The sequence below is a fragment of the Diadema setosum genome, chromosome 21 (genome assembly GCF_964275005.1).
Source record: "Diadema setosum chromosome 21, eeDiaSeto1, whole genome shotgun sequence".
NCBI classification, from domain to species: domain Eukaryota; kingdom Metazoa; phylum Echinodermata; class Echinoidea; order Diadematoida; family Diadematidae; genus Diadema; species Diadema setosum.
In genome coordinates this window covers 11,077,948-11,150,036 of record NC_092705.1, presented here as the reverse complement: position 1 = coordinate 11,150,036, position 72,089 = coordinate 11,077,948, and the positions used below count along the sequence as shown (strand labels likewise).

At 37.9% G+C, this 72,089-nt stretch overlaps 3 protein-coding genes across 3 annotated transcripts in view; all 3 read left to right on the top strand.

Annotated features, from left to right (window-relative positions):
* The window catches only part of LOC140244778 (elongation factor G, mitochondrial-like), a 20,460-nt gene extending 10,065 nt beyond the window's left edge, over positions 1–10,395 (top strand). Inside the window, exons 10-21 of the mRNA XM_072324396.1 lie at positions 186–253; positions 1,154–1,229; positions 1,814–1,951; positions 2,503–2,604; positions 3,200–3,256; positions 3,844–3,933; positions 4,629–4,759; positions 5,320–5,389; positions 6,007–6,099; positions 7,504–7,648; positions 8,402–8,562; positions 9,918–10,395. Coding sequence (XP_072180497.1) covers positions 186–253; positions 1,154–1,229; positions 1,814–1,951; positions 2,503–2,604; positions 3,200–3,256; positions 3,844–3,933; positions 4,629–4,759; positions 5,320–5,389; positions 6,007–6,099; positions 7,504–7,648; positions 8,402–8,562; positions 9,918–10,097 — 1,311 coding nt within the window. The 3' untranslated portion in view covers positions 10,098–10,395. The remainder of the gene's footprint in view (positions 1–185; positions 254–1,153; positions 1,230–1,813; positions 1,952–2,502; positions 2,605–3,199; positions 3,257–3,843; positions 3,934–4,628; positions 4,760–5,319; positions 5,390–6,006; positions 6,100–7,503; positions 7,649–8,401; positions 8,563–9,917) is intronic.
* Positions 10,396–24,650: 14,255 nt separating this feature from the next.
* LOC140244243 (thialysine N-epsilon-acetyltransferase-like) lies at positions 24,651–36,059 on the top strand. Its single transcript, XM_072323878.1, has 4 exons — positions 24,651–24,768; positions 26,359–26,526; positions 29,213–29,253; positions 35,847–36,059. Exons 1-4 carry the CDS (start codon positions 24,651–24,653, stop codon positions 36,057–36,059), a joined length of 540 nt encoding a protein of 179 aa, XP_072179979.1.
* Positions 36,060–39,396: 3,337 nt separating this feature from the next.
* Positions 39,397–44,288, top strand: LOC140244145 (thialysine N-epsilon-acetyltransferase-like). Its single transcript, XM_072323774.1, has 5 exons — positions 39,397–39,406; positions 40,884–41,086; positions 41,821–41,988; positions 43,104–43,144; positions 43,989–44,288. The coding sequence occupies exons 2-5, from the start codon at positions 40,969–40,971 to the stop codon at positions 44,199–44,201; spliced, it is 540 nt and encodes a 179-aa protein (XP_072179875.1). The 5' UTR covers positions 39,397–39,406; positions 40,884–40,968; the 3' UTR covers positions 44,202–44,288.
* The last annotated feature ends 27,801 nt before the right edge of the window (positions 44,289–72,089 follow it).

Here is a 72,089-nt window from a genome sequence, read left to right as displayed (position 1 = left end):
GAACATAGGAACTTTACCTTTTCTTTCAAGAATGGTTGTGTATGCACACCTGGGAGCTTTCATATGCATCCTTTCTTCTCACAAGCCTGTGTAGTAGAGCACACTGTAATTGAATCTTTCCCACAGGTTAGTGTAGTTTGGTTGGTTGTAGTAATTGGTTTGAAATGTTTCACATTTATCTCTAGCCCCTGCTGGATGCTGTCATTGACTACCTGCCAAATCCATCAGAAGTCGACAACTTTGCGTTCAATGAGTAAGTGAGAAAAATAAGTGTCTCTAATATGGTGATTTTTTCAATCTCTCTTATGAAATTATGATGCAGATCCTTATAAAATGAGTGATTGAGAGTGTACACATGACCAGGCATTTATTTTGCCTCAAACATAATTTTCCTCATGACCAGTCATTAGCATTTTAAATTGTGATGGTCACCAGGCAAGATTTCATTGTCTTATTTACTCCTGAAAATGGCTGCCACAGAATTTAAATGCCTACATTTGAAATTCCTCTGACTGAAGGTGTTTGCTTCATCAGATTATAAAACAAAGAATTTACATGATTTTTTTTCCAGGCATTAGTATATCCCACACTCTGGTCTGTTGAAACCGTCGTTAACACCCTTGGCTATTTCCTCAGACGTGTTTGACTATTCCAGAGGTACCTCATGTGGGTAATTTGTAGTAATGCCCTCATAGCTGTGTACTACTTGTATAATAGTTTACTCACTTTCACTTCTGTAATGACACAAACAAATCTTATTGTAGAGAAATCAGTAACAGTCTTATTATAATTAACACTTTAAAAAAAAAAAAAAAGATACAACACTCTATGTGCTCTGTGTGATATTTCATTGGCACTTAGTATGAAATCAAAGAACACTCACCATCATATTACTTGTTTGGGTACCAGGATGCTTCGATCACTGTTATATCATACCAGCTCTAGTTATTTATCTGAATATAATTTCTTAATTTAAAAAAAAAAAATCATAACCATGCCTTATGTCAACAAATATTCGTTGCATGATTTGCTGAGACACTTCCACATCAACATGAAATTGATGAAAATATAAAGGGGCTGCATAGAAGCCCGTTGCCTCTTATGTGTCTCTGAGTACGCCCTTATTGCGTCAGAATTTTATTTGATGTTTCAGAGAGGATGAAAGAGTCAAGATGAGTCCAGTGAGGGATGATGCCGAAAAATTTGTCTCCTTGGCTTTCAAACTTGAGGTAAGAATATTCATGGAATAATTGGGGAATTGCTATCCTGAGCAGAAAATATCAGCAGGTCAAGTGTTGTTGCTTGAATTTTTCTTTTTTATATTTGTCCTTCAAACACATTGTTCTTATTCAGAGCTATCGTAGAGCTCATCTAGCAATATTCCATACATGTTGTGAATTTGTTATAAGGCTGTTATGTATCCATGCACAATCGCTACAAAAAAAAGAAAGGCTGAGGTTAAATGAGTATTATTAGTTCTTGCTGATGTAAGGGAAAAATGTTATCATTATTATAAAAGAGGACAAGAATGACTGAGTAGGCATTCCATGGTAAGAATTCCAAAAAATTCCAAATCAATACTTGGTCTACCGCCTATCCAGCCAGTATCCTTTGTAATTTCTCCATATGTACTTATAGTTCATACTTATAATTTGTACTTCCATCGTAGAGTGTGCCTTGAGCATTTCTTGAATGGATTTGGTGCAAAACATATTACAACTTTTATTAATAACAAATGTTGTATTATTATTATTATCATCATCATCATCATCATCATCATCATTAGTAGTATTATTATTTTGTGTCTCTATAGGCAGGTAGGTTTGGCCAGCTGACCTACATGAGAGTGTATCAAGGGTGCCTCCAGAAAGGGCAGTACATCTACAACGCCAGGACACGGAAGAGGGTCAAGGTCTCGCGCCTCGTCCGCATGCACTCTGACAAGATGGAGGTACGTGCAACTCTTTCACGTCCCCTGTTCAGCATATATCCATTGATTAACTCTTATCTCTAGGTAAATCTCACTGTTACTTCTCAATCAAATACTGAGAATCAAATTTTGCAAGGAGGGACTTTCGTTTAAAATATTTACTTTCTTTCATATACTCTCTTTTTTCCCTTGTCATTCTATCCCTTCCCATTTTGCTCATACATCATAGTCTGCATTCATAAATTGTGCTGGATGCCAGCCTGAAATGTGATTCAAGAATCATATAGTTTATGAAGCTCTCAGGTCAAGTGCTGGGTTTGTGAAACTGAGTAAACTGGAAACAAATTCCCATTAGAAGTCACATAACCAATGCAACAATCATCAGGTTTTCAGGGCATGTCATATGAAACCATTTACTGACATTTAAGTATATGTTTTATTCAACACATACCAGGTATTTTTGACAGATTTTTCTGCCTCTGTCAAGATACATGTGGTGAAGAAACAAATTGCACGTTTGCATTTATTCTGGATTGACTTTGAGCATCTGACATTTTCTCATATGTCTCCAGGATGTGGCTGAAGTGTATGCGGGAGACATCTGTGCCCTGTTTGGCATCGACTGTGCCAGTGGAGACACCTTCACCAATGACGCAAAGCTACAGATATCTATGGTGAGACAAAACAAAAACAAAAACAAGAAAATATCAGGAGTGAGAGTGGGTAAAGTTGTTTATCTTTTTTTCTTCTTCTTAATATGTTCATATGTTTGTAACCTCGCACCACAAAAGAAGCCAAAAGTAATGGTATAAGTTACTCTATTTTCATAAGTGCAAAAAAAAAAAAAAAATGGGCAAACTAAGGCAAGGTCCCCCCCCCCCAAAAAAAAAAAAAAAAAAAAAAAAAATGTAAAGAGAATAAATTCCATGCAGTTTGAGGATTCCCAGCTTCATATTGTATAGCTAGAAAAGTGACTCTTCCAGATTTTTTTTTCTCTCTCTCTTTTTTTTTTTTTTTGAATACCCAAAGCATATTTCATGCTTGTTATGTGACTTTGAAGGTATTGTAATGCATTATTTGCAAATTCCCATGTGGTTTTTGTTGGCTGTTCAAAACTGAAGCAACAGGGAATATTTGTGCTACTATCCTTGTGCATACTAATCAGCTTAAACTTCCAGAACTTGGGCAGAACTTACAGATTTTATTAGGTTTGCTAATACTGCCGGAGAATGTGTCCTATTTTACATGTTACTTTTTTTTTTCTTTCAGGAACCAATGCACGTGCCAGATCCTGTCATTTCTCTTGCCATTAAACCTGAAAAAAAGGTAAAGATACGTCTCGAGGTTGTGTTTTGAAGTTGCTTCACGTTAATGAATGCTTTTCATCTTATTGTAGTTCAAATTCATTTTTATGAAAGATAGCAAAATACGAATTTAGAGACAAAAGCTGGTTAGTGAACAGTGTTCACATGGAGATTACATTATAGGCCTACTTGTATTGCAATAATGCAACCCACATAATTATGCTTACAAAATATAGATATGAATTGATATACTTATTAAGAACTTCTGAAAAAATGCACTTGTGTATGAACAATTTTCTGTTTAAGAATAATGACAATTTTGTAAATTTATTGTTCCTTTTTTGTTTTTATTTTTATCTGACTCCCATTAGTATTGAAAGGTGACTCTCAAAAGATAATTGGTGAATCTGTTCTGTTCACACTGCTAGTTCAAGGGGATGTCATTCAGGATTAAAAACAAAATGTCCAAAACTTGATACCATGAGCTTGCTTGTATATCCCTATCCCAATGTTTTCTAATGCTGAGATTTTGAGAGAATGTGTAGATGTACACTCATGTTAATAGAGGGAGTAAACGATAACTACTGAAATACTCTCTTGACTTTCCAGACGGATCTCGACAACTTCTCCAAGGCCATTAACCGATTTACAAGAGAGGACCCAACCTTCACCGTCTACTTTGATGATGAAAGCAAAGAGGTAAAATTTCTCCTCTCAAGAGTTGTTTACCTAAATCTGAAAACAAGAATATAATACAACTTTGCTCAGTGTTTACCCAAAGAAGATGTTTTGTTATGTCACAACACTCTACCATTTCATTATTAAGAATTTCTAACTTTGTAGTATATGATGATGTAACAACTGGAATGATAAAGGAGATAAAGAAATAGATATAGGTGCATATATACTTTACAGGGATTATATAATATAAACAGAATGAGGGAGATAGATTAGGTAAATACATGCACTCGGGGGTTAAGCATTCATACTTCAATTCTTTAATCAAAATGAGTGGTGTGACATAGTTGTGTAACATATCAAGATGTAGTAATTAGTTACCATTATAATTACAGTCATTAAAGTTACAGTCATATCCATGATATATTTACTATCATGATGATATCACAGCGGGTCTAGGGCAATTACTCCCTGGGCAATTGCCCCGACCCTTCCCCTGACCCTAACCCATATCCTAAATCCTGAACCTAAACCTAACCCTAACCCAAACTCTAACCCTACACCTAACCCTAACCTCAATCTTTACTCTAACCTTTGTATAACTAACCAGTATTTAGCCAAGGGGTAATTGCCCCGACACGACCACAGCAAGTGCTGGTTACTACCAGAAACTTTGTTCCTAACAGGAAGATTTCTCATCCTTGATTCCTTCCCAGACCATAGTTTCAGGGATGGGTGAGCTCCACCTGGAGATTTACGCCCAGAGGATGAAGAATGAGTATAACTGTCCAGTCATCACCGGCAAGCCCAAAGTCGCCTTCCGGGAAACCATCTTGGGGGAGGTTGAGTAAGTATTCCCATCGCCACCGTTAATGCAGGGTTCCCATTCTTGTGCTCTCAACTACATACGCCATGATTGACCATTAGTAGCTGATCATGAAATTTTTATTTATGTCTCTCACAATTTGTGCCATGATTGCTATCGTGGTCGTAATCGTGGGGTAGTTGTGAGATCTTCTCAGATCTTGAGGTCAGACATGGCAGTCACATTGATTGTAGACAAGTCTTTCACAGTTAAAAAATTGTCTACGATCAATTTGATTGCCAGGACTGTTTTGATCCAATGCATGTATACACCATTTATCTCCTATTCCTGTCTTACTGCACTTACTTTCACTGTTATGTGTATTTGTCTTTTTTTTTCCTATTCTGCCTTCACAGCTTTGAGTATCAAGACAAGTTTTTCATGGCTCAAAAACTGTCTGCGATCAATGCGATTGCCACGACTGTTTTGATGCAATGCATATAAATGTATACACCATTTATCTCCTATTCCTGTAGTACTGGACTTACTTTCACTGTTACATATATTTGTTGTTGTTTTTCCCCCCAATTCTACCTTCACAGCTTTGAGTATCTTCACAAGAAGCAATCTGGAGGGGCTGGTCAGTTTGGAAAGGTCATTGGGACCATAGAGGTCAGTTGGTTGGAACAGATTGCACACTGCTAATTACAGTCAAACCCGTCTTAGAGACCACCTGTCTATAGCAGCCACCTGCCGTAATCAACCACTAAAAACATTCGCTCCAAAAGAAAGAGCATGTTAAAGAACCTGTCCATAGCGGCCACCAGTCTATAACAGCCACTTTTGTCATCTCCCTTTGGTGGCTGCTATAGGCAGGTTTGACTGTACCTTCAATTTATTTCACCCTCATGATCAATATCATGGGATATGTTTAGTCACTCATTCAGATAGTGGATCCCTTTCCCTTGAAATGTATACTTCAACGACCAAGCTTTATTGGACCTTAATGGGTTACTTAGGTTACACACTCTAATGGTTAAGAATGTAATGATAGATATCAGATTTGATGATTGTTAACATATGAGGATGAACGGAATACATTAATGCTTCCTCAAGGGATATTATTGTTAATTTGATGGTTGCACTTTCTTTTGGCGTTACAGTGTAGTTTTTTAATCAGAGTTCTTGTGTAAAGTGTGATCGTTTTTTTTTTTTTTAAGCGACCAATGTAAAATTAGTGAGTAAAGATGCTATTATCCATTTCATTATATCTTTACTGAATGTTGCAGCCTCTTTCACCGGAGAGTTACACCAAGTTTGAGTTCTCTGATGAGACCGTTGGGACCAACATCCCCAAACAGTTTGTTCCTGCAATAGAAAAGGTGAGATCCATCAAAACAAACAGTGTATTGTGTTTGTCAGTCACTATTGTTGTGATTGTTTTGAGGTGTAACCATTGAAAAGATACTGCATCATTGTATTAGTTAAAATTTGAAATATATCATGGGTCTTTTGATCTACTAGTACCGTGAATGTGATTGTTCTCCCTAAACATCAGGCAGGCATGTTGATATCTAGACATATATACCAGGTTGTTGTTGTTGGTTTTTTTTAATAACATATGTGACCCGCTACAACAAAATGATCCTAAAGTCGGGTGAGGTCGATTATTTGAAAATTGCATGACAAAATTCCCTAATCTTTCTGCTTTAAATTGATATATAACAATAATTATAAAAATAATCGGCTGCGGAGATATCGATGTTTAAAAGAGAGCATGTCGAGACGTATGGGAAATCACTGTTTCGAGAAAAGCGCCCTAAAAGTTTTCCTTGCGACGCAATCGCGATCAAGGGACACGCTAGTCAATTTTCACCTCCGGAAATAGAAGGTAAACCCTAGCAACCCCCGAAATGCTCATTCAAGCACAGCGTCGGCGGTCTCCTCACCGACCAATCAGTGACCAGGATGCCAGGAGAAGCGGTTGGGCATAGCGCACCCCGCCCGCAGGCACCAGTCGACTTGGCAGTGTGCGAGCTTCACGCTTCGGTTAGCGGCAAGCAGCAAACTGACCAATGAGATCACTCCGGTCGTTGTTATGGGCGGAGCCTATCTGTGGCGCTCAATCCAAATTTTCGAACCGGTTTCTGCTTCGTTGAAACGCCAAAAACATGGCCCAGAAAAATGCTATTTTTTGTACTTTCCTTTCATCATTTTGCTTCAAAATTTCGACAGATGATAGAAGACATGTCAGACTCCAATAATATGTCAAAATCAGAAAATCGTAAGTTTTGACAAATTATGATGCTCTGACTTCAAACTCGATTTTCACGGCTTCGACCGAGCACGACTTTAGGACCTTTTTGTTGTAGCGGGTCACATATAGTCTGAAGAAAGATTAAGTATAAGGTCCATTCTTCTTCCAGAAACTGCACTTGGTAAGCCTGAAAAAGTGATTGAGATTTTGTGATTTCTTTTTTTTTTTTTTAAATTGGAAATGCTAATGTTATTTCCCTTTGTAATGCCTACCTTGGGATGTGAATGTTCATAAATTTATGTTCTACAAAACAAACGATTGCACACTGCTGGTAACTGAATAAATCCCAACTACTTGGAGTTTCTAAGTACTGTATATGCAGGTATTTAATTTAAAAGTAATAAACAATTCATTGTACTGGAAGTTGAGCAAAGAATGCCAAGTTCTGCATGCCTTTATAGGTCAGATGTATTGAGATTGGGGCTGGTATTTTCTAAACTTATATTATTTCTGTTGGCTATTAATGTAGGGTTTCATCGAGGCTTGCGAGAAGGGCACCCTCATGGGCCAGAAGATTACAGGATTGCGGGTGAGACTGATTGACGGCCAACACCATATGGTAGATTCCAGCGAACTGGCTTTCCGACTGGCAGCCATTGGTGCACTGAAGCAAGGTACAGTAATTATTGGCATCAGTGCCCCTTCCCTTCCCCACCATGTTATGAGTGCTTCCCTCCCCCACCTTTTGAGAGGCATACAGGAGCTGTAAGAATTTTGTGTCCCATTGCATGTCTTGAAGGTCATATATCCCTTTTTGAAACATTGCAAAATTTTGCATGTTTAAAGAATAATGTCTCCCATCATCATGTTAGAAAATCTTATGGTAATACACCTTCAATAGAGAAAGACATGAAAAACTAACCCCCGTGTTACTCGAAATTATGCTCCCCTTTTGTACAGAGAATATCGGCTGGATATTTTTCAAGATTCAAATAAATTACTGGAAATCTATAGTATTGTTTCACCCATCATCATGAAGAAGTTACCAGTTTTATTATTTTGATTGAAATGACTGATACTAACAACCACTCATCTGCACTCAGCTTCATTGCCTGTGTATTATGAATGCACTGGAATTGTTTTTGGGTGTGTTTCAGTTAGCTTGGAGCTGTTGCTACCCTAGGAATCTTGTGAAAATGGTGCTACAAAATGTAAATCATGCCACTATTTTATAAAACAAATAATGCACACTAATTGGTTGAATGTAACTGAGAATTATCCACCCTATGGTAATATTTGGAACAATCTGAAACACTAAAGCTAAGGGTGTTTCAGACTGTCCAAAATTCATAGCGAGCATTATTTGTATGAAGTTGTAATGTGCATTATTTGTTTAATCTCCTCCTTCCACCCCCCCCCCTCCCCAGCCATGGCCAAAGCACAAGGCATCATCTTAGAGCCCATAATGGACGTGGAGGTCAATGCCCCCAATGAATTCCAGGGAGCGGTCATTGCTGGGATCAACAAGAGGAACGGAGTCATCCTGGGCAGTGATGGAGGCGAGGGATACTTCACCCTCTACTGCGAGGTAAGAGAGTCAGCAAGGCTCCTCAACTCAACATTACATGTGGAATTGCAACCAGGACTACGTTGTACGTTGTACTGTGCCCACCTAAAAATGTATGGGGATAGAGCCTTCACGTTTGTGGGAATCTCTACCAGTCTCACTTCGGAATTGTAACAACCTCTATACCTTCAAATCTGAACTGAAGACTTACATTGTATCTTTCCCAGCAACTTTGTGAATAATATACAAATAATGACTGCTTATGAGGGCACAGTTAAAATTATGGGCCCAAGGTGATGTGAAAACCGTAACTATGCCCGAAGCGAAGCTGAGGGCATGGTTAAGGTTTTCACATCACCGAGGGCCCATAATTTTAACTGTGACCCGAATGTCAAGCAGTTATTATTTGTTTTATATACCGAAAATATAGATTCCGAAATATAGATACCGAAAATATAGATTCTAGTCTCTTTTACAGCACTCGTAATCAATGCTGATCGAGAGCGCGGTGGTCGTATCACTGGTGCGTACAGTGATGTGTACAGTGTACGTTGTTACGTGTACTACGGGGTTGCGATTGTCTCCAAACCAGTCCGCTAGTCTCTTTTACAGCACGCTGATTGAATGCGCGGCGGTCGTATCATTGGTGCGTACATATGAGCGATCTACGTGTACGGGGTCGCGACTGTCTCTAAAACCTATTTACTAACTGTGCCCGGGCCCCGGTCACAGTAACTCAAAAATAGGGCACAGTTATTTTCATGACTCCCCTTTTAACCAATCAGATGAGAGGATTCTAGAAATGAGGTATATAATATGTGACATATTGTGGGAGTCGGTCACCTTTGAATGTTTCTACAGATAAATGGCACTATATAAATGCTGTTTCATCATCATCATCATCATCATCATCATCATCAAATTGACACCAGAGACTAAGAGGAGATGAACACTCCCTTCAATAGAGGATGACATGTAACTTTTTGATACATAGATAGATAATGGCATTGTGAATGCCAACATCTAATTCACAAGGCAGCATAGTTAGGTGTAGCAGTGGCCAAATCATTTGTGAGATGTTAGAGATAGAAAGGTCAATGGTCAGTGCAAGACACACACACACACAGAAACACACACACAGACACACACGCACACACGCACAATGAAAACATTTGATTTTGATGTCAATATGTCATGTTAATTCTTTACAGATTGCGGGGTCTGAATTGTACCAACACACTGTATACACCGTATACTGTATGTACGCGAGTATGATATTTTGCGATTGGGACTTGTAAAACCATTTCATGAGTGGTTGAATGGATGATCTAAATCCACATTGTACAATGTCTCCTTTCCGTTTCATCACCGCACAGGTACCGCTGAACGACATGTTCGGCTATGCGACCGAACTCCGCTCCAACACGCAGGGCAAGGGGGAATACTCCATGGACTACAGCCGATACCAGCCAACTCGCTCGGCCGTCCAAGAATCCTTGATACAAACTTACCAGGCGGAGAACGGTCTACTGAAGTCTGCCAAGAGGTCAAGATGATAATGTTGCCACAGATCTCATAAAGGCTGCACTAGATAATTATGTCATGCAGTCAAACTCTATGAACTTTGCAGCCAGAGGGCAGTGTGCGGAAGAAATACAAAAGAAAGTTGATAAGCTGGACTGTTTCGAGGTCTGCCTGCCAAGAGATTCTGGGGAGATGTGTTCAGAGAAGACATAGTTGCCCTGGAAGTAAAAGAACTGAATGACGTCCATATTTTTAGCCAGGTCTAGTGCAATGCAGTCTACAGTGCTCTTTACAAGAAGGATGTTCTCGTTTCTTACGGTAAAGCTATACTGTACGAGCTGAAATTTTTGTGGTGGTTTTATTTTCGCGAATTTCGCGAATCGCCTTTGAACCGCGAAAATAACAACACGCGAAAATAACAACGTGCGAATAGATAAGTACAGTTAGACCTCGCAACCGCGAAATTAACAACATGTGAAAATGTTCTCCTAGTAGCAATTCACGAAAATATCTGTACGCGAAAATTTCAGCTCGTACAGTAATTTGAACTTAGATCTCATCTTATCAGATTTATAGGTACAGTCTTTGCTGTGCCTACACAGATTTGTAGTAGAACAGAATTTTATATTTCCTTCCACCATGGTGCAAACAAGCACTAACGAATGAAGTAATATTCCATGCCAATATCATCTGACACTAAGGAATTGTCAAAAAGTGGGTTAAAAAAAAGCATTAAGAGCAAAACAATCAAATAGTGGTCTCCTTTAGTAGTATAATTGAGATTTTCTCATCATGGAAAACTGAAGCAATATGATGACTAACATTCATAAGATGCTGTTTCTTCCCACTGTTTCTAGTGAATGAGTGGCAGAATGGTGCATCAATACATTGCCTGTGGAAATAAAGCTCATGAGCCGTCCACACTAAAGTCTAATGGAATGCGAGAATCTTGTTAAGAAGATTACCTTAGTATCATGGATCCATACCATTGCTGAATTAGAAGTTCTGTCTGTGTAATTTTCACCAAGTTCTTGAATAGCACAGCCCATCTCATGTCAGTGAGTTTAGTAGATGCTTTTGAAGGATGAGTGTTGTTTGTTTGTCTTGTTTTTATTTTTGCTCTTAAAATGTGAATCGAAGAATACTCAGGTATCTAGATGCTGGTAACTTTAAAGTATAAACAGCTTCTTGAAATTGTACAGGCCATGACTCCATAGGTTCAGAAGTATAGTGTGGTACTTCCAAAATATTGTTTTTGATGGGTAATCTATCGATCTATCTAACGATCTATCTATCTATCTGTCTGTCTGTCTGTCTGTCTAGATATGCATTATGCTTAAAGAACGGACTCTGCTTTGGATAACGCCATAATGCTTATTGTGGATGGCCAGACTCTCTCTATATATGGTGCATACGGCACTGCATGGGTCTAGAGTACCTACATAAAGACGTAACCCGTTAAAGACTAATCCTGAGTATACTCGGGCAGGTGTCTATGGGAAATGCGTGTTGTAGCAAATTTAGCTTGCCCTCAACGGGTTAGAGGTACTCTATGTGGGTCCATGCAACAGCGCCCTCTTGAATCCGGGGTCAGTGCGCTGTGTTGGTTCCATATAATGTCTATGAGGATTTCAGAATCTTGCAAAGAATGAGTTAAACCGTTATGACGGCATGCACTTAGATGGTATATATTATCCTTGACAAAAAAAGGTAATGCTCACATGGGCTGCATCTTACTGGAATGCTGGAAATAAAACGAAAAAATGAGATGAAACTTGGAAGTAGCACCAAAAATATCGTTTGTGCCCCCCCCCCCCCCCTTTGACGGAATTCCTGGATCTGCCCCTGAAATGTGTCTGTGATTGACTGCTTTTATCAGAGACGAGATTCGTCATCGTATTAACTGTGCATGTTCATAATTGACCTGTGTCCAGCAGTTTCCTCCGACCCCCCTATACTAGTGTAGTATTTAAAAGTTATGAAATAAAGCACTATGATTCATATATTATGCCTTTGCCATCATGAGTAGTGTTTTTTTTTTATGCCTCCGCCACGAAGTGGTGCCGGAGGCATTATGCTTTCGGGTTTATCCGTCCTGCCGTCCGTCCTTCCGTCCGTCCGTAATGAATTTTTACTGGACAGCGTAACTAAAAAACCTTTTGAGGTATCCTAATGAAACTTGGCATGTATGTGTATTAGGGGGTGAAGTTGTGCCTATCAACTTTTGGGTGCACATGCGTAAGGTCAAAGGTCAAAAGGTCAAGATCAAATACGTAAAATTTCACTATTTCTATTGAAACTTAGTGTATGCATGTATTACCCAATTAAGATTCACTGGTGAAAGTTTGGGGTCATGAGGTCAAAGGTCAAAAGGTCAAGTAAAAATATTAAAACTTCACGTTTTACTCCGTAACTTGGAAATTGTTACAAGGTATCTTCATGGAACATAGTATATATACAGTACATGTACTGACTGGCAGTGATTATCTAGAGAATTTAGGGTTCATGGGGTCAAAGGTCAGGGGTCAACGGTCAAGGGCAACACTTCAAAATTTTACTATTTCCCTCATTTATGCAATGCCAGCAGGATTATTATTTTATTTTTTTTTTACACTTGGTGTATGCATGTATAACCTAATAGAGATTCTCTGGAAACTTTCATTTTTTCTTCTTTTTTTTTTTTTTTTGCCTCAATGGTCAAAAGGTCAAAGATCAAGAGAAAGTGCTGAACTAACTTTTTCCTCCATATCTCGGAAGTGGCTCAAGTTATCTTGAAACTTTCTACATACTTATGCATGTTCTGCCTGACAGTGATTATCATATGAATTTTAGGGTCAAAGGCCAAATGAAAATGGTAACAATGTACTTTTCAATACAGAAATTGCACTTTTTCTCCATACCTTGAAAATTACTCAATGCATAAACTTATGAATGGGTCAAAGTCAAGGTAAAGTCCTTATATCCCCAAATACATGCTCTCCTATTCATCCAGTTAAACCTAGGTCAAGGAAGGTGAACATTCAACGCATTTGTGACAAACTTGTCATTTTAATATTTTGCCAATTTTGTGAAAATGTAATCACACATTTTCCACATGTACAATAGACCTATTAGGAGAATTATGCATTATGGCGGAGGCATACCAGTCGCCTTAACAACATTTCTAGTTTTTTGTGAAGTGCTTGTTTTGACATTTTCTTTGAGAGAATATTCCTTTGAAATAAGCAAGTGTGTGTGTGTGTGTGTGTGTGTGTGCTTACCCATGGTGGAAAACGAGGACATACACATGAACTTTACATTTAAACTGAGGACACCCAGCGAACCAAAGACGTCCTTGGTTTGCAGACTATTCCAGACGGTCTGCTTTTGCATTTAGTGGTACATGTTTGTAGGTCCTCAATTAATTAACATTACTGTAGTAAGTCCTCGGTTGTATGGTAATATACACTGTACGAAAGAGTCCTCGGTTGACCAGATTCCTACTTACACACTGGTCCTTGCTTATGTGGTAAAATTCTTGTGGGTAAAACATGTCCTCGATTTCCACCATAGACACGTGTGTGTGTGTATGTGTGCGTGTGTGTGTGTGGGCGTGTGTGTGTGTGTGTGTGCATGTGTGTGCGTGTTAAAATGATTTTTAGATGAGCTTCGACCTATGATGAATATACTGGATGTGAATTTGTGGCATATTATCATCTTGTATTATCGTATCTGGTTTCACGCCATGCCAGCATTCGAATATCCAAGAAATGAAATCCTTGTTATGCCTCCGCCACGAAGTGGTGCCGGAGGCATTATGTTTTCGGGTTGTCCGTCCGTCCGTACGTCCATACGTCCGTACGTCTGTACGTCCGTACGTCCGTACGTACGTCCGTCCGCTTTCGTTTACGCGATAACTTGAGTAATATTTACTGGAATTTTACCAAACTTGGTCCAAGTATGAAGTATGATGGGGCAATTATTTGATTAGATTTTGGGTGAAATCGGCTGAAGGTCAAAGGTCAAAGGTCAAGGTCAAATCATGAAATTGTATCCGTTTACGCGATAACTCAAGACTGGATGGAGCAAATTTCACCAAACTTTGTTGGAGGATGATGTATGATGGGACAATTACTTAATTACTTTTTCAGTGAAATCGGACAGAGGTCAAAGGTCAACGATCAAGGTCAAATCCTAAAATTGATCTGTTTACGTGATAACTCAAAACTGGATGAAGCAGCTTTCACCAAACTTGGTCCAAGGATGATGTATGATGGGACAATTAGTTGAGTAGATTTTAGTGACATTGGCAAGAGGTCAAAGGTCAAAAGGTCAAGGTCAAATGCTACAAATGTTGCAATTTCCCCCATATCTATGCAATGCCCGAAGGTATTTTCTTGAAACTTGGTGTGGACATGTACTACTGCGTAAAGATTCTCCAGAGAGAGTTTCATGTCATAAGGTCAATGGTCAAAAGGTCAAAGGTTAGGTGAAAATGTTGCAATATTACTTTTCTCTCAAATGCTTCAATGTATCTTCGTGGAACTTGGTACATATGCATGTACTGTCTGGCAGGGATTATCTAGGGAATTTAGGGGTCAGGGGTCAAAGGTCAAGGTCAACTCCTCAAAATTTTACTATTTCCCTCATATACTAGTATATGCAATGCTTGCATTATTAGTTTCAAAACTTAATACATGCATTACCTAATGGGAGATTCTCCAGGAAATTTCCAGCCAGAAGGTCAAAGGTTAAGGGTCAAAGGCCAGGTTTCAATTCCCCCCCCCCCAAAAAAAAAAAAAAAATCTATTTTGTACCGTCATCACACTCTTTCTTCGTACCTTGGAAATTACTCATTGCATAAACTTTCCCAAAATTCCCCAAATATGTGTACCTGCACTCTTAGAAAATTATAGCAAACCCAGTTCAAGACATTTCTGACAAACCTGTCATTTCAATATTTTGCCAGTTATGTGAAACTGTCATGGATCACACATTGTGAAGACATTGTACTATACGCCTATTGGGAGAATCATGCATTATGGCGGAGGCATCAGTCGCCATAGCGACATTTCTAGTTCTTTGTTTGAGTTAAGGTGAAAAAAAAGAAGAAGAAGAAGAAGAAAAAGAGCTGAATGCAAGATTACGTTTTAAGCAGGAGTTGAGAGAAAGAAAGGAAGAAGAAAAAGGGGCATTTTCTGCAAATCAAGAGGACAGGGACTATGAAGATAAGTGAATGTGCAGGACATGATGTAGGGCCCTACGAGATACTACAATATATAGATGATGACTGGCTGGGAAGGGAGCATACCGAATGTTCCACCCGACGGGTTTGAAATGCTATTGAGGGAGGTTATAAGTCCCGAGACGAAGTCGAGGGACTTATAGTCTCCTGAAATAGCATTTCAAACCCTGAGGGTGGAACGTTTGGTACATGTTCCCCGACAACAAAAGTCATCAGCTGTTACATTATATGGGTTAGTCAAATACGATCTGTTATGGGCTATCCTATTTATTACGTGAAAAATATGACCGTTCAATCGTTTGGTATCGTTTGTCATTTGTTACATGAAAATGTTTTCCCATGGGAGAACATTACAAAAATGTTCTGCCCATTGACGAACATAACCAATGTGCCTCCATCACATGACTGTGTTTAGCCAATCACTAACCGGTATTTGACTAACCCATTTGATATTGTAAATTATTGCAAACACAAAATATTTCTGAAATAAAAGTTGAACCAAACCAGCAGGTCTGCAAAAACTGCAGGGAAATGTAAGAAAATAAATTCTTTAAATAAAATGATTCTTCAATAAGATAGTAACTTCATGGCTTAACAGCATGTCCGCAAATCACCTGTTATAGTGTAAAAAAAAAGATCCAAAAATGAAATGACCCCCCCCCCCCCCCGGCAAAAGACTAAACTGAAAGACTTTAGTATATCTGAACACAAGATCAAAGGGCAAGATTAAAAAGAATACATATCTCTCAGTATAGGCCTCATACCTGAACACATTGAGTGATGATTTAACGTTATGTTCCGTATGGAGCAAAAGAATGGGCAAATTTTAATAGTTACAAAGCATACCAAAAGCGGTCTGGGAATTCCGCAATAGCACTTCCGATTCCTGCATGATTCCACCATTCCTATTTGGAAATACAGCTTACTGCATCCAATTTTCCTGTTTCCCATCTACTTTGACTTTAGAGATACACTTACATCTGGCTCGGTTTTCTTTTCTTTTTTTCTTTCTTTCTTTTTTTCTTTTCATGCCATTGTCATACATGAATGCACTTAGCAGCAAACCCTGATGCATGCCCTGGCGATTGTGTATCAGTGTACAATAAACCGTAAAAGAGGAATAGACAAATACGATAGTCTCTTGTACCAAATCATTAATTTTAGTCATTAAAGTGCTAAAATTAGCGTCCTGCCAATCAAAGACGTGGGAAATAAGAAAACAGTTTAATCCAACAACAACAACAACAAAAAATTACATCCAACCATTATCAACTTCCAAGCTTTATTCAATCCCAATATACTGCAAGAGATTGACAGCTAATGACAGGGTAATTTTTAGCATTCCCCAGATTTCGCACAGCATGAAACTGAGTTGTGTGTATTGATACCGGAAAATGGGGAAAAAATCAAGGTATAGGCCTACGTACTTGTTTATGTATTTTACATGGAATCAGTTCCCGTTTCTTGTCTTGGCAGAAATGCATCAATCTTGCTGTGTTATAGTTTTCCTATTTTTCCCTCTCCATCACGAGTAAATAATAATGGAATGTGTGACCAAAGTTGGTGTGACGTCTGAAAATATGTGGCTGTACTGCAGGTGACTTTCAATTTGTTTTTGTTTTTTGTTTTGTTTTGTTTTTACATCAGATTGAAATAATTAACAGCCTGTAACTCACCAAGATGCCCGCTTGAATTGTTTTTAAGAGCTTCTGCTTGATTTCAAACAAGCGGAGGATTCAGCTGTTTTTCTGCTATCATCTAGTGTGAAACAAAGGAATGACAAACAAAAAACTAGGTTGTTGTTCTACATTACATTTCAAGTCACCTCCTCGAGCGTTGATGACATCCGTTGGGGTATAAAGCCGAATCTTTCCTGCTCATTGTCACCCTTACTATCTCGCAATGAAGCGAGACTTTTATTACCTTTTCTTTTCTATTCCCCACTAACAAATAAGTTTAGCAGGAAACATTAAAAGCATTCGCTTATAAAGGTACTGTTTACATTTCTCATCACCATGCTTTTGAGTTGAGTACACCTTCTGCCTGCGAATAGCTTATCAACAACTTTTCCATTCAAAGTCATTCCTTTTAAATCAATTTTCTCTTGTTATATACATACAGAGCTCAAATAATTAAAGTAATGATAATAAATCAGGTCCCATGGAGACATGTATTGTGCCTATACTCAGGAAATGAAATTTAATTATAATGCAGTGAGTTAAAGGCCGTGTCACACCTTTCCGAGCAAACTTTACGTGCGACTTGCAAAGAACAATTTTTACTACCCGGAGGTCCCCGTAGATGACCCGCACATGACATTACCTAGCACGTATCTCACCCGTAGTCGCCCGGAGGTTCGCACGGAAATATTTTTACCCGCAACCATGTCTAGGCCCTGTCACACCTTTCCGGGCAAGCTACGCGGGAATGTTGCGTGTAGGGATTTTCCAGCATACCGGACAAATTCTGAGATCGAGCGGACAAGCATTTGGGCGAGTCAGTGCATGTGTCTTACTTGCTGCGCATGGAAGCGTTCTACTTAAATTCTATTTGCGGGTATACTGTGTGACCTGTGTGCATGGGCGTAAATCCCGGGGGGGGGGGGATGGGGGGGATATATCCCCCCCCCCCTGAAATGGAGGAGGGGGGGATGGCCTGTACAATCATCCCCCCCTGAATTTTGAAGAAAAAAAAAATGGAGGAAGCAGAAATGTGATTGTATCAATTTTGGCATATTGCATGACGTTTGTACGCCGGCCTTCAGACAAGTAACAGAGCTGAACAGTATTCTATCTTGTAGGAAATCGAATGCATAATTTTCTCAAGCGCTCGCTCGCTTCGCTCGCTCGCGGACATGGACATACACTGTAAGGTATGGCTCAGACGTTGACAACGTCAAATAGTGTAGGCCTACATGTAAACATGCTAAGACGAGAGTAACTTGGGACCATCTGCAAAATATGTACGAAAACAAACAAACAAACAATAACAAAACTATATTGCCATAATTGAACCCCCTCCATTTCCTGAATCATTCATGAGGAACGACAGTGACTGATAATGCAGTCAAGATACATCTATGGGTATACCCAGGGAAGATCAGGGGCGTCGAAAATATCTCGGGGGGGGGGGGGGGGGCAAAGGGCATTTGCCCCGCCCCTACGAAAGTGTTTAGGCAGGCAAATCATTTATCTCCCAAGCAATTTCCGAGATGAGGACAAATTTCGAACTTTCTTAATGGAATTATTGTCCAAATACCGCCAGAACTATGCACCAAATCGTTGAATTGCAATCATAAACATACAAAAGCTCTGCTATATACTGGATCCCTTTCGATAAGTTAGTACACTGTTGAGATTGACGTATATTTCCCTAATTTGTCAAAGAGTGTGCAGCATATCTTTCACTTAACAAAAGCTCCCTCATATGCAGAGGCGTCGATGGGGGGGGGGGGATGGTTCCCCCATAAAAGTGGGACAAACCAAATCGCAAAAATATAGCTAAAAACGGCAGTTTTTGGGGTGTAAATGTTTAATGTCAAAATTTTAAAGCTCGCTCGCTCCGCTCGCCCGCATTTAAGCGCTAACCCATTCCCCTGATGTTGCTACCAGTGATTGACAGCAGTTGCGCCCGGTGCGCCCCCCCCCCCCCCTAATCTCCAAAGCAAAAAATATAGCTACAAATGGCAGTTTGGGGGACTGTAAGATGTCAAAATTTTTCAAGCTCGCTCGCTTCGCACACTCGCATTTAATCATTATGCCATTCTCATGATGTTGCTGCCATAAATTGCCAGCAGTTTTCGCCCGGTGCTCCCCCTTAGTTATTTCCAAAGCTACAAATAAAGCTACAAACGGCAGTTTTGGGACTGTAATAAGTCGAAATTTTGAAGCTCGCTCGCTCCGCTCGCTCGGATTTAATCATTATGCCATTCTCCTGATGTTGCTGCCAGTAATTGCCAGCAGTTTTCGCCCGGTGTGGCTCCCCTTAATTTCCAAAGCGAAAAAATACAGCTACAAACGACATTTTCTGGGATTACAAAATGTCAAAATTTTAAGGCTCGCTTGCTCCGCTCGCTCGCATTTAATCGCTATGGCATTCTCCTGATGTTGCTGCCAGTGATTGACAGCAGTTGATTGACAGCCCGGTGCGTCCCCTTTAATTTCCAAAGCGAAAAATATAGCTACAAATGGCAGTTTTGGGGACGGTAAGATGTCAAAATTTTCAAGCTCGCTCGCTTCGCACACTCGCATTTAATCATTATGCCATTCTCATGATGTTGCTGCCAGTAATTGCCAGCAGTTTTCGCCCGGTGCTCCCCCCTTAATCTCCACAGCGAAAAACATAGCTACAAACGGCAGTTTTGGGACTGTAGTGTGATGTCAAAATTTTGAAGCTCGCTTCACTCACTCGCATTTAATCATTATGCCATTCTCCTGATGTTGCTGCCAGTTATTGCCAGCAGTTTTCGCCCGGTGCTCCCCCCCCCTCTTAATTTCCAAAGCGAAAAATATAGCTACAAACGGCAGTTTTGGGACTGTAATAAGTCAAAATTTTGAAGCTCGCTCGCTTCGCTCGCTCGCATTTAATCATTATGCCATTCTCCTGATGTTGCTGCCAGTAATTGCCAGCAGTTTTCGCCCGGTGCTCCCCCTTAATTTCCAAAGCGAAAAAATACAGCCACAAACTACAGTAAGCTCACTCGCTTCGCTCGCTCGCATTTAATCGTTATGCCATTCTCCTGATGTTGCTGCCAGTACGAACTGCCAGCAGTTGCGCCCTGTGCGCCCCCTTAATTTCCAAAGCGAAAAAATACAGCCCAAAACGGCAGTTTTTTTGCTGTAAAATGCCAAAATTTTCAAGCTCGCTCGCTTCGCTCGCTCGCATTTTATTGTTATGCCATTCTCTTGATGTTGCTGTCAGTAATTGCCAGCAGTTTCACCCGGTGCTCCCCCTTAATTTCCAAAGCTAAAAATAAAGCTACAAACGGCAGTTTTGGGACTGTCATAAGTCAAAATTTTGAAGCTCGCTCGCTCCGCTCACTCGCTCAATCATTATGCCATTCTCCTGATGTTGCTGCCAGTAATTGCCAGCAGTTTTCGCCCGGTGTGCCTCCCCTTAATTTCCAAAGCGAAAAAATGCAGCTACAAACGACATTTTCTGGGATTGCAAAATGTCAAAATTTTAAGGCTCGCTTGCTCCGCTCGCTCGCATTTAATCGCTATGGCATTCTCCTGATGTTGCTGCCAGTGATTGACAGCAGTTGTGCCCGGTGCGTCCCCTTTAATTTCCAAAGCTAAAAATAAAGCTACAAATGGCAGTTTTGGGGACTGTAAGATGTCAAAATTTTCAAGCTCGCTCGCTTCGCACACTCGCATTTAATCATTATGCCATTCTCATGATGTTGCTGCCAGTAATTGCCACCAGTTTTCGCCCGGTGCTCCCCCTTAATTTCCAAAGCTAAAAATAAAGCTACAAACGGCAGTTTTGGGACGGTAAAATGTCAAAATTTTCAAGCTCACTCGCTTCGCTCGCTCGCATTTAATCGTTATGCCATTCTCCTGATGTTGCTGCCAGTACGAACTGCCAGCAGTTGCGCCCTGTGCGCCCCCCTTAATTTCCAAAGCGAAAAAATACAGCCCAAAACGGCAGTTTTTTTTTACTGTAAAATGTCAAAATTTTGAAGCTCGCTCGCTTCGCTCGCTCGCATTTAATTGTTATGCCATTCTCTTGATGTTGCTGTCAGTAATTGCCGGCAGTTTCACCCGGTGCCCCCCCCCCACCTTAATTTCCAAAGCGGACAAAATACAGTCACAAACTGCAGTTTTGGGACTGTAAATGTCAAAATTTTCAAGCTCGCTTGTAACAGTTTGTCAGAAATATATCAGTCTCCTCCCACTTTATATTTCATGCAAAAGAGTGAGACATCCGATCCCTGTAAAGTGTGTGTGTGTGTGTGTGTTTGGGGGTGGGGGGTTACCAAGCTTCTCTCACCCCCCGTCCCCCTCAAGGCTGCGCCGGTTTGGTTATGGGCTTGTAATCGTGGTGATGGTGACTATCGCCGATCATCCCCCCCACTCCTCAGTATGGATTTACGCCGTTGCCTGTGTGCCAGTCGCGTGGGGGCTGACAACAGTTACTCAGCGAAGGAATTCATCTGAAGGAATGGCGTAAGTCCCACGGAATGTCATTATCTTGGCTGCATACGGGGACTGCGAAGTACCTGCGTGGAAGTTGCCTGCGAAGTGCTGCCGCTAAGGGCCTCCTACTGGTGTTCTGCGTGTACCTCTGCGGGTGTCTCCGCGACTCACCCGGAAAAAAAATTTGGTCATGCTCAAAACTTGGCTGCGGTTAAATCGGACTTGCGTGCGCACCTCCGGGCAACTACAGGCGAGATACGCGCTAGGAACTGTCAGGTGCGGACCAACTGCGGAGAGCTCCGGGTAGCAAATTGTTTGTTTCGCCGCAAGTCAAGCCGCAAAGCTTCCCCAGATACGGTATGACAAGGCCTTGAGCATGCTCAAAACTTGTTCCGAGTGAGTCGTGGGGGTTCGCTCACAGAGGTACACGCAGAACACCAGTAGGAGACCCTTACCGCGCAGGCAGCACCTCGCAGGCAACTCCAACACAGATACTTCTCAGTACTTAGTACCCATAAGTCGCTCGTAACAGAAAACGGATCGGTTTCAAAGCTCTCACGCAGGTCACACGGAATGCACGCAAGTAGAAACTATATAGGTAGCTCGCGTCTAGTAGGTAAGAAACAAGTGCGAAACTTGTAAACATTCTTGTTCGCCCGCGGAATATCTCCTGCGCTCACAGTTCACGAACCGCCCTCCTTTATTTATTTATTTATTTATTTATTTATTTATTTATTTATTTATTCATTTTTTTTTTGGGGGGGGGGGAGGGGGAATAGGTTTAGATTATACTACTGCATTGGTGTCGATCATTGGAATCGTCACTGTCACTGACTGCTCCGTCACTGACCAGGGACGCTAACCTGGAAGTATAAACTGCACATTACTTGAATATGAGACCATTCTGAAGCAAATCATTTTCACACAACAATAGATATACAATGAACTCCTGAATGAATCCCATAAGGATTGGAACAATCATCTCCCAGCATCTCCACTGATTCCCACTGATCAGTTACTAGCCTTCCCCTTTAAGTGGTGTACCTCGTGATAATTACGTGTGAAGTCAACCATATTGTGACGCAACACCAGTATAAATCATAAAAAAAGCAGTGCTTGTTAACACAATTGACCAGAGATCAGAGGCGTTCGCACGGGCGTATGGATAGATATTGCATATAATTATGACAGACGGCGGCCGATGTATTCACACTTGGTGACGAAGAACTCTAAACAAATTACAATTGTAGTTCTGCCTTTTATTTCTGAATTGATCAAGTTATATTTTTCTTGTTATAATTCATTTTACTGTTAGGTCTCTCTGCACCGTATAACTTTATTAAGGCCTCAATTCAAGCTTTGAATTCCCACTTTTAAGTACTACAGTATCTTCGCACGCCCCAGCAGCCGATGAGTGCAACCGAATAGTGCAGACCATCACGCCACTCAGAGACCGGTAAGTAAGTTTGTCTTAGTTTTATTTTATTCTGTTTTGTGTTGTTTCTTTTTACTTTTTTTTTTCTCGCGAGAGAGCGTAAAAAACCCCCGTCAACAACACTTTGAGCCCTTTTTTGTGAAGAAGAGATAAATTAATTATTCCAACATACACTAATCAGTATCAGAAAGTCTATATTCGTCAGTTGCCCAATTACACGTATCGCCATTTTCACACGGGAGAAGAAGGGGACGATGGGTGGCTATAAAAAAGGAGGTGGCTAAAGCCCCCAGCATCCCTAATCCTATATACGCCTACGTGTAGTTAGTTTATTTTACATTGTAAATTGAACATATTCCCGGATCGTATTACTGTCCAGATTTCTGAATAATCTTTTTATGTCAGAAATGATGGTAAATATATGGTAATATTAATTGAAGTAAATGAGTAACTGAATAGATAAATAGATGAATTACATCTTTGTAATATCAACCGCTATTATTATTTACCCCGGTCATTTTTTTTTTTTAACCCCTGAAATTATCACCACCGACATTTTTACTTCTGAAATTTTGACCACTGATATCTTTATACCTGGCATCACTGAATTACGATGTCTCTACCAGCACATGTCTGAAGAACAATGACCACCAACACTTGGTACATCATCATCAATTAATCATTTTTAGCATTGTCTTTCTATAAGAGATCTGTCCTGATCGACATAAGGTATACCCGTCAGAGGGGATCTAAACATGTACACAAATAATTTTTGAAAATATTTTTAATGATTTCCCCTATCTAGAATTCTTCTAAATGATAACAATTAAAAAGATATTATCTTTTATTATTAGAGAGCAATTGAATTTTATTATTAGAGAGCAATTGAATTAGGAAAAGTCTTAGGAGAGAACATCAATCATTCAACTATTTAGACATTATTTCCGGATAACAAAGATTCCAATGATTTCAAGAGATTTGCATCTTTTTATGCATTATCTGTATTATTTGAGCACAACCCAGTCGTCATGAATACAATAATATTGAGGTTATCTGGGTTAAACTTCTCATGCATTCCCTATACTTGGTATTTCAGCAGGCGTCCATTCAACATCAAAAGTAATTATTTCCATCTTTCACCAATTCCGCTTTAAATTTATCCACAAAGGGGATATACACTGCCGTAGATCCATGCCAGCTCTGATAATTTCTTTCAAGAGATATGCCAGTGTATTCATTCATTCATTCATTCATTCATTCATTCATTCATTCATTCATTCATTCAATCAGTCATTCATTCATGTTTTATTTTCATTTCCGAGCATTATACATGGGTATACAAACGTCAAAATGATGGTATTTTCTTGTAACATAATGTCACATAATCAGTAGAAATACATCTTGTTTTATTGAGGACTTGATGGAAATAAAGATTGAGGGGCTGCTAAAAAGCGAACTTGTATAGTGCAGTCCCCTCACTTACTCACGTTACATGACTACAATACATTTATACAAAGCTTACAAAACTACAATGCATGTGCATGTACCGAACAAATTAATCAGTGCAAGTATACACTTTTCATTACATCGATGGTAGCATGAGGCATACGCATATTTTATGTATATATCGACGAGTGCTTTGAGCGTTTGTTTCATGATCCTCTGATGATTTCTCTCTCTCTCGATTATATCTTTCACTGCAGTCCAAAGGTTTTATAGCAACCATTCTTTATAATAGTACTTCAAATCCCAGTTTTCAGTCTAATCCAGCACAAGTTATTCAGCGAGCATGGCATCGTATATCATCAGAAAAGCTGGGCCGGACGATTGTGAGTCTATCGTGCCACTGATCAATGAGCTAGCTGCCTATTTACGTATGCAGGACCAAGTTGAGATGACAGCAGACAGTAAGACCATTTTTTAAGCATATTTGAACATAATTATTTTAATCCTGTCAGTGAGTTTGGAGAGTGTGTAAAATGCTGTAGAGTGTTCTATGCCAAGTAGCGCTCAAGCACACAGAGGAATACAATTCATTATTCAAAAACAAACAAACAAACAAACAAACAAACAAACAAACAAACAAACATACACTCTTAAAACATCCGGGTCAGAACTGACCCGGAAAGGGTCCGTAGGGGTCACACACCGTTTCGGGTCAGAAATGACAAGGAATGGGGTCAGATATGCCCAATTCAGAGTCATGAATTGGGTTAGGGTGACCCCATTCCGGGTCTTCATGACCAAATTCCAAGTCATTTTTTACCCGGAACGGTGTATGACCCCAACGGACCCGGTTCCGGGTCAGTTCTGACTCGGATTTTTTAGAGTGTAATTTTATGAAATCTGTTATGTATACAACATTGCGGGAATTAACCAGTAAATATTTTTGTTCAGATATTTCCAAACAAAGTCGTGATACAAAATAATATACATGACGCGGGTTTACATTACAGTACAGAATCTTTAAGAGATTTTCTAATCACACAAGCTTCAACAAAACATTCTTGGCCCCGCTGAATACTTTAGTAATATAAACTTTGTATTAATACATGCGCACCTGTATCTATTAAACTGCAAGTAGGCCTATATTATGTTGATATCATGAGGATCGTGAAAGAAGCATAATGCAAAACATACTTTCCATTTTTGTATGGACAAGTGATCTTGAGAAATATCAGCAATTTTTACTTGCCTTCCTTTAACAATCCTAACTTTCATATTGTATTTTCTGAAAATGGCATTTAGCATTGATGTAACGGACTTACGGCTTAACCGTCAAGGGCCCTGTTTTATGAAGAGTTACAATAACTCAATGATCATATAGTTTATTTCTATGGTAGGTATATGGCAGCCCGTGTGGTAAGGAAATTTATAATCGATTAATCTTTTGATAAAACGGGGCCCAGGGGTTCCAAAGGGAGGAGTTCTGTATGTCAAATTTGAATCTCCATTCGATCCTTTGCAGTTTTATTGTGTTTACTAAAAGGGCATTGATGTCAAGGCAAATTAAAATGAATGGAGCAGTCCTACCACAGGCTAGTGCATGTGTATACAAGGTGCTCTCTGTTATGAGATGTTACAGGGGCGGATCCAGGAATTCTGTAAAGGATAGGCGCCTTTACAATATCAAAGGGGGGCGCACGCCCCCCCCCCCCCCATTTTTTTAAACAAAAAAACAATAATAATGAGAGGGGCCGTGCGCCCGGTGCGCCCGGTGCGCCCCCCCCCCCCCCACCGCCTCCTGGATCCACCACTGTGTTAGCATAATTGGGATATTAACGCAAGGACACGGCATCAATAAATTATTATGTACACTGGAAACTACACTGGATGCAATGCATTGTTTTCTGTTCCATAATATTTCAGCTAATGCTCACTCTAAAATCCTTCGCAATGCATATTTAGTAAACACATATGGAAGTTAGGATTATTCGTTAAAATGATAGTGCATTATGGAATCGTGCCTTTATTTCTTATTGTTGTGTGTGTTTCAGAATTGAGAGGAGATGCATTCTGTGAGCATCCCTTTGTTCATCTTCTAGTAGCCGAGAGCAGCGTTACCAAGGAAATCCTTGCCTACACATCATTTTCATATACTTACAGCAGCTGGAAGGGACGAACTGTCTACCTAGATGACCTTTATGTCACACCAAGGCACAGAGGTAATCATTGTAAATTTTAGCATGACTATAATGACATAGGCCCTACGTGTCGAGATTTGTTTGTTTGTTCGTTTGTTTTCAGGTAGAGTCAAAACCTGCCGTAGCGGCCACCTGTCTGTAGCGACCATCTGCCGTATGTTGCCACTGAAGAATAAATACCCCCTTGAGGGAAGACATGTTAAAGATCTTGTGTATAGCGGCTAGTGTATAGTGTCTAACACGGCCAGTGGCCACTATTTTTTTTTTATCCCATGGTAGTTTTTGATCTACAGCCGAATGAATAATATTCTAGTGTTCTTTTTCCTACTCTAAATACTTCGTGGGCTCGGTAATAGCTGACATTGTTCTGCTCATCCACTTCTATCGTTCGTTTTTCTCTTCTCCATCTCTTCTAACTCTTCTTCCCCAGATGTATACTTTCTTTTTGTAATTTTCTAAATCACATTATTGCACTACGCAGGCAACATTGCTATAATACCAACTGCTAATTCGCATTGAGCATGTCAATTTTGTTCTCCTCATCTGTATTAATTGAGAAGAATTTGCTATATCCTCGAGTATTTTTGTCTTTTCACCTTGCTTTCTACATTTTGGTTCCTATCTTGTCTACGCGCTCCAATTATCTTGAGCTTTACACTCGATTTCATCACTGGAACCTACGATTAACAAGCTCGCTTTTAAGTATATAGGTTCCATCGTATTTCTTTGACATCTAATAGATTCAAACTTTGATAGATTAACCACTATTTTATATAATGTATGTTTGCAATATTCTATTGTGCATCTAACACAGCATGTGTCACTTTATTTTGTTATATTTGATGTATTTTTCATTGAGAAATACAACTATAAAATTGATGGTTGCGCTGGTCCCCACATGGCCAGCTTCGAACAGAAGTTCTAACGAGGTCAAAAATATAGAAAACTCCCAAACTACACTTTAGTTTTTGTAGATGTATGACAGCACTTATGACAATTGAATACACAGAATGTGATTCAACCCTGCATGGTGGTTTATCACATTTGGATTATTTCCTGCCAAGGGGCATCATTGATTCCAGAATGCTGTTTATGGAAATGGTCGAGAAGCTATGCATTTACAGGAATTTTAAACAATGAAGTGTAATAGACAATTTCGTAAAAATCAATTAATTTCAAGCAATACTTTTTGTGAAAAAAAAATAACAGAACTGGAGTCATGACAACTTCTTATACGTAATTCATTGCGCACAGTATTGTGTGGAAACCTTGTTACGGCACATTTTGGTAAATCGGCTCATTTTGGTAATTTACCAAAATGTGCCGATAGTGCACCTATACCTGACGGGATCAACTGTTACCAAAATGTGCAGTTAAAAGTGGATTTGCCTGCACATTTTGGGCAATCTGCACATTTTGGTAACTGAACTAAAAACCCATGGATGGGCTTGAGATTTATAACACGGTCAAGGAGTTAAGGTGATAATTATGGTCCTGCTACAGCAGTAAAGACAGGCAAGACACTTATTTAGCTCACCCGAGCTGAAGGCTCGAGTATCAGCTGTTGCGATTGCTTTTCGTGTGGGTATGCTGTGTGACCTGCGTGCCAGGTGCGTGGGGCTGATAACTCAGTGAAGGGATTCCTCTGAAGGAATGGCAGAAGTACCACAGAATGTCATTATTGGCCGCATACGGGGACTGCGAAATACATGTGTGGGAGTTGCCTGCGAAGTGCTGCCGCTAAGGGCCTCCTACTGGCGTTCTGCGTGAACCTCTGCGGGCAATTCCCACGACTCACCCGGAAAAAGTTTTGGTCATGCTGTAAACTTAGCTGCGGGTAAATCGGACTTTCGTGCGCACCTCCGGGCAAATACAGGAGAGATTAGATGCGGACCAACTGCGGAGAGCTCCGGGTAGCAAATTTGCTTCCCCGCAAGTCAAACTTCCCAGATACGGTATGACAGGGCCTTGACCATGTTCAAAATATATAAATATGTTCCTACTGAGTTGCGGGGGTTACGGCACATTTTGGTAATTTACCAAAATGTGAAATTTTTGGACCAAAATGTGCCGTAACAAACCTCAAAAGGTCATTTTTAGTTGCAAGGAATGTAATGTTACTATATAGCGTGCCAAAGAGATTACGGTAGTACGTCAATAAAAGTGTAAACTTTGCACTTATAGGTGAGTAAGGTCAAGCCTGCATCTATTTTTACCTACTATTTACATGTAGAACCTACATGTTGCAATAACAAGAATATGTGGATACAAAATGTAGTAAACAATTTCTCTTAATGTCCAAATCTTTCCTTCAGTATTAGATTTTGTGAAATGAGCGAAATTTGCTGGTCTGCAAAAATGCTCCTTGGTAATGGATTCTGATTTCCGATTTTCTCTGATAAAGGTAATCTAAATCTGCTTCTTCTAATTTTGAAGTAAATGTGAACACAGCTTGATTTTATCCAAATTTCAAAGCCAGTTTACTCAAAACTGCTTGTTTGATGTTTTCTACATTTCTGTGGAAGGTTATTTGAAATCAATCGGGACATCACAGGAAAGCATAAAGAGTCCAAAGAATATACGAATGCAAAAATCAGCGAATCGATGTCCCGGGATATTAGACTTAATTGATACAATATATTGGCGGTCAGACATAGTATTATGCTCAATTATGATGCAACAAGTATATAATTGTTTTCTTTTTCAGGAGCAGGTCTTGGAACATCCCTCATGCAGGCAGTTGCAAAGGTAACAGTCACCAGATGCCTCAATTAAACATTAAATGCTGCTTAATAATAACCTTGAACTGACCTTGAGTGGGATATGACATTATTGCCTGAACTAGGTGGAGCTAATATTTTCTCGAAAGAGCCAGTCAAAATCATTATTTTCCATATCAGATATCTTGAGCACATAATGGAAATTTGTAAAATGTAAACTTTGGGTAACAAGCCCAATTTCGGGTATATATCATTTTTTTTTCCCCATGCGGCGCCAGCTCGAGCTTTAACTATACATGCTTGCTTGCACACAATGTCATTATACATATCGGAGGCACGCAAGCGACACATAAATCTATTTATGGAGCTACTGTATAATAGCTCCATGGACGCATTAATCTGTGAACACAGTCACACACCCACACATACGGCAACTGCGATTGCCTCCTATTTTTTTTTTTTAATTTCCGTGTCACGAATAGAAGTTTATATCAACCGCAAACTTTTATCTGACTTTCATCACCCCCCCCCCAGTGCTCAAGGAGGCCTACAGAAAGTAAATGCACACATGGAGACCAAGGAAAATACAAAGAATATACCCCTCTCGTTCCCATGGCTAACGAAATATAGGCAATAATACAGTTTTGGATGACCAGCTAAGATGTCTGATACGGGTAGTAATGTCAGATATTTTGTACGATGGAGGGCTCGAAATGTCTTTGTGTTTGCAATCGCATATTACTATACTTTAAAGGACAAGTTCACCTTCATAAACATAAGGATTGAGAGAATGCAGCAATATTAGTAGAACACATCAGTGAAAATTTGAGGAAAATTGGACAATCGATGCAAAAGTTATGAATTCTTAAAATTTTTGTGTGGAACCGCTGGATGAGGAGACTACTAAGGTTCGTGATGTCATATGAATAAACAGTATAAAGAAAATGTAAAGAAAATTCAACATATTTTCACTCTTTTCGCATAATAAAAGAGCACTTGACTTGCCTCTTTCTAAAGGTAATGGGAATGATATTACCCATAACATATTTCAGTAATGAGTCAAGGGAATGTGTACTTTTTTCAAAAGATGAAATTTTGTGAAATTCTCTTTATATTTTCCTTATATTGTTGTACGCATGTGACATCATACACTCCATACTTTTTCCTTTTTTTTTTCTATCACTCTCTGAAAATGGTTAATGTAATACTCATTTATGTCAAGGGACATTTTACCTAGTTTATTTTTTTTTTCTTTTTCCTTCTGTAACCTGATTTCTTAACTGGTGTATTCTAATTCCTATTATATAGTAGAGCAAGGCTGAAGACGCTCTTAGATAATTGTTTATACGTTATTCTGTAATATATGTGGTACCTCGTGTATGGGATTAATGTTACATTGACTCTGTTTCCAACTAAGATGTAGCATTTTCTTTCTTTTTAGTCTCGTACATCACAGACATTCAAGATGTCAAAATCCCCTGTGCTGCACTCGACAATTGCCCTCGTGGATACAAGCAATGGCAATTACGCTCACCCTGTACTACACAATCCAATAGACACTGCATTCAATTCAATTACTGATGATGATTTTTTCGATACGGTAGGACCTTCTTTGGCAGAAAGAGAAGTAAATATTGATCAAAATAATATGTTTTTCGATAATTGTGTTTCAAATAGTTTTAATACATCGTCGAAAGAATTTCATTATGACTTTGATATAGAAAACCAATTGCAAAGCCCATCTTCGGAATATCTTACTCTCAACCAGTTTAATAATGTTGTCAAGGAATATGATGACACCATTTTTTCACTCATACATCTTAATATTAGGAGTATTAATAAACATTTTGAAGAACTGAGGTTACTTTTAGATGATCCCATCAGGAAAAAATTTTCGATAATAGGTTTAACCGAAACCTGGCTTTCCAATGATTTAAGTCTTCCTTTCGCCCTCGACGGATATGATTTTGTAGTTAATAACAGGCAAATTAGGGGGGGGGGGGGTGGGGGCGTTGCTTTATATGTTTCACAAAAGTATGATTATATAGTTCGTGATGAGCTCAACTGTATGACTGAAGTTATTGAATCTCTTTTTATTGAAATTACAGTCCCTGGCAGTAGAAATATAATCATAGGTGTAATGTATAGACCACCCAGTGCGAATATGAAATCAGTTTTGGAATATTTTGCGAATTTAATGAAGGATCCAGTTTTTATTCTTAAAAAATGTTTCATAATGGGAGATTTTAATATAGATTTATTGAAACAAAATACAATCTCACAAGATTTTATGGAAATATTTCTATCTGCTTCTTTCTTATCTTTGATATCTAAGCCCACGCGTATAGTTAATGAATCCGCCTCCCTTATTGATAATATTTTTTCTAATATTCTGCCTTCTCCTGATTCTCTTATATTACTTTCAGATATTACAGATCACTTCCCCATTTTGACTAGTTTCTTTTTAAATGATATTATTGATAATAAATCTAGTTCTTTATCTAGACGAAGAATTACACATGAAAACGTAGCCAGTCTGGGTGCTAGTTTAGATAGGACAGACTGGTCGTCTATTTTTGACTCAAATGATGTGAATTTGTCATTTGAATATTTTATGCATATTTTTACTCAACTCTTGGACATTCATATTCCAAAACGAAGAGAAAAGTCATCCAACTATAAAAAGGTACCCAGGTTACCTTGGATTTCTAAGTCACTTTTGCGTTCAATAAATAGAAAGAACAATTTATATTATAAATTTAAAATGAAACCTACTGAGCAATCAAAACTGAAATATACTAGTTATAAAAATACTTTGACGAAAATTATACGTATTGAAAAGAAAAAATATTATACTAAGCAGTTACAATTTTATAAGCATGATATGCAAAATACATGGAAAGTTTTAAAGCAAGTAATGAATATATCAAATAACAAGTCGAATATTACCAAAATTAGATCTGATGATAAGATTCATGAAGATCCTCATTATATATGTAATATTCTAAATAATCATTTTTCTTCCATTGGGGAAAATCTTGCAAGCAAAATTCCATCTTCAAATAAACATTTTTCTGAATTTTTAGGTCCACCAAATTTAAACTCAATGTTTTTTAGCCCAACATATAGTCAGGAGATAATCAATATTGTTTCTGATTTCGTTCCAAAAAAAAGTGCTGGACACGATGACATCAGTAATTTTCTGCTGAAGGGAGTAATATCTTCAATTGCGGATCCTTTATCTCATATATTCAATTTATCTCTTTTTATGGTATTGTTCCTGAAAGTATGAAAATAGCAAAAGTTATTCCTTTGTTTAAAAAAGGTGACAAATTAGATGTTAATAATTATAGACCAATTTCTTTGTTATGTACACTGTCCAAAATTCTTGAAAAAATTGTTTACAAAAGAACTCTTACTTTTTTGAAATTCAATAATATACTCTCAAATACTCGGTTTGGTTTTAGAGAAAAACATAGCACCTCACATGCATTATTGAGTTTTGTAGAAAAAGTTGCACATGCTATGGACAAATCCTCACATCTCATAGGTTTGTTCCTGGACTTCTCCAAGGCCTTCGACACCATTAATCATGATATTTTACTTAATAAATTGCAACATTACGGAGTCCGTGGGAAGGCCTTGGAGTGGTTCAGGAGCTACCTCTTGAACAGGAAGCAATATGTCTCTTTAAATGGTTGCAATTCACAAATGTGTGGGGTCCCACAGGGAAGTTTATTAGGTCCGCTTCTGTTTCTTATTTATATAAATGAATTCTGTAAATCATCAGATATTCTTTCTTTCATTCTCCTTGCGGATGATTCAAATTTGTTTTTTTCGCATAATAATCCTTTTACCCTAGTAAAGAAATTAAATTTTGAATTAGAAAAAGTTGCTCAATGGATAAAAGCTAATAAATTATCTCTCAATCTTCAAAAAACAAAATATATGCTTTTCAGCAACTCCATTGAGGCACTACCTGCTGATATTATTTTTGATGGCACACCGCAGGAAAATGTTTCTTATATCAAATTTCTGGGAATAACAGTTGATAATAAGCTTTCATGGAAATTTCATATTGATAGTATATGTAAGATTATTTCTCGAAACATCGGTATAATCAACAAGATTAAATTTTGTCTTCCTTTGTCGTCCCTGCTTACATTATATTCATCCCTCATATTGCCTTATTTAAATTACGGTATTCTTGTATGGGGAAATACATATCAAACTCTTTTGGATAAATTACTTCTGCTACAAAAGAAGTCACTGCGCATTATATGTCACACTGCATATTTGTCTCATACTGATCCGTTATTTTTTGAAAATAAAATATTTAAAATTAAAGATTTGTATTTGTTTAATTTAGGACAATTTATGTATAATTACAATAAAAATAATCTTCCATATATATTTGAATCAATGTTTTCAAAAAATCAATCTGTTCATAATTATCCTACAAGGCAATCGAACGAATTTCATTTACCATTTTTTAGGACATTGCTGGCTCAGCAAACCTTCATCTACGAGGGACCTAAGTATTGGAACTCACTTCCCAACGACATAATAACAGCACAAACTTTGAATTCTTTTAAAAACAAATTAAAATTTTTTCTGTTGAAATCTTATGATATACAACCAAATTAGGTTCGGTTTCATTCTCTCAATCAAGTCGTTTGTTTGTTTGTTTGTTTGTTTGTTTTTACAAGTATTAAGTTATCACACAGAAATCATCTTTTAAGGAAAACAATCTGTCTAACATAAGTTTACCTCAGATATTTCTTTTAGTGTACCAGTAACAGTGAGTCTATTCTCTTTCTCTTTTTTTTATATCCGTTCCTATGCATTCATACCGGCATATGCACCCAATCAATCGCAATTTCAAACCAGGGAGCGTTGTATTGTTTTGTTATTGCATTTTCATAATGTAGTACAGTATGCTTGTGTCCACGATGGCGCGTGTTGTACCATAGTCTCATTTCCCCCTTTTTTTGTTCTTTTTTTTTCTTCTTCTTTTTTTTCCCCTTCCCAAGTTAATTTCATGTCAGTTGACATTGGTTTCTTTGACTTTGTGTACGTATTTTTAGAGGGTCCCATACCCTACAAGCTTTGCTTTTTAAGTGGGACCCTCCATTTCCATTCTAATCTTTGTATTAGGTATATACCTTAGAAACGAAATTCTGTTGTTACTCGTGACCACTTGTACGTTTTCTTTGAAATTGTTATAAATTTGTTCTGTAAATGTATTGTATATATTTTTCTGTTTATTCAATGGAAATGGAAATAAAATTGAATTGAATTGAATTGAATTGAATTGAATTGAATTGAAGTCTTCTCCAGCGGTGACTGCACAAAAACTTCAAAAATTCATAACTTTTGAACGGATTGTCCGATTTTCCTCAAACTTTCAATGATGTGTTCTACTAATATTGCTACATTCTCTCAATCGTTATGTTAATAAAGGTGAACTTGTCCTTTAAATCTTGTGATCGGCACCCACACACACACAAATATGCCACAATAACATTGTGCACAAGAAATTTTATATTGAGTCAAATTTCACTCAACCAGAAGTGGCCATGCCAACTATCAGATTATTGGTTGTCGGTTGATAAAGTCTTTCTTGTGCATTTTGTTTTGAAATGATGTTTTCTTTTTTCACACTTGAATTTTGTGATTGAATAAGAAAATAGAGTAGAAATCTCCAGTTTACACTTGCAGATGTTCACAGTGGTATGAGTTTATGATCATGATTTGTTTCTTTTTTTTTTTAACTGGCTATTCATGAGACATAATCATCTTTGATCCTTCATTCATTCATTCATTCATTCATTTTTTTTCATTTCCAGCAGAAACATACAAATATATTACAAAAATTGAATATATAGATTTCATCATAATACAAAATAAAGGATAAGTTTACAAAAACATTGAATTGATCCTTGAAGAATGGTAGAAGCCTGTCACCATTCATGTAATTTAAGCAGCAGTTTCCTATAAGCCAGTTCGTAATTAGATCATGTACACATTGGTACAAATGACCTTTCATTTTTCTCAATTGGTTAGGCACTTCACTCGTTTTCAAAGCGGCATAATGCATAAGCTTGCCCGACGTAACAATTTATGGAATTCGTGTTCAAACAAAGAATGAACTTGCGTTTAGACCACTTGACCAGAATAGTCCGTCAGTTGACATTTTAAAGGCACCAATTTCATTGTTTTGTATTGGATGCAATATCAACATTTTTCTTTTCATATTGTCAAATACCAGGGCTGCTGTCAGGTGGATGTGCTGGCAAGCGCCATTCAGATAATGATCACATGAATAATCATCACATCTCAGATGCTTATCTCAGTGAAATAACAAACCGAAATGTATGTTGGTACACCATGACCTTAAATTTTTCTACTCATGCGCAAAGTGGAATTACGAACTGGTTTATTGCAATCGCATTCTCAAAATGAATCACTTGATTAAAACCATATCTTCATGGCATTATTCTTGATTGTGTTTTAATATAAGGAGTCAGCACGTACCACTATATGGGATGACGTTAAAGAAACTTAGATAATCGTTGTCTGTCCATGCAAAATGTTTTTCATTTTGCCATCTAATGTTAGACTGCAGTGGCACAAGGGTGTTCTCGCATGAACTGGATCGTCTTTGCCTGGAACGAGCGGCCGAGGGCGCTATATACCAGACTTGGAGGGGAAAATCTGACGGAGAAGGAAGACTTTCACAACATCACGCTCTTCAAAGAACAGTTATATGATTTTGCTCACAGTTACGTGGTCAAGGTTGGCGAAAATACAAAGTTAGACGTACGCTTGTGACGTCCTCTGAAAATATCTTTGTATGTGACTGAGTGACATACGATAGGCCTAGGCTTTTTTTTAGCCCATGGGCTTTTTAGCAGTCCCCTTCATTTCTGACTTTATTTTTTTTTTCTTTGTTACGATTCAGTTACAGTTTGCCCATGCATTTCTTTATTTAAAAGTATGTTTTGTCTCATTGCAAACAAACGACGTGCATTTAAATCTCCTTTAATTATGCAAAAGTCACATTGTACTATTCTTTGCTATGCAAATGTAATATTGTATATTTTGAAATGAATACTTTGAATGAAATAAAATTGAAATGAAATGAAACCAGAAATTTGTAGCGTTCGTGAAATTTTCGCGAATTTCACGAGAGGCGAGGATTCACAAAAGTAAAATGCACGCGAAAGGTTTTGTTCTCACAATGCGTTGAATGCCAGTGGCAATTCGCAAAAGTTTCATGCCGCAAAAAGGGCCGTCGACTCCGTATTATTCGCGAAAGATCCACACCGCTATATGTTTCTGGCTTTCATATAGCCCTATTAGAAGTGCCGTGTCATCTGTTTGGAAGCAAAAATGGCACTGATGCCAAGAAAACTATTCCAAATAATAACGCCATGCCATTGACATGATGGCACAGCCCTTCCATACACTTCTATAGCATAAACCCTGTATTTACCAGGGCAATCCTTGACTTAGCTTATTATTAAACCTGCCGAGCTTTTTCATCCAAATTCGACTTAGAATAAGGTTGGCAAGCCCATGCACTATAGCATGTGTGCCAATCGGTGACCAAAGCAGAGGATACGGTTAAAAATTTCTAAGCCATGTTCTAATTGGTTATACGATAAAGAAATATTACAGAAGCAGAGTGACTATATATTAGAAAGTTACACAATTTCAAACATTTTCATGACTACGTAGCCCAGCCTCGCCTCCGATCTCGGGGAAGGACTATCCCCCCCCCCCCCACTCCCTCCTAAACTAAGGGAGATTTTGCATTTTTAGACCTGAAATTTACACTTCGGTGATTTTTTTTTTCCTACCAAGAGGGTAAGAAAAAATACATATTGACAGATATGTGAATGACTAAATCGCAAGATCTCTGCATGCCCCTACTGCATGACAGTGACTTAGGGTATAGGATTTGTCCAGGGTGTTTTGGGGGGTTAGTTAGGTTATCCATATCTTATAGTTTCTTTTGTAATTTCGCTTTTTATATATATCAGTATATCAATCATATTATGATTTGTTGTAATAATACGTGTGGGGGAAATGCACCCTACCAGCATTCCAAAAATTTTCTATAAGCTTATCTTTTATTACGTATTGTGATGAAATTTATGTATTCAATTTCTGTAAAATATTTATATGTTTCTGTTGGAAGTGGAAAAATAAATGAAATTTTAAAAAAAAATGAAATAAGAAGTTTGTATAATTTTCTGCAAGTTTTTGAATAGTACAGTCCATCTCATATGTCAATGAGTTTATTATATGTTTAAGAAAGATGAGTGTATTTGTTTTCATTTTTGCTTTTTCATATTGTGGATATAAAGAACACTCAGGTATCAGATGCAGGTAACTATAAAGTGTAAACAGCTCTTGAAACTGTAGGCCTACAGACCCAGACTCCATAAGTCCAAAGTGCTTTATACAGTGTGGTTAATTCAAGGCACCTTTCCAGTGGTCTGTATCAGACATGATGTTATTATAGTGAATGGTAAAATTGGCAACTTTAAAAGGTGACATTCTTCAGGTTACTCTGTACAATCCTCCAACGATTAAGAAAAAAAAAATAGGACAAATTTGCTTCCCACAATATCAGATCGATTGAAGATTTGGAAAAGCTATTTGAATAAGAATAAAACACAATACTTTGCCTTGAAGGTATATATATAGGCAGGCATATCGGTACTCATTTCTTACAAATTACAATCTCTCTTTTTGTTTATCTATCTGTGTGTCTGTCTGTCTATCTATTTATCTTATCTGTCTGTCTATCTATTTATCTTATCTGTCTGTCTATTTGACCTATATCTATCTGTCTAGCTGATATATATATATATATATATATATATATGTGTGTGTGTGTGTGTGTGTGTGTGTATACATTCAAAAATTGTTTCTTGAAGATACTGATACTGCCTCATGACTGCAGCATAGTACGGGATAGAGGCAGACCAAAACGAGATAAAAACTTTGAAAGGAAACAAATCTTGATTCCAGTCAAGATTCCACGAAGGGAAAGTGCATAGTAAAGTTCGCATCCGTGCTCAGATCTATGCTAAGCCGTCATTTACATACATTTGCGTCAAAAGAAACGAGAGTTACTTATAGTTTAATTAGATACCAGCTTATTATATTTTACAAGCTACATACAACTCTTACTGAATACTAGTATTGCTTCCTTCTATTTCTGTACTCACTAAGTTGGGCCCGTTACTTTATTCAATTTTTATTTGATGGGGGGGGGGGTGTATAGGTTTAACCCCCTTTAGCTATTCTTGTGTTTTTTTTTATTCGCTTGTTAGTTGAGAAGTTGTCTAAAAAAAAAAAATGAAGACTTTATTTTCTATTTCTTTATAGTTTTTCCTGTCAGTCGATTTTGCGAGAGTAGCATCCCCCCCCCCAAAAAAAAGTGAAGACTTCAGAATCCTTGTTTCAAGTTGTTGTGTAGTTGCTAGGAGAGGTACTTTTATAAAAAGTCCCCCCCCCAAGAAAACAAACAAACAAACAAACCCCAAAACCAACAAAGAACAACAACAGCAACAACAAACAATAACTGAATGCTGATTTAAATTGAATTGAATTGAATTTATTTTCCACTGCCAAGATAAAAGAATGAAAAAAGTACAATTAATTATTAATTGGCAGGCATGTGAAAAATTGAACTACAGTTATAGATCATGGCAATCAGATTGATACAGGCCTACATGGAGTACGCATGTGAGCTAAAAGAGTACACTGTCTTATATTTATCGATGATCAACACAAACAATTGACAACACCACCCACCCTATTAAACAAACAAACAAACAAAAAACAAACAGACAAAAAAAACCCGAAAAGAAACAAAATAATGTACCAAAACCCTACCCCCAAAATAAACATCAGCAGCAGCGATGCACGCGTATCAGAAACCGGCGTTTTCAATGTCGTACAAATCGGAGGTACTTGTGCGCAGAGTAAGCAGGCCCCGCGCGGCGTAACTGCGACCAGCAGCCCCAACGTACAACGTAGAGCGGCAGGTCTCCGGGGCTAGCCCCGGCGTACGTGGCCCGGCCCCCCGTACGTGTGTAGATGTGATCTTGCATCATCGCAGAGCATGCATGCATGCAGCCGATAGCACGACTCTGCGACCGGTAAGTAGGGCCTATTTCACGTCTCTGTTTATCCCGAATATGAAACAAATTTTGATACTTGAGTGTGGCCAAGTATTTGGTGCGATATCATATATCATATGTTGTAGGTGACGCAATCACTTCACAACCCTAGCTAGACTTGTTTTCATGAAATCGACCTAAACCACTCAATTTCTACCGAGACTCACGAGAGTGCTTGGTCCGAGTTGTTGCGAATCGGTGAAGCCGATCGAACATGCGGAGGATAATGTTGCCCCTGGGACTGGGACGGGACTGGTAGGTGAGAGATTCATCACCACATACCTGAACCAAGGGTATACCGATTGTATGTATTTTGTTAAGGATTGGTGAAGCCTATAAAGGCAGTCTCGTTGAGGCCCCGAACTATGGGCATGGTCTCGGGAGCCGGGAGCTGCTAGCTCACAGCTGTGGCCGTAGCTGGGAGCTGCTAGCTCACAGCTGTGGCCGTAGGTTGCAGACGTAACCTTGGACGTTAACCATGTTAACGTTACACCCCCGCGCGATACGCCTCATCTCATGATCCCAAGTACAAGTGTACGGTACCATGGCTGTACGAAACGGGGTCCCACCATCCCCGAAAACTCGACTCTCTCTTTTCGCTTTGGTTTGGACTAGCAGATGTAAGATTCTCAAATTATTTAAATGATAAGTAATGAAATGAGACAGTCAAATAACTGATTTTTGAGAATTTAGATTTTTTTCCCTTGAAAATTCTATGAATATTCGAAGAAAAAAAGAGCTCCAATGTATTATAAATGATAAGAATTACCGGTAGAACACAGTATGTTGTCAATGTTGTGTACAGTGAAAGAAATTTAAAAAAAAAAGCTTTTAGACAGTATCGTAATTAAGTTCTTCAGACTTTGCATTTAATGAATATTGGGCATTATTGTGAAATAGTCCACCACTCCATTCACCGCCATTCATTTCATCATAGCCAGTGACTGCTTTCAACCTCCATAGACTACATGCACATGAAAAAACCACGCAGAGCGAGGGGACCAATATCACGATTTGGCCGAATATTGCGATGGACATTCCATAGGGCCTATACGTGGTATTTCAGCAGGCATGCATCCACTCACTGTTCCTAAATTCAGAAGAAAAAATTGTTATCTCAATATCTTTTAAGTTTACCAATTCCACTTTAAATTTGTCCATAATGAACATCAACTGCCATGCTTTTTGCCAAATACCCTGCCATAGCCCCATACCAGCTCTGATAATTCTTTAAAGGGCTATATCTGTTCATATATCGTAGATCCTAATCTACACTGTAGGCCTAGTTGTGGGTAAACTCGGCCTAATGGGTAAACTCAGACCCTTGTATTGTATATATAAATGAGGACGCTAGGAGCCGAGTTTACCCATAACTACGGCATATATGAATGCTTTGAGTGTTTGTTTTTACTCGCTGTTATTTATCTCTGTCTATCTTTCCCCTACCTCTCTACAGTCCAAAGGTTTTACAGCAACTACTTGATCGTAGCTCACATCCCAGACCTCATTGTAATCCACTAGTCAGAAGTTATTTGGTGACCATGGCATCGTATATCATCAGAAAAGCTGGGCCGGACGATTGTGAGGCTATCGTGGGACTAATCAACGAGCTAGCTGCCTATGAAAGTATGCCGGACCAAGTGGAAATGACGGCAGACAGTAAGATCATTTTTGAAGCATATTTGATCATTTAATCGTTTCTGTGCCAGGAACTTTGGACTGTGTGTGAACTGCTATATTAGATTTTCTGTGCCGAGTAGCACTCAAGCACACAGAAGGATAGTCTCATACACATATAAAACCCTGAAATCCTGTATTCAACATTACCCAGTGAAATATTCATACATGTATCTGTTAAAGTGAGTTTACACCAACAAGGCAAGTCTATCAAGCCAAAGGGTTATTTATCGGTGCCCATAAGAGCTGTCTTATTTCAGTGGCAGAGTTTAGAAATTGGAAGAGGAATGTCAGTGTCAGAGGTGATGCTAAATATTGATTGAGCCCACAAAATTGGTCTCTTTAAAGCTATGATAGTCACACCAAAGCACTTTTATCTTGCATCTAATCTTTGCCATCCATCTAGAAACTAATAATTTACCTTCCTCCTTGTGTTTTTGTTTCTCCCTTTCTCCCTTCAACATCTCCAATGAAACTTCTGGTTAATGTTTTTCCCCAAGTCTACATTATTTAGCCGTCTCCTATTTATGTTTTGTTTCCTCTCAATTTTAAATATGTCACAAATTATGATTTTGTAACCACTGCTCACTCTAAAACCTTTCTCAGTGCATAGTTTGTAAACACACATGGAACTTGGGAGTATTCTTTAAAGTGATAGTGCATTCCATAATTGTGCAATTATTTCTTATTGTTGTGTTTGTGACCCTGTGTTTCAGAGTTGAGAGGAGATGCTTTTTGTGAGCATCCCTTTGTTCATCTTCTGGTAGCCGAGAGCAGCATCACTAAGGAAACCATCGCATATACATCATTTTCATATACTTACAGCAGCTGGAAGGGACGAACTGTCTACCTAGATGATGTTTATGTCACACCAAAGCACAGAGGTAATCACTGTGAGATTTAGCATGATCATATGTGCTACCAGGTAACTCAATGAAGACTAGTCCTGAGTATATTTGGGCAGCTGTCTACAGGAAATATGTGCTAACAAAATCAGTTTGTAATTAAATCTTGTTGGATTGAGAGTTTTTGTTTTCACGTAATTATGTGCCAAATCTATCTGCTCCCCTTCTTGGGCAGCTTTAAACAAAAGTGCTCACGAGGTGGAAAATACAGAAAACCTCAAAATTTCATTTTAGTTTCTGTGGATATTTGTGCCAACTAGCTTCTGTTGGTTTGTTATGTTCTTCTCTGCATAATGCATTTAATAAATGTGATTCAACCCTTGTGGTTTATCACATTTTGTTCATTCCCTGCCAATAGGGGGCAGCATGCTAGAATGCTGTAAGAAGATGGTTGAGGAGCTATGCATTTACATGGGGACACTGCAAGGTTCACAGTACTAAAAGACTTGTAGGGAATTGTCCACAAAGAAGTATGCAAATTCATGAAAAAAAAATAATCAATGAATTTTAAGCAATAGATCTGTGAAAAAAAAAAATAATAGCAGAATTGGAACCGTGACACCTAATAAGTGCGTAACCCATTGCGCACAGTATTATGTTTGAACCTCAACAGTGTTAGCTTTAGTTGCAAGGAACATAAGTCAATTGTATGCCCGAAAAGTTTCACTTAGGTGAGTTAGGTCAATTACCTGTGTTTTCTATTTTAATTCATCTAGACAAAATGTAATTAACAACACATTTTCATGTCTCTATCTTCCCTACAGTATTACATTTTGTGAAGGAAGCAAAATTTTCTGGTTTGCAAAACACTGTGTGATAGAGGTTTATCAATATCATCTCTGATTTTCTTTAAGGTAAAGATCTCCTTCTAGTTTTGACGCAAATATGAACACAGCTTGATTTAATCTAAGTTACAAAGCCAATTTACTCAAAACTGCTAGTTAATGTGGTTGCCTGATTTCTTCACATCACAGAAGAACATGAAGATTCTAAAGAACTAAAAAATGCCCAAATCGGGGAATTGATTTTCATTGATATCATACTTTTGATAGTGACAGGTCTGATACAACAGCTACATCAATTCTTATTTACAGGAGCAGGCCTTGGAACATCGCTTATGCAGGCAGTTGCGAAGGTAACAGTCAACAGATCTCTAATAGATAAACATGAAATAATGTCAAATATATTATTTAATGAGGGACTAAAAATGCCTTTGTATGTTGTTGTTCATCCGTTGGTATCGATGAGGACCATAATATCTATTCTTTACTGATTGGCCTAGTGTGTTCTGAGGGGGCTGGTAAGTCCAATCTGGGCATGGAACTGTCCGGTGCAGATTCCACACTTCTGGCCCATGGATGGCTGTGTGGAGTATACTGTATTTTAATCTTGTGGAAATCCTGAGTTTGAGTGGGGGAAAAAAACCACAATATTATGCAAAAAGAAATACTACAAGGAGTCATTTTTCACTCAACCCTTCACGACAATAACAGTTTCATTACAGTTGATAAAGTCTTTCTTGTGCATTAGGTTTTGAAATTATATTTTCTCACTTTTAAATTTTGTGCCTGAATAAGAAAAAAGGGTAGATATAAATCTCCAGACAGCTTACAATTGCAAATCTGAAGACTGTTGCATTTAGATACAATTGTGTGATTTCCCTTCTTTTGTTTTTTAATTCAAATACTGGCTGTTTATGAAACATGCCAGGTAATTCTTATTGATGCTTGGAACAGTAACAGAGTTCTGTCACCATGCATGCCATTTAAGCAGCAGTTTCCAGTTGCCATTACATTCTCAAAACGAATTTGTTCAGTGTTGATTAAAATTATATTGCATGGCACTTATTCTTGATTGTGTTTTCAGGTAAGGTGTGTTCATGTACTGAATGGGAAGATGTTAGATTCTTTGAGAAACTAGAAGATTATTTGTATTGAGATATAATGCAAACTCTCATCCATTTTGCCATCTGATGTCAGACTGCAGTGGCACGAGGGTGTACTCGCATGAACTGGATCGTCCTTGCCTGGAACGAGCGGCCAAGGGCGCTATATAGCAGACTTGGAGGGGAAAATCTGACAGAGAAAGAAGACTGGCACAACATCTCACTCTTCGAAGAACAGTTACATAATTTTGCTCACAATTACGTGGTCAAGGTAGGCGAAAATACAAAGTTAGACTTTCGCTTGTGATGCCTGCCGAAGATCTCTTCGCAAGTGACTGAGTGGCAGAGCATCGTGTCATCCATTCTGAAGCAAAAGGACGCTGATACAGGAGTACAGTACAGTCTTTCAAATAATTCAATTATTACATCATTATCACATCACATCATTGATGTGATGGCACAGCCTTTCCACTTCCCTGTCAGTATTACAGTGCAAATTCTGCTCCATTGTTCACATTGGCTTGAATGAAGTTGGTACATGTAACTTGGATCTAAAACAAGAAAGTTATGAACTTCAAACTCCCATATTTTCACTAAACAGTGATATTAGGATCATCCACTTAGTATGCAAAATGGAGATGATGATCTCATCTCCTCACAAAAATCCCACTGACCTGTACAGAAATTTCCATTAGATTTTCATGTTTTTAACATAAAGGGTAAACTGTATACGCCATATATTAAGCGAGTCTAAATTTTCACGAATCGGGACTTCCCGACAATTTTTTTTGCGAGTGTTCAAATTAGCGATCGTGGAGTACTGCACTGAACGGAGAAATGTATACGTATGCGTCACATTCATGTCGGGATCAGAGTCATTACAGCATTCACAAAAATAAAAACTTCCCGAAATATTCGGCATATATGGTAATATGTTGCATCCCATGCATGCAAGAAATTAATGTAGTATTGTAATAATGATGACCTTTAGGCAAAAAGGTTTTTGATGCTAAATTGTTGACTGTAAACATAAATTTGACAATGTGTTTTTGTACCAAGTAATGGGAGAGTTAGGAAGTCAAGCTATCGTTGCCTATACTAGTTTGCGTATGTAGTTTCCACCAATTGTCAATGTTCGGTGTAAATATGAAATATTCAACTAAAATCCAAAACTTTCTTCTTCTTTTTTTATTATGAGGAAGAAACTTCTATTTTGGTGATCTGCAATATTTCACTCTTTATATGAAAGTTAACTTGAATGTGGTACAACAAACATCTTTGTGTTCGCTACATACAGTGTACAGTGTACTTTGATACAATTTAATACTCTTCTGTAGGCACTGCTCTGTTTGAAATATGAAATTCCATTGAGACTTTTATATGTACATGAGAATAAAGGGCACATGGGGCGTACTTAATGAATTTTGAGTACTTTGGTTGCGGGTTAACTTCCGTCCAATGTATCGACAGATGCCTCATTTGTTTTGTTTTTTTCCACACAAAGGAGTTTAAGCCCTCAGCACTGAGATACATTGTAGATTGACAAACATTTAAGTGACCATCTGTTTTAAAATATAACTGTTCAAGCTGTATTGTTTTTTAATCTAAAGAATATGTCAAAAAAGACAAAAGTTTCATATGAGGAGTACCAAGGAAAAACAGCATTTATTACTGACTTGAGAACATTTTGATGTCATTTGAGCTGTCAGGGTCATGGAATGAGCATTAAAAAAACATGTGCAGATGGAAACCTTGTCATTGTTTTTGGCAGCATTTCACAAGAGTGAAAGTAGACTACGGGATCACATAGTGGTTTGGCAGTAAAAGGGGCTGGAAATAACATATGAAGAGTTTCATAGCACAACGGGTTATATGTAACCACCATTTTTTAACCTTTGAAAGTAACATCCATCATCAGTTAGAGCAAAAAAAAAAAAAAAAAAAAAAAAACTTTTCAAGTGATCGTTACTTGTAACAAAACAAGGAATATTCTTGAAGTTTTAAATTTATATATATCCCATATTTTCTTATAATTTTTGTTTGTTTTACAGCCACATTAATTGCAAATATCTAAAATCAGTACAGCGGAGTTAACTCGTTTTGCCGTCACACTCTTTCATTTCATGAAATTTGTCTAATTTGTTGATAGGTCATCATTGGCAAAATTGGTTTATTCACCTCACATTGTTTTCAATGAGGAAGCCAATTGTGTGTTACTGTTTGTTATAAAGATCTGTGGATCACTGTTTTATTTTTACTATTTCCTTGTGAGAGCAAGCGCCAATGGCAGGTGTGTTTTAAACAAAAACTGATGGTAATTTACCTAACCATGAAATGTCTTCATACAATTTGTATATGCAATCTTAGAATAACATGAACAAACCTGTGTATTAGGAAAAGACAGTCCATCTAAATTTTCTCTTACATCATTGTGTTATAAATATGCACAGGGTGTTGGGAAAGTATGAAGTGTTACAAGCATGCATTGCTATTTAGGTTGACGTAACTGCCATGTACATTACTGTATTGAAATATGCAGTAACATCCCTTCAATTGGCAATTAGCTTTGCTTAGTTATAAATGAAGGAAATCAGTACCTATTGATTCATGAATATCATCTGACCTAAATGTTAATACATTGTGTATTTGATTTCTACACAGGCATATTTCAGATCTTGTGACTACCATGTACACTCTTTATGTTATAAATGCTGCATCATTATGATTATTATGTAAGGAATTTTATTTCCATGGATATGATGTCATGTCGATACTTTGGATGATTAAAATGTAAGCTGCAGAATGATTCCCCAGAAAACAGTATCATTAACATGCAATTTCACAACTTTCTTTTTTTTTTTTATATGATCAAGTTGACTTATAAAAAGAGTCAAATTGCACAGAAAGAATTTTAGAAATTGCTTCAAAGTAGAGCTAAAACTTGAAAGTTATGCAATTGTAATCAGGCTTAAAGGTTATGTGTGTGAACTGTTCTGAAATACATTGTATATGTATCTTAGTAAACTATTAAAACAACCCTGATATGATTTACTTTTTGTACAAACACAGTATCATGTACTCTTGACTGCATATAATGAAGGAAAAACTTTCTTCTGTGCCTCAGAGTAGGAGACAGCAACCAAACAACAACACATGTCTTTGTTGGTTGTACTTGTAGATCTGAATCTTCTTTGTAATCAAGATTTACAGATGCAGAAGTGGCACAGGCTGTTTTCACGTAGGTCAAGACATGTAATTGAATACAATCCGGAGGTCAATCTTTATGCTCAGCTGTTTCGTTCCATGCTGGTAAATCATGATTGGAAAACACCTCCGGAACATCATTTGAATCTCGATAGGAATACAATTTAAATCACCCTTTCCGATTCCAGTTTGCACACACAATGACCAAAATGCATCATTATTTTAAATTACGATTCTAGTGATGGGTCATTAGAATCGTGATTCAAATTATGCATTCTTGATATGTGCGAAAACAGCCAGAGGCTCTCTGGTGCACTGGATAGGAGAAATTGTGTCAAGATACTTACAGTATTACTCCTGGTGTGAAAGTGTTTGTGTGGGAGTCAGTTCACACCTATGGGTCAGGACTAGGAAGTTGTCTGTCCCTGAATCTGTGTTTGAAGATGCATATGCCTCCACTCCTGGTTTGAATGTCCTGATGTGGAAATTAGTTCTCACATGTAAATGGGTCAGAACAGAGTGTTTTCAGTACCTGCATCTGTGCTTGAAGATACATATGCTTCGACTCCTGGTGTGAATTTCCTGGTGTGGAAATCTCTTCACACATGTGAAAGGGTCAGGACACTATAACTCAGTGTCCCGAGTTAGTTCATTCCCTTAGTATGTGCATGATGGAGGTACATTGTGTGCCCACTCCTGGTGTGAACGTTCAGGTGTGGAAATTAGTTCTCACGTATGAATGGGTCAGGATAGAGAGTTTTTAGTACCTGAATTTGTTCTTACTAGGAAAGCAAAAGATATAGCAACAGATTAATTATCTGAGACATGATGTGTACATGCTGATCGTTTTTTAGATTTTTGCATGTTGTACACTGGTATTTGCTGTGTTATTGCCTACTGAAAGTTGTGATGAAAACGCACCCTATAAATGCTAGTGTTATGTTGAATTCACTGTACAGGAAAGTCAGATTTTAGGAGAGAAAACCCAAAGGGAGAAAAGTGTCTTTGTTCTCTGCACAAGTGCAGTAAAAGTGATGAAACAAATTTCAATTTGTAGACTATATTATTTTATAGTGAAATTGTTGTTAATATTTTAATTGTTAAAAAGAAAAACCTTTTTACAGAATGCTCCTTTCAAACTGAAATGTATTTTTTTTTTGTCATTACAAGAGACTGTAAAGCCACCCAGAATGTGAACAATCATTCTTTGCTAATGAGATTATACTTTATGCATGAGTACCTCCCTAGTAATGATATGCAAAAGATGGCAGATGTGTGGAGAGCATTCCCTCCAATTGTTGGACTAGAACATGGAGGTTGTGGTGTTGTTCACTGAGCTACAATAAAGCTCCTTGAGCCTCAAGGTCTCAGTAGATTAAGGACTTGGGCTTGAAAATTAAATTTGTCAAGTTGCTTCATGCCTTTTTCAACTATAATGCAAAGTTACATGAAGCTCATGATTCTATAATGTGATGTGTGATGAATAACTTGTGCAATGCGAAATGTGCAGCTGACTGACAATCTTGATTCATGGAAAATTACTGAATTCCTCTGTTTATCTGCTAATCGCTCGCTAGAGACAAATCCAGGAAAATGTAGTTATACCAGTTGAATAGAGAAGATCTGAATGCAATTTTAGGCTCGTATCTGTAAGAAGCAAATGTTGTAAAGTAATGGCTGTGCTTTGAGTATGTAGATATGGAGGAGTGAGAAAAAGTGCAAGAAGAGAAAAAGACATACCATACAAAAAAAAAAACACCTAAAACATGCTGCTTTAAAGGTAGAAACCATGCATATAATTATACACCTGGACGTTGTGCATGAATTTTTTAAGATATCAAATTGACAAACTTATATCACATGGAGCTTTTGCACGTAACTCTCGCAGCACATTGTCGTGTATGTGCTATACATACATGCCTTGTTGCACAAAGCTTAGCTTGTGATTGTATTATTAAGTAAAAACACACGTATCACACAACTTGTGATTACATTATTAATAAATGTCAAACATAACTCCGTTACACAAAAGGTATTCAGATCAAACAGAAGTTATAGTATATAGACTGCTATGTGATTTCTTGGCCTATTGTTTGATTTTAAAGTTTTATGCAGTGTAGCCAAGCAAAGTGGAGCCAAGTGTAGCCAAATAAGACCAGCAAACAAACCGTGTAAGCTCATTTGTAATTATATCAAAGGACATTTGCAAGATGTCACTTTTGTAATTCAGTTGTAATGAAGATAGTGTGTGAATAGAAATGTCACATTGGATGCCAAGTAAAGTTCGGCATATATTTTGAGGTCAATGACCACTTATAAAAGTAATCTTATTGTGCCTTCAGAAATTTCAATTTCTACTTACCTCCGCCTCAATTTATACTCTTCATTTGGACGAATCAATGCCATGCATGCAGATATCAAGTTAAGATCAAACTGTGCACATTGACGTCAAGATTATATGTTGTTTCAAGAGGGATGTAGGCGTATAGACAATATAAATGACAAAGAATCACTGACTAAAGTCAGCGACGTATTACTGCATAACGAAATATATAAAAACAGATGCAGATAATATCTTTGACAGTGATGAGGGTGAAAATACGAGTTTTCTACTACATGTAATTGTATATTGCATTGTCAAGAATATGGAAAATTGTGAGAAAATTGCAGACCACGGGAGAGATAGATTGTGACATTGATCACTCACAAGGAGATAATAAGGACCTAGTTTTATAGTAAATCATCAGGTATAGTGGCCTGCATAATAGTTGCGCCAATCAAAATTAAAGCGTGTGGTACACCCTCACAATACTGTTAAAAAAACAAACAAACAAAACAAATGGGGAAACATCAGGTGTAATGGTAATGATACCCATAGCACTCAAGTGCACATTGACAACCTTTGCAGATTGCTTCGTAGAGAGACTGATCAGGGAGATGAGAGGAAAACCACCTCCCTGGACTGATGGAGAAACAAATCTTACCATCACACAATATCAATGCCCTCTTTAATAGTAGTGATACACTTCCGTCCATGATATGAATATGAATCAGTATCAAACTTCGTGATTTCCGCAACTTGATCATCCTAAAGATAATGATTTTCTCGAACTTTCGTAATGTAAAACATTAACTTAATATTTTTATGTTCCGTGTTCCACGTTTGGCAAGAAAAAAAAGAGACACATCCACATAATTAAGACATTGAGTGTGTGAATTGCCGAATACAGTATAAGAAATAAGAGAATTTATACGTACGTCATGTAATACACACCCCCATGTGATGAATCTACACAGACAAAAGCTTTGTCTGTAGGGCGTAGATTCCCAGAGGCTGATTTACAGATAATTCTTACATGAAATTTGCAATCTCAAACATAAACTTAAAATTTGTATAAACTGAGTACGTAACCTTGCAAACAACATTAAGGTAGCGACACGACGTGTGTAATGGCCGCGTATTTAAAATCTACAATGTGCATGTGTTTTAATGCTTGTGCCACCTGGGCAATACTAATGTCTTGTCCAAATGTAAGCATAAAATTTTAGATGTCGCAACAGTGGATCAATATCTTCTGTTACAATTTCTTGCTCTATGTGGGACAAAACCCCAAGAAATTTGAGTGGCTATTTTCATTTTCATGTAAAACATATTTTACAATCTGTATTTAGTTAGTCAGTTGCCTCGCTTTTCTTTCGTCTTTGACTATGAGATGTTTTAATTTCAAATTAAAAGATTCGGAGTTATTCACTTTCACCTAGACATTGTACATAATGCTGAAAAACACTATAATACACTCAGGAAACGCATTATATGATAGACACACACAACTCCTGCAGAAACTAAACCCATTCCAAATTCAGTTCAATTTACAAATTCCTTTTTTTTTTTCATTTAATTTGATTAGGACTCACTAGGATCTGTTTCATTGGGGACTTAAAAAGGGATGTTTCATCTTGCATGTAAAAGAATACACTGAGCAAGCGTTTTTCTTCTTATTTAGGAATCCAGAAATCAACTGGCAACCGTCAAACGATGTTGACGAAGTCTTTTAGCCATCGGAGTTTCTCACGAAGTGTCACACTCACTTAACCGTTCATTGATGGTCTATTTCAAAATATCCCTGGTTACGAAAGTACATGTATCTGCATCTGACTAAAACAAGTAGACAAAAAACAAACAAACAAACATACATACATACTAAACAGACAGGCAAAGAAAAGAGTTCACCGGAGATATACAGCTTTGTTTTATGCCCTCGTGACAGCTTCAGCTAATCCACTGAGCCTTGTCCAGTATACCCTCTTTGCGCATGACCAAGTGGAAAAGTAAAGATCTTGTGCCACGCCTTCAAGTTTTTAAGTTGATTTATTTGATTCCCAACAAACAAATAATTAGGAATACAATGAAATGTTCGCATATACAGATAGTGTCACGAAATCGGCAACAATGTGGTGAACATAATAACATGTAATAAAGACACAGGTAAACCATCAACAGAGATAATCATTAGGGTAAAGGCAGAAACAAAATTGCTGGAAATGGAGGGGACTGCTAAAAAGAAGAGCTTGTAGTATGCAGTCCCCTCATAAAAAAAAGGGGGGAAGGGAAAAAGGGCTTTTTGTGCAAAACTCCTTTGCACAAAACTCTCCAAGGCGCCTTCATTGGCGACCAATCACACCTGCACTTACTATTTTAGCAGCCAGTCAGCAAGCAGCAGCCAGCTTTGGACACGCCCCCTGTAATCATGGTGATAGGAAATGATATCACAAGTTGCAATACCTTGTAATTGCACATCTCTGCCTGAAAGGGAGAAAATAAGACAGCGAGCGAGCGTGAGTGAGTTGAACCAATTCTAAGGGACTTAAATACACCTGTATAGTTCCCTTGAGTCTGAGAGACATGTAGACATGGTAGATGCCATCTGACTGTCGATCTTATCTCAGCAAGCTTTTCGTGGGCCGCTGTTGGGTTCTCTTTCTCAACTCTGAGATCCTTTCTCTGGGTCAAGCAAAATCACATTTCGTCTAAACGATTCGTCGCTCCTCTTTCACCATTGGCAACACCGGTGACTTCAAGGTAATTGCTCCCAAACTTATTTTGTCATTTTAGAAAATCTTCCAATCATGTATAAAAGCGAGAGAATTATTGCATAAAGTTTAAAGGTATTAGCCCACATTTGTAAACCTGCAGCAATTGGTCTCATAGTTAGCATGGAGTTTGGGTATGATTGCAGTAACACCTGTGCAAAATTTCGTTCCAATTAGTCCATTACTTTCATAAAAATAAATGAAAATGCACCGTATGCGTGCGTATAAAAACGCTCGCTAGCTCCGGTCCACGCACGTACTACATGCATGCGATACATGTGTAGGTTAATGTACGTAGCTAGCCCGCGCTCGTAATTCGATTTTGGGTCGGGTTGACCCGGTTTGAAAATTGATTTTAAAACGATGATTATCTCTCTTTTATCGAATGGTATAGACAAAGAGCAACAGGTGAGGTATGTTACTGTTATAACTTGTACTTGAAGTCATATTGGACCTGTTTTATGCAGTTTTGATTTTCGTGGGTTTGCAAATGTGGGCTAGTACCTTTAATGCTACGACAAAGGGGTCAAATATTGTAACTACTGCAAATTACTGGCATGTCTTTTAAAAGTTAGTATTGCAGAGGGCATAATTTTTAAATTGTTGATTAGGAACAAATACAGAAATTTGCAGATCTTTCAAGAAAGTTTGTCCGACATGGTATACTTAAAGGCTTACATTTTCCATTTGGAGATAGACAAAAACCTTGCTTTAGTGCTTCAAAATAGTTCTAAAATGTGAGACAGGGATAGAAACAACCAGTGTAAAATTTTAGTACACTCAGTGTTAAATATTGTGAAATATACAAAATGTGAAAAATAGTTATGTAAAATTATTTCTAAAATACACCTAGATACAGTGATGGTTTATTGAGAAAAATAGTGATATCTCCGTAAATTGATAAGGCTTTATTGCGAAATTTTGATATGGTAGGTTATTTTGTGATACATATTACTGACCTAACAGTAATGCATCAAATGCGATAACTCGAACATTTTTAAAATCACTGCTCCCAATGGCAAACAATACCTTTAAGTAGGAAAAAGAAAGTGAATTGAGTATCTTGAAAATTGTACATCCAATTAGAAAGGAAAGTGTTAAATCAGATTTGTGGATGAGTTGTTACTATGAAATCTTGATGAACTTAATGATGACAAGATATCAGGATTATCTTAAAAAGATGAAATTCCGACTAATGCAGGTTTTATACTTTCCTCAACAACCCCTCCCATGAGTGTTTTTAAAAGGCCTCGTCTGTTATTCACGTATAGACCGTTACGTAATTTTACTTACATAATTTGATTTGAATATAATTTAAATGTTATCAACTATAAGTGGTGGAAACCTGTGAGGCATATCAAACATATGGACATGCGGGAGACACTGATATAGAGGAGGAGGAAGAGGAGAATGAGGGAGAGCGTGAATACATTAAAGGGGAAGATTTTTTTTTTTTCTTAAAGGTATTCTGACGAATCTATTCAGGTTTCCAAAATATTCGCTGTGCTGGATGGAGATTTTATCTCCTTCTGGCAAGAAATGTCCGTTGTCTGTTTTACAACGGAGGAATTCCGGACCAGTAAAAAGTCAGTCTGAAAAGAAAGAGTGAATTTTTATAAGCACAACAGTGAGAATTTCTTCAAAGGTGGATTTATAGAAGAAAAGTTATAAATTGTAAAGTTTGTTAATGTCTGCAGAAAAAAAAAAGTTCTCAAACAATTTGATAGGAATGAATATGCAAATATGAGTGCATTGATAGTTGCATCTTCCTCTCGCAGTATTTTCCACTCTGTACAAAAAAAAAAGAAAGATAAAAGACAGTTATAGTGTGTGTATTTTTTCTTTATTATTACTTCAAAATAAAGATCAGTCAGATGACTTCACCGTGATTGCATCTTAACAATGATTAAATACCTCACAATAGAAAAAAAAAAAAACAAAAACCAACAGCCAAAATCTGGAAATGTCAAGATTTTGTGTACAAACTATACGTCAAGTTGTAAGGCGATGTCATCATCAACTCACCATCTACATATTCATATTGACTAATCGGGGGGGGGGATGTTTCATCAATTTAGTCAGCGCTGAAAAGTTGTCAGTCTCTTACAATTTCAGTAAAATCCTTGGTTTTGATTGGCTGAGATGCTCTGGTCACTGACTGTTACTATGGTTATTGTCAGAGACTGACTACTTGTCAGCGCTGACTAACTTGATGAAACACCCCCAGAGCTGTTTTGTAAAAAGTAGAGAAACTTAAAAGAGGAAATCCAGTCCAAATATATTAGTCTGATAAAAAAGAGTAAAATTTTACGAATTCAACTGTAAAAATTTGGCTGAAATCGGATAAAAAATAAGGAAGTTATGACATTTTGAAGTTTTGATAATTTCTCCAAAACAGTTCTTGTATAGTGGGTATGAATATGCAAATGAGTGAGCTAACCATGTCATACCCTCTCATTCCATTCCCTTCCATTGAGCGTGTACAAAAAACAAAAAAAAAAATGACGAAAATTCAATGTCAATATGGAAGTCTGAAACATGACGTTATTCCTGGTTGAATAACTTCAGAATAGTGATCAGTTTGATATATGAGGATTTAATTGAGCCACGGGCATAATAGCGTTTGAATGAAGAACTGGAAATATCAAAATTATATGTACAAACTATAGATATACGGTAAGTTGTGAGGGAATGACATGCTCACTTTTCCATTTGCATATTCATATTGACTGTTCAAGAAATATTTCCCCACAAAATAGCGAAACTTCAAAATGTCATAACTTCCTTATTTTTCATCCGATTTCTATCAAATTTATACCGTTGAACTCGTAATATTTTACTCTTTCTTATCAGACTAACTTATATTTGGACTGGATTTCCCCTTTAAGTTGTTTAACTTCCTTAATTTGTATCATATTGTGATCAAATTTTCGCTGTTTTCTCATTGCATCATCAGACATTGTCACTTATGCTTTTAAAGATTCGAATTTTTTCTTTAAATCAGTAAATAGTGGTATTTTTAAGTGCTCTTTTTGTTTTAAATCATTTATATAAATTGTAAATCGGTAAAATGTTTCCAACTGTGTCATAAATTTGTAGTCTGATATTTTGACAGGTTGGTCGTATATTTTGCTGTCATTCCCTCGTTAAGAATAGAAACAGACCAAGACAAAAACGATCGAACAGTCATATTTTTTTTTTCGGAGAAAGTAAAAGTGAACGAGTCATTATTATTCTTTCACAGCAAACTCTGTGTGCTTTGTATAATAGAAGGCCGGAAATGGAATGTTAGTACTTCCCTCTACAGCAACCTCTCAGATGTCAACAAATTGAGAGCATCGTCTCTTTCTTTGGAGTTGTCCATGTTAACGTGGTTAATATCTTGCAACATTACAGCTGACTCGCTTCTTTCCTATTTTCTCTATTTTGTATAAATGACACAAGACAGGTCTTGTAGTTCTATGTTCAGTGATACTGGAGAACATTCTATAATACATCACTTGACCTCCACATCATGAGTAGAACCATGGATGAGTTGTGATGGGTTTACAATGGAATCATTGCTGTACTTTGAACTCCAACTCTTAAACTGCAGGTCAAAATATAATGTTCGACGGTTTCTAATCTTCCGCTGCACATTTTCATTTGCAAAGTTACAGTGTAGAGTTAATTGCTTAGTGAAATGCAACGAATATTTTATCAAACACCATATCTATCTTTGCGATAATGAGAAGCAATGCGATAATAAGCAAGGAACGATGGACTAAATATAAATTTTCCGGTAAACTGTGCGCTTAGAAAAATCCGTATTTAAGCGCCTTAAAATGTATTGTATTGTATTGTATTGAACAAGATGACACCGATGGGCTTGTTTCGACGTGTCTCCTACATACTAAGTTTTAAAGGGGCTGTACAGCGCTGGCTGAGGTGGGGATTCATGTTTTGACCATTCCTAAGTGAGACGATGAGAAACCTCTTATGAACTCTAGCCTTCCTTCACATTTGAAACTCATTGATTATATCAGCTTGCAACAAGTTTCATGAAACCACGCAAAGACACGAAATACATTGCTCGCCCTTCAATTTTATGTGATGGCAGTCACAAGAATACGGCTTCATGTACTTGAGCATATAGTCTGATATATCATCATATTAAACTGACCATGTACGCGTGTACAAGTAAAACAATATCTGCAACTGATATTTCGTGATTTCTTTCAATGCTGAGGGGGAAAAAACCCCGATTTACACACCTGGTTCTCATAATTCAAAGTGAACACTAAAAGGACTATCTCACTGGAGAAGAAATCCCCGCGACTCATTAGACTCAAAAGACCAAAAAGTGCCTAACGCTCTCACAAAGGAAACGACCCCAGGGCGACTTCAGAGACGTTTCCAAATAGGTGATAGGACAGTAGTTAAGTCAATCGTCCGGAAGTCGCGGAGACGTCTCCGCGACGTCTCCGAGTCGTCTTCTCAGTCGTGAAGACGTCTCCGGGACTTCTCCGGTATGTTGCCAATGAGTCTCCGCAAGGTCGCAGATTAAACATCTTGGAGACCTCGCAAACAAAAAATAGTCTCCGCGACTTGGCCGAAAATACGGAAATGCCGCGGACACGTCGCGGAAACGTCTCTGAGACCAGCGAGAGACGAGATGTTCCTGTGGTTTTAGGTTTACAATAGAGCTCAATAATTTTCTTATTGAACATCCAGCCAGTTAGGATTACTAAAGATTATGTCCATTAATAATGCTGCGTATTTTAAGGCGTCTCTTTGTGATTCATCTCGTGTTTGACCTATCACGGTCATGATAGATAGTATAAGTCGCACAGTGCAAACAAAACTACATGAGAAGAGAAAGAATGTGTTGTCTCTCTGTGTTACCAGTATCATTTGATATATGAATTGATTTCCCCTCTTAGGGTTATCATGGAGATGGCTGTTTACTACATCACCACCATCCTCGTTATCTTGACAGCAAGGTCTGCCAAATCGCAAGACGGCGATGTAATCGACACTGTGGACGCTTCAACGCCAACAGCCCAACCAGGCCAAGGCAGGAACTCCTCTGGTGGCAGCGAATTGCCCTTGAGCACTTCCATCCCACGAGCAGAGACTTCGGCCGTCCGCAGCAGCAGTCAGATGATAGAGTTCCGCAACGCTTCAAGTGAGGGCACTGCGAACTCTCACGTCCCCTCAACTTCAGCAGCCCAAACAGGCCTGGAAGAACCAGCCTGGGTGTGGTTGCCTGGCCTCAGCTTTTCTTGGACAGTTCCTCAGCTGATTTTTTCCCTGATAGGCATGACTGGAAACCTCCTAATCATTGTGGTCATATTTCAACGCAGGAACGCCAATCATTTCACAGACACGCTGATAGGGGCTCTCGCTGTTGCAGATTTTGTCACGTCTGTCCTCGCACTTCCTTTCCCCATAGCCACCCGAGTTCCTCCTACCTGGTTAGGGGAGCTCTACTGCCGTGTCATGTTTCCGTCTCTTCTCTTTTGGCTCTCTGTCTCTGCCTCAATTTACACCTTAACAGCGATATCGGTTGAGAGGTACTTTGCCATTGTCTATCCAATCAAGTTTAGTCAGCTGCTGAAAAAGGGGCACGTCATACTCGCTGTTTGCTTCATTTGGGTCTTTGCGCTTTTTGAGGCGACATTCGTGTTTGGAAGCTTTTACGTTGAGCCGACCTACCATTATTGCGAGGTCATTTCGAAGACAGTGCTGTCAGAATTCCTCGGCTGGGTTGTTATTTTACTGAGTCACTTTGTTCTGCCGATAATGATCATGGCGTTCACCCAGGGGTTCTCCGCTCGCGCCCTGTCCCGTCGACACATGCAGTTTGACAATGAGGATAAGAGAGATGTAGGCCTATCTGCAACCCGCTCTCAGTTGCTGAGCGCCCAAAAACGTGTTCTCACCCTCATTTTTGTCGTGAATGTGACATTCGTGGTCTGCTGGACGCCGGACACGGTCATCTACCTTTTCTTCAGCATCGGTAAGGTCGATTCCTTCTTGGACGCGGACTCCATCTGGGCACGCGGAGCCGCCTTGCTCGCGTTCTTCAACTCTTGCGCCAACCCGTTTATATACTCTATCCAGTATCCCCAGTTCAGAAAGGCCATCAAAAATCTACTCACGTGCTCGACAAGCGGCCGTCCGATGGCCATCTTTCAAGTGCGCCAAGATAAGCTGAAAGAGAAGAGTTCTTTGAGGCGTGCTAATCGATCCGAAGGATGCAAAACTTCAGCTGTATCGCTTTCGACGGAATAACCGGACGGTATAATTTTAACTAACGTGGAGCAATTATTTATGCGCAATTTCCCAAGCAAAATAAGTTTAGGATTTGATAACAACAGGTATCACATACTGTAACCGAATTCGATACATTTTGACTGTCTTAATGTTCTAAACATTTACAAAGTCATAATGTTATAAAGTTCCGTGCAGTATTCACATTAATGAAAGATACTTGTTTCCAGTGCATTGAAAACAAGATACATAGATATTTAATGTATTCATCTGGTACCATACATGCACAGTCTCTTCTTGTCTCTTCTTATAATGTACGTCTCATTACTATTTCACATGTACGTGAATGTAATAATTTTGTCGTGAATAATTTATTGTCAGCCATTCACTGGAGGGGAATTTTCTCTGTATTTTCATCGTGGATGAATAAACGAAATGAAATGAAATGAAATGAAATAAAATGAAATAGGACTGAAACCCAAGGTTTAGTGGTAAACTTTGGATCCACACTTAAAAGCCTGTCAAAGCCTGTATCTTGAAATAAGAAGATGAACAGATCCGACCCCTGACCTGACCCCTTGACCTATGACTTGTGTTTTCTCCCACTCACATTGTGTCCAGGTTTTGGTAAATTTCGGTTTTTTCATTTTCTAAAGATCTACATAACGCCTACCATACTGATATTGAGGCTGAAGTATATTAAAACCGTACTGGCTCTCGAACAATATTTTGTCATTTGCCATAGAGTCTGTTGTGGTTTGATAAATGCCTTTGAATGAGATTCACACAAATGGATTTCTCAGAAAATCTCTGAAAGAGAATAAATTATGATCCTATTTAGTATGTGTGCGTGTGTGTGTTGGTGTTTATTGGGTCAAAGATCAATGGTTAGACTCCACCCCTGCGCTATAAGTCATTGTTTTTATTTAGATTTTCTGTTCTCTTATTCTAATATGAGTTTTCTAGGGGTTTTTTGTTTTGTTTTGTTTTGTTTTGTTTTTTAGAGAGAGAGAGAGAGTAGGCTTTCGTTTGAATTTCCGTCATGTATAAGAAGTTGAGGGACAAACTTCAACTTTTGTGGTGTTAGGGCAACAAAATCAATTTTACAATTACTAATCCAAGTGCTGGGCATGGTAGATCGGATTATTTTAACCCATTGACGACGGGCGGATTTTCCTATGTAACACACACTTCCCATAAGACATTCTGTCCAAGTATGCTCTGGAAAAGTCCTTGCGTCTTCACAGATAGCAAATTTGTTTGGTTTTGTTTTGTTTTGTTTTGCTTGTTCTGTTTCTTTGTAAGACAAGGCGACACAGTTCTGTATTGTTGTCTATATCCATTTCACCTCCCGGTTTCACCTTATCACGTACTCGCACACTCTTTGGGAAAGCTCAGAAAACGATTAGAACCAAATTTTCGAATGATCTTCGCGGAGATTTAAATCAAGTAATGTTCTTATTCTCTGTTCATTTGCGAATAAAACAAATCAATGCTACTCAATGATTACAAGTTGTTTGACTAGAACCCTTTAGTCCGTTATTTTACGTTATCCTCTTGTAATGCATGGCCAATCAATTTGAAGTGTACGTTTGCTAGTTATCCCTGGTTTCGGCATTTTGCTCCCATATCATAATCATCATCATTTCCACATCATGCTTACTTATCATCATTACACTTCACATTACATTTCTCATACTTTGAATTTGTTAATTCGTCATGAAATTGGTGGTAGATACATGGGCGTCACCAGGGGGGGGGGGGGGGTGCGTTGGGTGTGGACGCACCCCCCTTCAGACCAAAAAAATAAAAAGATAAAAAAAATAACCACTTCAGTCTGCGAGCGACCTCAACGCCGGACGCTAAATGATTATTTTTGTTTGTTTGTTTTTCCCCCTTTTTTTTATTTTGCACCAGGGACAACAAAATCGTGGGCAAAAATAATTCTCATCCTGGGTTCTGCCAGCACTGATTTTATACATATAATATCTACGAGTATTCTACAGTGTTTATTATATACCTCATGAATCCTCTCATCTGATTGGTTAAAAGCGGAGTCATGAAAATAGCTGTGCCCCATTTTTGATCTACTGTGCCCGCCAGCGATTTTTTTTTTCCGTAACCCTAACGCGTCGAAATTGCCAATTGTGGCACTTGAGCAAAGACTATCAGTGTACTAGTTGGTTGCGATACTTGTGTTGCTTTCTTGTATACAGTACCATGGTCGTCTGCTAACCACAGAATCAGATTAGAATGTGAGAATGGCACGCCGCCTTGTGAACTGTCATAACAACGGCTTTGTGTGTGTGTGTGTGTGTGTGTGTGTGTGTGTGTGTGTGTGTTGTGTGTGTGTGCGTGTTTCCACTTCGCCATCGGCATCGCGTTCTGCTTTGCCGTCTGCTTACACTAAACAGCTGCTAAATATTCCTGTGGTTTTGTTCGCCGTCTGCTGACACTTTTCCTTTGTCTCGCAAGACTTAATTGCGCTGTTAATGATAATAATAAATATCATTTATAAAGCGCTTATTACAATGTTTCTTATCGCTGAGTGTCTCGATGAAAACATTAGAAAAGAGAAATTCAGTCATGGAGTACAAATTGTTGTTAAGATGCAAACTCGAAGTTTTCATCAATATCTTGCAAAAGTAAATTGGAAATCTAAGCTTGGAATAAAATTATGATATAAGTATTATATAGGCCTATATAGGCGTACAACTGCAGCAATTGCTATTGTTAACATTGATCATGTTTATTAAGCCACGCAGAATCAGATTCGAAGTGGGCATTCACGGGTCTAATTGGGTAACATGAACACACTACTTGGTTAATTTGGGTTTATACTTCTCCAACCTCACGATGATTGTGCTTTTTAAAAAAATGATTCAGAAAGGCGTAGTAGGCTCCTTTTTAGTTCAGGTTCATGTAGATCAAGATATAATTATGATTAAATTCTCATGCACTAACATCCAAGATGAAGATGGGGAGGGAAGAGAAGCTGGGGGAGAGTAATCATCGATTTCGATCGATAAAATCTCTATATTAATATATTAATTCAATCAGCTTTATAAAGGCATTTTGAAACAGCGTTTATAAAGCAAACAGCAACTCATTTTCATTCTAATATCACGTACGGTTTGAATTGATTTATCAATATAGATATATAGGTGTATATTTTTTGATGTTCAGTTTATTATTGCCAAACCTATAGTTCTCCTCATCAAGTGCCTCGTTACCTCTACCAAAACGACCATCAGTGAAGGAAACCCAAACCCAAAGAGAAATGTGGATTGAGTGAAAGCAGCAACATTAGTAAAACACAGCAGTGACAGTTAAAGGAAAATCGCACATTGATTGTAAAAGATGCAAAAGTTATGCATTTTTAACGTTTTGATGTTGGTACAACTGGATAAGGGGATACTATAAAAACCGCTTTCAGAAAGTAGGGGGAATGATTACTGCCCTTAACATAACTTATGTCAGTATCAATTTAGTTGATGGAATGTGTAATTTTCATGAAAAATGATTTCTTTGTGGAATTCTCTTCATATTTTCTTTACATTGTTGTCCACACATGACGTCATGGACTCTAGTAGTCTCCTTATCCAGTGATTACAACACAAAAACTATAAAAATGAATAATTTTTGCATCGATTGTCGGATTTTCCTCAAACTTTCACTAATGTTGCTGCGTTCACTCAATCCATATTGCTCTTTTGGGTTTTGGTTTCCTTTAATATCAAGCAATCATCACTACCATCATTGCTTCAATTAGATTATAAAACTGAGGGATCGATCACAGAAAAGAGTTCTGTGGGATCGACCATAAACATCATTACTATCATTTCACAACTGGATATCATCTTATCATCATCATCATCACCATGATTGCTACTCGTATTACCATCGTATACAAATTACCACAAGCAATCTTCCTCCACCATATTGCACTTATCAATACTTTTTTTTTTTCATGTCACCAATCCATCAACAACTTCACGAAATCTCTTGTATATTTTCAGCTTCATCATTTTCATCAGTCTAAATAAGCATTGCGACTATCAATATATTCCTACTCGATCCCTCCCTTCAATGCCCACATGGCCTAGCACCCTTATTGTTAGTCGATTCAATGGATGATGAAGATAAATGATTGAATATTAAAACACTGATTTGTTTGTTTGTTTGTTTATAAGAACACTAGCCGCATTCACACGTGCTAGCTGGTTACCGAGCGCGCTCCAAAACTCGAGTTCTTGTTATACTCGTAACTTTTTATGAAACTTCATGATCGATATATTTGATATAGAAACAATCACCTGGCATTAACTGGTATCAGATTCCCAGGTGGGTTCATGAGTTTATGAGTAATACACATTTGTGGAAGCGACTTGAAACGATCGTTTTATAATTTGGCACAAATTAATTTCATTTATTCTAATGGTGAAGGATAACCAAAAGAAAATTAATCTACCCGATATTAGCCAAATTTAAGGTCTTTTCATTAAGTTGGAACATCAAGCATCTGTTCAGAGTCACAGACGCTACTTACGCGTTTTTATAATATGCATTTATAGGAAACTGATATACGTTTAAACGATGTTAGCCATCATATTATGGTGTCCTATATAGCTCCATACCAAGCCTGGACAAAAGTACGGAATCTATCAGCAATGTTGTAATGTGTGTGTGTGTGTGTTTTCTTTGCACCGAAAACTCGAGGGCGGGCGCCTGAAAGTGCAATGATTGCACCTTCCATGCAGTTTGTGTGTGTGTCTTTGTGTGTATGTGCGAGTGCGTGCAATGTGTGTTGTGTGTTTGTGTGTTTATGTGTTTGTGTGGGTGTGGTAGGTGTGCAGTATATCGTTACTTGCAAAGTTTCGTGTATGCTAACGTAAAAATCGTAATCAAGAGTTATTCTGAAAGAAAATGAAAGCGAGGTCACAGCTGGTCGTTGTTCACGTCTGAAAAAGTAAACATTCTGGTTACAATCATAAAAGTGTCAGAAATTGTGCACTCTATTGTTAAAAACATGTTTGTTATTCAAACTTCAGCGTGTTTTATGAACACATATTTCTATATTTCAAGATTGAGCCTGCTGTTATAGTTTAGCAACCATGTCATAAAGCATTACAAATTTTTCTGATACAACAATGCTAGCAACTATATATGAATAGGTGGTAGACGTAGATATAAGGCTTAGGGCATTTGCAGGAGTAGGGTAGGTTAGATTTTTATCATGATTTGTACCTTGAGGTGCTCACAAGCGCTTTATTAGATCTTAAACTGAAATACTGATAAACCAACTGGCCACGACTTCAAAATGACGTCAAAATCACGTCCATTTCCCTTGTTCTTGAAGAAAAGGCGTCTTTCAGATGTATTCCTTGTTTTCTTTTCCAATATACGTTTAAAAGTCATGAATTGACGTGTAAACGACGTGCTCATGACGTTCTGACGTACATCTTGTCTTTAGAATTGTGATTTACATGTCATTAAGACGACTCTTATATGACGTCTTTTGGACAACTTCCTTTTGAGCAAAAATACGACATATTGACGTCAGTTTGAAACGTTAATATGACGTCCAGTATCTTTGTTTATTTTCGTCTAAAAGATTTTTTTTGACGTCAGTCTCGTCTTTAAATTAGTAATTTACACGTCTTTATGACGTCTTTGTATAACAACCCAGACGTCAGAAAGACGTCACAAATATGTCGTCTTTTAGACGTCATCCATTTGAGCAGAAATACGACTTTCTGGCGTCAGTTTAAGACGTCTAAATAATGTCTGCTTTTTTTGCTTATTCATGTTAAGCAAACGACAATTATTGCGCCTTTCTGAAGTCTAAATAATGACGTCATTTTTATATCTTCCATTTGAACAAAAATTCCTCTTATTGTTGACGGTTTCGACGTCTTTCTGACGACAGTAATGACGTGATAATGTCGTCATTCTGACGACAGTATGTCGCAAAGCAAACTGATATAACTCTATAAAACTATAATTAGTAGGCCTAATTATATGACGTTATAAAGACGTCGAAAAACTTACGTAAACGTAACGTTAATATGTCGCTAATATAACGTCATAAATACGTCGCAAAACAACGTAAATTTAACGTCATAATACGTCATTGATATGACGTGATAAATACGTTGCAAAGCAAACTGATATAACTCTACAAAACTATAATTCGTAGGCCTAATTATATGACCTCATGAAGACGTCGCAAAACTGACGTGAACATAACGTTCATATGTCGTTAATATAACGTCATAAATACGTCGCAAAACAACATAAATTTAACGTTATAATGCGTCATTAATATGACGTGATAAATACGTTGCAAAGCAAACCAATATAACTCTATAAAACTATTCGTAGGCCTAATAAAATGACGTCATAAAGACGTCGCAAAACTGACGTGAACATAACGTTCATATTTCGCTAATACAACATCATAAACACGTCCCAAACAATGTAGCCTAAATTTCACGTTATAATACGTCATAAATACGTTGCAAAACAAGCTGATATAACTCTACAAAACTATAATTCGTAGGCCTAACTATATGACGTCATAAAGACGTCACAAAACTGACGTGAACATAACGTTCACATGTCGTTAATATAACGTCATAAATACGTCGCAAATCAACGTAAATTTAACGTTATGATACGTCATTAATATAATGACGTGATAAACACGTTGCAAAAAAACTGATATAACTATAAAACTCTATAATTCGTAGGCCTAATTATATGACGTCACAAAGACGTCGCAAAACTGACGGGAACATAACGTTCACATGTCGCTAATATAACGTTATAAATACGTCCCAAAACAATGTAGCCTAAATTTCACGTTATAATACGTCATTAATATGACGTGATAAATGCATTGCAAAGCAACGGTAATTTTACTTCACTTATGCGTCGTAAATACGACGTGAATAATACGTCACAAAATTGACTTGAATTTTACGTCTTTAGTTCGTCGCTAATATGACGTCATAAATACGTCGCAAAACTGAAGAAAGTTTTACGTTAATACATCGCTCATATGACGTCATAAATGCGTTGTAAAACAAAGTATATATTACGGTATTAAGACGTCATTTAAATAACGCTATGAATACGTTGCAAACCAACGTAGATTGAGTCATTAATACGTGTTTATGACGTAAAAATTACGTCGCAAAATTGACGTAAATTTTACGTCATCAATATGTCACCAATATTAGGTAATAAATACGTCGCAAAACTGACGTAACACATCAGGAGGTCCATAACATGATGTGATAAATTCGTTTCAAAGAGACGTTGAAATCACGTCATTTTCTGGTCATTTTCAGACTTGCGACAACTTTGACCATGTAGTTGCGACCAAATTGAGACGTCTTTTTGACCTCCGTCTGCTAGCTGGGATGTTCATAAAGTTTGTTCCATCCCTTTCTGCCAATTCAACCGCTCATATGACTACTTTAGTATTAGTGATATATGTTCTGTGCATTTCTGTGCATTTTCTGCACGCATCCTAATGCATCCAGGCTGTAGAAATCGACAACTTTTGCTGATCTGAGATACGTCAAACGTTGAAATAGATGAATTTACAGGTCTGAAACCTAAAGTAAGGGGAAGTCCAAACTAAAGATAACTTCTTTAAAAGAAAAAAAAAAAAAACCCTTGGCAAATAGGAAAATATTGTTGGTTAAAGATTGAGGAAAACTTTCTTAAGAAAGGTATCATTCTAATTTTCAACAAAGCTGTTATAATCGATCAAGAAAATCAGGCAATCTATGACGTTTCCAGCGACTTCCTATACAAGAGAATAGAAAAGAAAGTACATGTATGCAAAATTACATATTCTAACGTAAAGGCATCATTTACCTTTTGCATATGAAACAAAAACCCAGCATCGGTGCTTCAAAGTAGTTCTTAAATGTGCGTTAGGGATAGAAACAACCAATGTAAATATTTGAACCATTATCATCGATGTTATGTATTTTTAGATATAAAAAAAAAATGTGTACAATAGTTATAATAAAAATGTTTCCAGATTAAACCGTCCACAGTTATGGTTTAGTGAGAAAGAATAGTGATATCTCCTTATATTTCATGCTTTATTGAAAACGTTTTATATGGTGAATGTGGAATGACCTATACACATGCATCAAAAGTGATATCTTGAACATTTTTTAAATCACTGTTCTCAACGGTAAACAGGACCTTTAAAATACATGTTTGTATTCAATTTTAAATTCATCCTCTTTATATAGTAATCACTCCAAATATTTTACAAATAACCTCTGTGACATCAGTTCTATTACTTCATCAAAACATCATGGAAAATGCATTTCAAATAAATTTCTCAATGATATCTTTACAAATGCCTACGAAGGAGAAAATTATCAAAATACTCTTCATAAATTAAGTGACGAGCACATCAAAACACCACTTTTCTGCGGGGGAGGGGGGCAGAATGAATTTTTGAACACTGTGTAGGTGATTAATTCCTAGTGGAGCACATCTTGGTTTCGAACCAATGTTGGCTCAATCTTATACATGCACGTAGTTATGTCGTGCCACGCTGGACTAACCATTCATGTAAACGTCACATGGATGTTGGCACAATGTTTCATTGAATACTGTCATTTCTTTTAACATCTTTAAACCGTAGATTTTTTTATGTTATACAAATGCGATCCTATACACTAACCCTTCACAGACAGCTAATGCCATCCTAACAGTTGACTAGCAAATTACTATATCATACACTATCTCAGCTGTTGTAAAACAAAAACAAGAGAACAATCGTATGGATGTAATTTATACGGTTTTGTCAAAAAACATAGACTTACATTTTTGTACGTTCACACACGTATACACATATACACGCACACACACGCACGCACGTAAATAGCCTTCGAGATTTTTATCTATACAATCACTTATTTAGACGTAAAGATGTATTAATTTATATTATTTAAAAGTTTTACATAGTTATTATAAATCTGATACATATTTACACACTTGTGTATGTTAATGCACACCACACCCAACACAACGTTGATTTATACAGATTAATATTTCTTTAATGTTATATATTTCTGACAATGACATTGACATTGTATTGCTGTATATCTCTTGTGTGTTTATCATGTCTATGTATCCATGTTAAACCTGTGCTCTGTATATTGTATGTATCGATGTAACTTGTATGCATGCTAACAAAACAAATTTCCAGAAACGGACAATAAAATCGAATTGAATTGAATTGAAATGAAATTTCTTTTACCTCACGGCCTATGTATGCATCATTATATCAATCAGCACTATTATCCTACCCCCCCCCCCCAAAAAAAAATAATAATAATTCGTGGCTTGTCAACGGACACCACCTGACGCTCACTCCACTTTTGAGGCTGCCGCGTAAGGCAGCCCATAAATAATCTGAACACAAGTGATCGCTGTCAGTGAAAGTGACCAGTGATTTGTAACTTAGCTTGAAAAAGGCACCCTCCCGTGTACCAGGGAGGTGAGAGAATTTTAGTCTCACCTCCCTGCTAATATACCAGCAAGGTGAGTCACCTCCCTGCTTATGTTGTACACGATATACCGAGTGCCGAGTTTTGTAAAATGATATACTGTACTTGCTAAATGGCTTGCTCATGTGAAACGTCTTCGAATAAAGCTCCAATTTACCATGTACGACTTGTGTCCTCACTTCTCATTTTCCTCTGGAACTTCGATTAATGGGAACGTGTTACTGTTGAGTGTGTACTTGCAGTGCGAACAGAATAATACACAAAAAAAAACTTTGAAAAAATGATATTCTTCATTAGAATTCATCGATATCAGGCCCATGTTTACAATGAAATTAATTTGAACAAAATATAAGCAGCTGAATTCTTATCTCTTGTGCTTCTAAATCGTATTTTTCTTACACACAGTACAATATAGGCCTACAGTGTATAATAACCATGCGTAGCGTATTACTTGACATAGAATTCTGCATGAATATCTCAGAAAAGGCTTTCTGATTACTTAGTAACTTCAAGCCAATCCATATCTGCCTTACGCACACACTTGTGCTGCTGAATCACCTTCTTTTTTAAACACACACACACACACACACATATACACACACACACACGCACACACACACACACACACACACACACATACATACGCACACACACACACACACCTACACACAAACCCGTTGTTATGTTTGAAGGACGTGCCATTCACATTCGAATCTGATTCTGTGTTAGCAGACGACCATGCCACTGGTATATGCATGGAGCTACCATGGTATATGTATACATACTGTACAGCAGTACAGTATGTCCAAGCGCATGCGTACAAAACCAGCCAAGTACACTGATAGTCTTTGCTCAAGTGACACAATTGGCAATTTTCGACGCGTTAGGGTTACGGAAAAAAAAATCGCTGCCCGCCACCGGGGCGCGATTTTTTTTTTCCGTAACCCTAACGCGTCGAAATTGCCAATTGTGGCACTTGAGCAAAGACTATCAGTGTACTAAGGGCTTTTTACACTTGTAAATTTTTGCTTAGCCCCGGACTATCGGTGGGGCTAAGGGGGGGCCTTAGCCCCACCGATAGTACGGGACTATCCTTAGCCCACTTTCTGTTTACACTCGTTTTTGCCAAAGTGGGCTAGCCCCACCGATAGTACGGTACTATCTGGCCCTGCAAAATAGCAGGGGTTAGCACCGCAATTGCGGTGCTAGCACCGCAATTGCGGTGCCAAGCAAGTGAGTGTAAACAGAACGAAAAAATAATCCTGGGCTAAGCGACGGAGACGAAGTGCGACCCTCACTGACCAATCAGAAACGAGGTAATCAAGTGCTGCCGGTGCGTGCGTGTACGTGTACAGTACACAGCGTAATTATGAATATTCATGTGGTTTGGAAAGTCCGGGGCTAAGAAAGACGAGTGTAAAAAGGTCAGTTTTCTCCTTAGCCCCGGACAAGAGATAGTACGGGACTAATTGGCGAGTGTAAAAAGCTGAAAAAAATGGTACGGGACTAACGATAGTCCTGGGTCAGAGAAAGTCCGGGGTTAAGAAACACAAGTGTAAAAAGCCCTATAGTTGGTTGCGATACTTGTGTTGCTTTCTTGTATACAGTACCATGGTCGTCTGCTAACCACAGAATCAGATTAGAATGTGAGAATGGCACGCCGCCTTGTGAACTGTCATAACAACGGCTTTGTGTGTGTGTGTGTGTGTGTGTGTGTGTGTGTGTGTGTGTGTGTGTGTTGTGTGTGTGTGCGTGTTTCCACTTCGCCATCGGCATCGCGTTCTGCTTTGCCGTCTGCTTACACTAAACAGCTGCTAAATATTCCTGTGGTTTTGTTCGCCGTCTGCTGACACTTTTCCTTTGTCTCGCAAGACTTAATTGCGCTGTTAATGATAATAATAAATATCATTTATAAAGCGCTTATTACAATGTTTCTTATCGCTGAGTGTCTCGATGAAAACATTAGAAAAGAGAAATTCAGTCATGGAGTACAAATTGTTGTTAAGATGCAAACTCGAAGTTTTCATCAATATCTTGCAAAAGTAAATTGGAAATCTAAGCTTGGAATAAAATTATGATATAAGTATTATATAGGCCTATATAGGCGTACAACTGCAGCAATTGCTATTGTTAACATTGATCATGTTTATTAAGCCACGCAGAATCAGATTCGAAGTGGGCATTCACGGGTCTAATTGGGTAACATGAACACACTACTTGGTTAATTTGGGTTTATACTTCTCCAACCTCACGATGATTGTGCTTTTTAAAAAAATGATTCAGAAAGGCGTAGTAGGCTCCTTTTTAGTTCAGGTTCATGTAGATCAAGATATAATTATGATTAAATTCTCATGCACTAACATCCAAGATGAAGATGGGGAGGGAAGAGAAGCTGGGGGAGAGTAATCATCGATTTCGATCGATAAAATCTCTATATTAATATATTAATTCAATCAGCTTTATAAAGGCATTTTGAAACAGCGTTTATAAAGCAAACAGCAACTCATTTTCATTCTAATATCACGTACGGTTTGAATTGATTTATCAATATAGATATATAGGTGTATATTTTTTGATGTTCAGTTTATTATTGCCAAACCTATAGTTCTCCTCATCAAGTGCCTCGTTACCTCTACCAAAACGACCATCAGTGAAGGAAACCCAAACCCAAAGAGAAATGTGGATTGAGTGAAAGCAGCAACATTAGTAAAACACAGCAGTGACAGTTAAAGGAAAATCGCACATTGATTGTAAAAGATGCAAAAGTTATGCATTTTTAACGTTTTGATGTTGGTACAACTGGATAAGGGGATACTATAAAAACCGCTTTCAGAAAGTAGGGGGAATGATTACTGCCCTTAACATAACTTATGTCAGTATCAATTTAGTTGATGGAATGTGTAATTTTCATGAAAAATGATTTCTTTGTGGAATTCTCTTCATATTTTCTTTACATTGTTGTCCACACATGACGTCATGGACTCTAGTAGTCTCCTTATCCAGTGATTACAACACAAAAACTATAAAAATGAATAATTTTTGCATCGATTGTCGGATTTTCCTCAAACTTTCACTAATGTTGCTGCGTTCACTCAATCCATATTGCTCTTTTGGGTTTTGGTTTCCTTTAATATCAAGCAATCATCACTACCATCATTGCTTCAATTAGATTATAAAACTGAGGGATCGATCACAGAAAAGAGTTCTGTGGGATCGACCATAAACATCATTACTATCATTTCACAACTGGATATCATCTTATCATCATCATCATCACCATGATTGCTACTCGTATTACCATCGTATACAAATTACCACAAGCAATCTTCCTCCACCATATTGCACTTATCAATACTTTTTTTTTTCATGTCACCAATCCATCAACAACTTCACGAAATCTCTTGTATATTTTCAGCTTCATCATTTTCATCAGTCTAAATAAGCATTGCGACTATCAATATATTCCTACTCGATCCCTCCCTTCAATGCCCACATGGCCTAGCACCCTTATTGTTAGTCGATTCAATGGATGATGAAGATAAATGATTGAATATTAAAACACTGATTTGTTTGTTTGTTTGTTTATAAGAACACTAGCCGCATTCACACGTGCTAGCTGGTTACCGAGCGCGCTCCAAAACTCGAGTTCTTGTTATACTCGTAACTTTTTATGAAACTTCATGATCGATATATTTGATATAGAAACAATCACCTGGCATTAACTGGTATCAGATTCCCAGGTGGGTTCATGAGTTTATGAGTAATACACATTTGTGGAAGCGACTTGAAACGATCGTTTTATAATTTGGCACAAATTAATTTCATTTATTCTAATGGTGAAGGATAACCAAAAGAAAATTAATCTACCCGATATTAGCCAAATTTAAGGTCTTTTCATTAAGTTGGAACATCAAGCATCTGTTCAGAGTCACAGACGCTACTTACGCGTTTTTATAATATGCATTTATAGGAAACTGATATACGTTTAAACGATGTTAGCCATCATATTATGGTGTCCTATATAGCTCCATACCAAGCCTGGACAAAAGTACGGAATCTATCAGCAATGTTGTAATGTGTGTGTGTGTGTGTTTTCT

Coding starts and splice junctions, on each gene's coding strand:
- LOC140244243 (XM_072323878.1), top strand. CDS start 24,651: ATGGCATCGTATATCATCAGAAAAGCTGGGCCGGACGATTGTGAGTCT. Junction 24,769..26,358: donor AGTTGAGATGACAGCAGACA/GTAAGACCATTT, acceptor TGTGTGTTTCAG/AATTGAGAGGAGATGCATTC. Junction 26,527..29,212: donor TGTCACACCAAGGCACAGAG/GTAATCATTGTA, acceptor TTTCTTTTTCAG/GAGCAGGTCTTGGAACATCC.
- LOC140244145 (XM_072323774.1), top strand. CDS start 40,969: ATGGCATCGTATATCATCAGAAAAGCTGGGCCGGACGATTGTGAGGCT. Junction 41,087..41,820: donor AGTGGAAATGACGGCAGACA/GTAAGATCATTT, acceptor CCTGTGTTTCAG/AGTTGAGAGGAGATGCTTTT. Junction 41,989..43,103: donor TGTCACACCAAAGCACAGAG/GTAATCACTGTG, acceptor TCTTATTTACAG/GAGCAGGCCTTGGAACATCG.